This window comes from Malania oleifera, chromosome 8, assembly GCF_029873635.1.
Source record: "Malania oleifera isolate guangnan ecotype guangnan chromosome 8, ASM2987363v1, whole genome shotgun sequence".
Taxonomy (NCBI): Eukaryota; Viridiplantae; Streptophyta; class Magnoliopsida; order Santalales; family Ximeniaceae; genus Malania; species Malania oleifera.
In genome coordinates this window covers 45,490,853-45,562,941 of record NC_080424.1, presented here as the reverse complement: position 1 = coordinate 45,562,941, position 72,089 = coordinate 45,490,853, and the positions used below count along the sequence as shown (strand labels likewise).

General features: G+C 33.8%; 1 non-coding gene across 1 annotated transcript; it reads right to left on the bottom strand.

Moving 5' to 3' along the window:
* Positions 1 to 43,213: 43,213 nt before the first annotated feature.
* LOC131163265 (small nucleolar RNA R71) lies at positions 43,214 to 43,320 on the bottom strand. The gene has a single exon (XR_009139036.1). It is a non-coding gene; the product is annotated as a small nucleolar RNA R71 (small nucleolar RNA).
* Positions 43,321 to 72,089: the final 28,769 nt, after the last annotated feature.

Below are 72,089 nucleotides of genomic sequence, written 5' to 3'. Positions count from 1 at the left end.
AAGTTTCCCTAAAGAATTTCCCTATTTATTAGAATATTTAAGGTTCAAACGGCTATAATTTAAAACATTGGAATTTTAAAAATTTGCCCGTTGAACAATTTTTAAATGTCTGACAGCAGTGACCCCGTTTCAGTGTTTTGGCCATAACTTTTTCTGTATAACTCAAAATTAGGTGTTCTTGGTGTCAAACGAAAGCTAAGAGAAAATAATACACCTTTCATGTTTACCACTATTTAAAATAATGAGTTTTTGATAGAGAAAATTCACCTCAATGCTGCTGTATAAAAACTGACAGCATTTGGGAAAAAACTTTTTTTGGTGCTCTTATTCCAAAAATGATTTTAACCTTTTTAAAATAATTTTTGACCTTATAAAAATATTATTCAGGTATTTTAAAAAGTATCTAGGTCTAAGAAGTTAACCTAAGAGTTTCAAAATATTTCAAATGATATTTTAAACATTAAAGCACTTACATGAGACTTCTAAAATATTAACATTCTAAGTTCTTGAGTCTTCATGCTTTGTCCTTTGATTAAATCCATCTTTTCTTCAAACTTCCATATTCTTTAAGCTTTCTTACTTTGCCTTTATTTGGATCTTTTGACTTTAATATGCCTTGGCTTTCAACAACTTATTCATGTCCTCATGTTCTTCAACAAGTAATTCATGTCTTGGCTCATTTAAGCTTCATTTGATCCTTGTGAGCACTTTGACCTTGCTTCCATCATATTTGATCCTTGTGGGCACTTTGACCTTACTTTCACATATATGAATCCTATAATATCATTACTCACACAATTACATTAAATTTCACTTGTTTGTTAGCATCAAAACAAGATAACAAGATTTTAAGCCTTGTAAGGCCAACACATACAAACTGCGTAATTTGGAAGTTAAATAAACTTAAGGTTTAATTTTTGATTTGGGATTGCGGAAACCGAAAGGGTGTACGTTGGTTAAACCATTCTTTATAGAAACCATACAAGAGTGCGTTACTTGGTTAAACACCTAAAGACAAATTAACTAAAGAGTTTATTTAAATTCTGAGTTGTTTGGAAATTAAGTTGAGTTTTGCATTGAAAGAACAATTTCACATTCACTACAGGGATTGGTTCAAATTCATATCCACAAGGCTTATATAAACAAACAATCCATCTCAAGTTCTTATATTACCAAAGTGCTGTATATTTTAATCTTGGTTTGGTTGTTTGCTTTCAAATTGTGGTTGATTGGTTTGGTTGAATAATTGATTACTTGTTTGGTTAAGCAATAGTGTTGTGGATTAAAAGAACTAAGTTCTTGTGTGATTGGTAAATTAAACAAACAAGTCAAGAATTGGTTAAGAGAAATAAAAAAGAAGTCTCCAAAGGAATTAAAAGAAATTTTTTAAAATCCAATTCACCCCCCCCCCCCCCTCCCTCTTAGGACTATACCTTACTTTTCACTTGGTATCAGAGCGGGGTTAGAAAAAATCTTAATTAGTAGCTATAAAAAGATCAAAATGGCTTACTTAGGCATAGCTAGCTCCCTTTGGAGTGGGACAATCTTCAACTAGGCCACCAATCTTTTGTGGACACAACTATACCATTTGGAAAAAGAGAATGCAAATATATCTCCAACACATGGATTGGAAAGCTTGGGAAGTAGTTATGGATGGAGACCTAATTCCCACTAAGATAGTAGATGGAAAAAAAATTCTAAAGAGAAAAAGAATATGACCGATATAGACTATAAGATGCTGCAAGTAAATTCTAGTGCCATGAAAGCCTTATATTGTGCTTTAGATGCCAATGAATTTAATAGAGTAATGGCTTACAAATCAGTTAAGGAAATATGGGACAAGCTAGAAGTTACTTACGAAGGCACTATAGATGTTAGAGATAATAGGATTGATATGCTTACAAGTGAATATGAAGCTTTTAAGAAGAAGAAAAACAAAAAGGCCATGAAAGCAACTACTTAGGACGACATGAGTACAAGTAGTTCAGAAAATGAATCAAGTGACCAAGAGGTTGCCTATACGTGCTTTATGGCTTGAGACGATAAGGAAAGCTCCTCATCTAAATCTTTAAATAATTCTTGTAGTGACAAATCCAATGATGAGTGTATACCATCTTATGATGAATTACAAAATGATTTATTTAAAGTTTATAAGATGCTAATTAAAGTAACTAAGCAAAACACATCATTGAAAAATAAGAATGAAGGTATAATGAAAGATTTAGAATCCCTTAGAACTGTTGAAAGAGAAAAGGATTCAAAACTCATGAAAATAGAAAATAAGTTTGATGCTGCAATAAAAGAGTTAGAATATAAAAATCTTGCTGAAAAAGAAAAAGGCTTGAAAATTAAAGAATTAGAAAGCAAGAATGAAAAGATGATAGAAGACCTTCGATCCCTATCCTCTATAGAATATAAGAAAGATATATATATTTCTGAATTAGACGATAAAATCATAAAATTATCTCAAGAATTAGAGAAATCACTAAAAAAGGTTGATGACAAGAAAGATATGGAAATAAATAATCTCATAAATAAAATTAAAGATAAATAAAAGATCATTTACAATTTCACTAAAGGAAAATAAAATTTTGACAAAATGATTGGCTCACAAAGAATGTCTCTAAATAAAGAAGGCATTGGTTTTAATAGAATTGAAAATATAAGGAAAACGAGTCTTTACATGGGATATTTTTCAAAAGCATCCAAAGATTATGGTAGCACATCTTCTAGTGCCTACACTAACACCATATGCTATCAATATAAGAAAAAGGGGCATATAAAGTTTGAAAAAAAAAAAAAAAAGTTTGAATGTCCATTTAAAAGAAAGGGTGTGAAAACTAAACAAGTATGGAAAATTAAGGAAACTTCCTTTATTAAACCAACCAGACCCAAGAAAGTATGAGTAAAAAGATGAAAGACTAGTTCATAAACGAAAAACTTCATGAATTAAATCATTCCCCTTTAAAAATTGAGAAAGTTACTTAATTCATGATCAATAAACGAACTAGTTGAAATAGAAAACTTAAAGATAAGTTTAAGAGCTTATTATAACGAATTCAAAATGGCATTGTTGGTAAACATCATAGGATGATTTTTACAAGGCTTAACTTAAGAAAATATCAAATTGAGCTTATTACATAAGTATCTTAGTTTTCAATATTTTATATGCTACATGTGTATGACTTGACTTGACTTGAGTTATATTGATAATTTAAGACTCACTCTGTTGAAAATTTGAGCATGAGATTATTGAGCATAAGCATGAATTTTGATATGAGATTAATTCTTGACCATGCATGCTATTGATGAATCACATGGATAAACTTATTGCTCTTTATGTTGATATCTATGAGCTATGAAAGATATAATAGTTATATTGATATCTATGAGCTATGAAAGATATAATAGTTATATTGGTATCCATGAGCTATGCATGATAATGACTTTGGTGTCTATAAAGTACTTTGGTATCCATGAATATTTTTATTGATATCAAAATTTAAAAGCTCACTTGATATCACAATCTAAAAGTTAAATTTCTTTTTGAGCATGACAAGTATGATTATATCTATGAGCATGGTATGACATTGATGATATTAGCATGATATTGATATTTGATACATGATGTGAATCAATGTTTTGAAACATGGGATGATAAATGCATAATTGATAACAAAACTAAATGTATTGATTCTAGGGGGAGTGTTATGACTTATTGCTTATATTATGATTGTTTTCCTATTAATCAATTGATATCATGAATTAATAAAATTTTAAATTGATATCATGAATTAAATTTTAAATTGGTATTATAAAATCAACAATTGGTATCTTGAATAATGTCAAAAGGGGAAAAAATTGTTAGTAAAGATGTTGCAACTCATATACATGACTATTAAAACACACTACAAATGTTGCATTGAAAAATAATAAATTGAGTGTGTACATATCTTTGATATGCATGTTTAATGATATGCTTATTTGAACTCAATCATATTTTTTCTCTTGTTGATTGATGTCAAAAGGGGGAGAAGGTTTAAAGCAAAAATTGAGCATGGTATTACAAAAATTGAGCATGAACATAAGGAGGAGAAGTACTTGATATTGATTGATAAACTTGAACTTAAATGAAGTGATGAGCATAATTGTAAAAGAGTTTTGAAATTAATATTGATCTTTCGAATAATGTTAAGATGATGCTTATTGAAAGAGGGGGTCTTTTTAAGGCTCACTCCAATTTTTGTTTCTTATTTGTCATCATCAAAAAGGGAGAGATTGTTGGCCTTACAAGACTTAACATCCTGTTTTGATGCTAACAAACAAGTAGAAGTTACGTACATATTTGGTTAAGTTATGTCATTTCAGGATTCAATGATAAAGACAAGGTCAAGTGTTTAGAAGAATTCATGAAAGCTTATATTTCAAAGAAGGATGATCAATATGAAGCTTAAAGCATCAATTCAAAAATGGATTCAAAGATAAAGTTTGAAGATCATGAGAGCATAAAGATTAAAGAGAACTTGATGAAAGCTTAAAGAAAGATGAAACAGTATAAAGACCTCAAGGAATTCAAGAATTGAAAATTTGAAAGTCTATAGAAAATAAAATGTAAGTACTTCAAAGAATTTCAATATGGATGCATGAAACTTTTAGGTTAATTTCTTGAACCTAAATACCTTTTAACATACTTGAAAAATATTTTTATAAGGTCAAAAATTGTTTCAAAAAGGTTAGAATCATTTTTGGAATGAAAAACTTCAAAAAGAGGATTTCCCAATTACTGTCATTTTTTCTACATCCGCATTGATGTATATGTTTCTCTATCAAAGAATCTCTATTTTGAACTGTGTTCAACATAAAAGTTTTATCATTTTTTCTTAGCTTTCTTTTGACACCAAGCTCATCAAATTTTGAGTTACACATAAAACGTTATAACCAAAAGATTGAAGGATGTTCAAAAGCTAAAAGCTTGACAGGCGCCCATGCACATTCGTATAGACGCCTGTTTGTGCACTTTAAGACGCATGTCCGTGTTCAGTTAGGTGACTGCCACCTTCCTATCCCTTTAATTTAACTAGATAGTTGACTGCCAAAAAGGGACAGTCCACTATCACGTGGCAGATTTTGAATTTTCATAACAGACAAATTTTTTAAATGAGGTTGCTTGGGGCTCAAACTTTGTGAAAACTTGGGGAATACTCCAAGTCACTTGGGGATCAAGTTACATACTTTTTCAAGTCTATAAATAAGCCTCAAGATCATTGAATTAATAAAACCAAGAATTCAAATCAGCATTCAAAAATTCCCTCAATTGCTCTCAACACTCAAAGGCTCTTTCACTCTCATCTTGTCTACGAAGTTTGCTGAGGTCTTGCTAATTCTCACTCACCAACCTTGTGCTACAAATTCTAAATCTTTCAATCATTGAAAGAATTAATCAGTGATATACTCTCTTGAACTTCAAGTTAAATTCCATATTGTTATTTACTTTGAAGCACATTATAGTGCTGAATTGTTGTACTAATCAGCTCTTTGTGTGAGCAATTCTTCGTACACAAATATTTGATTTGTATCTTGTAGATTGACGATTCTAAGGATTGTTTGGATCATTGGCTAAGTAAAGGGATATTGCTTAGACAGGAAAACTCTAGCCTAATTGAAGGAGTGACCGAACGAGGATACATCGTTTGGAGAGGCGGGCTCTAGCCTTTTGAAGGAGTGTGTAAATGGTATTGTTCTGCCGGGCAAAGGAACTGAATTTAGTAATCCTTTGGTGGTTTTCCAAAGTCGAGGATGTAGGCTGGGTATAAGCCAAACCTTGTAAAAATCCCGGTCTCACTCTTTCTTTCCCTTACTCTTTATTTTCAGAAAATTTAAATTGCGTAGATGGTTCAATTGGTAATCATACAAACTACGTAATTTCGAAGTTAAATAAACTTAAGGTTTAATTTTTGATTTGGGATTGTGGAAACCGAAAGGGAGTACGTTGGTTAAACCATTCTTTGCGGAAACCATACGGGAGTACGTTACTTGGTTAAACAACCAAAGACAAATTAACTAAAGAGTTTATTTAAATTCTAAGTTGTTTGGAAATTAAGTTGAGTTTTGCATTGAAAGAATAATTTGACATTCACTACAGGGATTGGTTAAAATTCATATCCATAGGACTTATATAAAAAAACAAACCATCTCAAGTTCTTATATTACCAAAGTGCTGTATATTTTAATCTTGATTTGGTTGTTTGCTTTCAAATCGTGGTTGATTGGTTTGGTTGAATAATTGACTACTTGTTTGGTTAAGCAATATTGTTGTGGATTAAAAGAACTAAGCTCTTGTGTGATTGGTAAATTAAACACACAAGTCAAGAATTGGTTAAGAGAAATAAAAAAGAAGTCTCTAAAGGAGTTAAAAGAAATTTTTTAAAATCCAATTGAGCCCCCCCCCCCCCTTCTTGGGACTACACCTTGCTTTTCATGTATTAAAATGGTTTTGAAGTTAAAAGAAGGCAAAAACTAATTTTTACAAAGGGGTTATTTGACCGGCCAGCCGACCGAACATTATAAGTGAGCATTTTTTTCAATCCATAACTTCTTATCCTAACAAGTGTTCAACATGAAAGTTGTGAAATTTTTTCTTAGCTTTCTGTTGATACTAGGAATGCCTAATTTGGAATCATATAGAAAAATTTATGGCCAAAACACCGAAAGGTGTACGTAGTAGAAAATTTTCCTTCATGTTTCTTACGTCACATTGATGGATGTTATTCTTAATCCATAACTTCTTATCCTAAAATGTGTTCAACATAAAAGTTATGATATTTTCTCTTAGATTTCTGTTGACACCAATAACGTTCAATTTGAAGTTCTATAGTAATAGTTATGTCCAAAACACTGAAGGTCGCTAGCGCAGAATGTCGGTTCAGCGCGGATATACGCAGAATTTTCTTAATTAAATTGATCCAATGGCCAAAACTTAACCTAAGGCTTAGAACACCTTTAAATATGAACTGTAAACCCTAAAGCATGAGTTTCTTCCTACCTTCTGAGAGTTTTGAACAGATTGCTAAGCTTTTGCATACTTCGCCTATACTCTATCAAGTTCAAACATCTTTTGGGCATTCTCTCAGCTTCACAAAGGGCATTCACGCACATATCTTGCTAACACATTTGATATTGAGGTTTGGTATATAATGTTTTATATTTGGGCATTTAATCTTCATTGTAAAAGTTTTTCTTCTCTCATATTTTTATTTAATATTTTATTAAGAGAGCAAAAACCTTAAGTTTCATATTTTTGTTTGAAAAATCTTGTGGGAAAAGTTCATTCTAGGACTTTAAAATCTTTGAAGCATTCTTGATATTATTTTTATTCAAAGATTTAATATCCTTTTATTCGTGCCAAAATTTATTTGAGAAAACCCTAAATCTCCAACATATATTATTTGAAAAATAAATTTTTGGAGATATTTGCATTGGGTGTAAATCTTTGAGAAAACTCGTCATACATATTTTTATATACAAAGATCACATATTTGATTATTATTGAAATCATTACATACATTCATTGAACTTCAAGTTATATCCTATGAATGTGTCTTAGGAATTTTATTGTACTCATTAACTTGTTCAGAAGCATCTGAGTGTTCAAGAATTTTGTCAATCTTTTTTATTAACGGTTCTGGTTGTGAACCGGGGAGGAGGAAGTTGTGCCTCTTGTAAGCATCGGAGTAGGAGGAAGCTACACCTCTTGTAAGTAGTGATTTGTAACAGGAAGCTCCATCCGAGTTTAAGGAGCAGATTAGTGGAATCCTTGGGTGTTTTGCCCAAGGCAAGGACGTAGGCAGGGTTTGGCCGAACCTTGTTAAAAATTTGGTGTCTGTGCTCTCTCTCTATCCCTCTTTATATTTCCGCACTTATATTCATATTATACCTGTTGTGCATGCTTTAAATATTGGTATATATGAATATCTAAAATACGTGAGAATAATTGGGTAATACTGAATTAATTGAGATATTCACTGATTAAATCAATTAAATTGTAAAATCGGTGTATATCCAAGTTTGTGCTTGTATGTTTGGGTTTTCAATTAAAGATTGAAGTACCAAAATATTTTTAAATACCCAATTCACCCCCGCTCTTGGGATTACACCTAAATTAACAATAAGGTAAAATAAAATGAAAAGAAAGGAAAGAAAAACATCACAGTCTGTTTGGTGGAGGTTCTTAAGGAATTTCATCTAGTGGGTGTTGTTTTATAAATTGAACTAGCAGGTCTCCAAATTTGAGCTACCACAATGAATCAATCTTATTACCTGCATGAAAGTTAGCCTCAAATGAATTAATGCACTTCAAAGTACTAGACAATACATGTGCCAATTGACTTTCTTGTTTTAATAAGAAAGGATCTTTATTCAGTATGTTTTCTAGGAAATTTACTTCTTTAAGAAATAGTTTTAGAGGGAAAGTTGTAGGAACAGTTACCTTTAGTTCTTCAGAAGCATCAACATTAAGATTTTTACCTAGTTCCTTGAAAGTTGAACTCTTACCATTCTGCTCAACTTCTTCGTCTAATGCACCAATTACCTTATTATTTTAGAGATTTACTTTGGCATTGTAATCCTTGTCATCTACTACAGTAGGTAATGACGGTTCCATGGTTGTCACTTGCACTTGAATATTTGGCTGGGATGAAGGATCCATGATTGCATACTGCACTTGAATATCTAGCTGGGATGACGACTCCTTCAATTTCGGGCTCGCTTCCTCTAATTCTTTTTTAGTTTCATTTGTCTCAGTTGCAACTTCAAGTGTTTGGACAATTGTTTGTCTGTCAATGGGTATCTTAGGTCGAGAAACTTCTTCTTCACTTCTCATTGTACTAACGACCTTCTCTGTCTCAAGAGAATCCCCTCAGACATCATGCACCTATTGATGTTCTTGTCGGTGTACTTAAGGATCAAACTGAGGTTGTGCTAAAAATTCCCCTTGTTCTAGGGTACTCAATAGTGTGCTCAACTCATTAATGGCACCCCGCAATTAATTTATGGTGTGAGTATTAATCTGCATAAATTCTTGAAGTGTATTAGTCATTTGTGCCATGCTATCCTTAAAAGACGTCATCGATGGAACAAGAGCTTCATTAGATTGAAATCCTGGAAGTGCATAGCTCTAATAGATCTGTTGTGGCTGATACTGATGTGGAGTAGTGTCTGGATAATATGTTGGCTGCAGAGGTAGTGCATAAGACTAAGGAGGCTGCTAGAAAGTGTGAAGAGTATAGACCACATTGATCATTCTCCTATGAGAAATTCGGGTGATTCCTCGATTCCAGATTATAGGTGTTCAAGAATGGCATATTTGGAGTTTTGTTAACCCAATTTGCTAATTGTATCTTATCAGAACTACTCTCCTTTTCTAATTCTTCTGCCCTCTTTTCTAGTGCCACAACAAAATCCTAGAGATCAATCTCCTCCTTGACCTCATATTTACCTCCACCACCGATTGCGCTGAGAGGTTGTACTGTCATTGATGCCCAATCATATTGTGTATTCTAGTGTTTGGCATTTTCAGCTAAGTAGTCAAGGAATGATGGCGCCTGATCTAGTTCCTTTTTGAAGAATTCTCCATTGCACATATTCTGAACAAACTATTTGCATTCAAAAGTAAGACCTGTATAGAAATAATTGGCTAACCTCTAGAATTTGAACTTGTGATGTGGTTTATCAGATCCTTGAACCTCTCCCAACAAGCCTGGAAGGTCTTGTCACCATTTTGCATAAATTGATTGATCTGCTCCTGTAGGTACTGAGTTCTCTGAAAAGAAAAGAATTTATGTAAGAACTCACACTGCATTTCAGTCCAACTACTAATAAAGTTAGGCTTCAACGAGTTAAACTAGATCTTCGCCTTATCCTTAATAATAATAATAATAATAATAATAATAATAATAATAATAAGCAGAGCTTGATATACTCATTGGTTCAAATAAAAGAGGTGCATGCCAACTCAAAGTCTGTCAAATGCTAATATAGACTCTCAAAATCTACCCCGTGGAATTGGGGTATCATTGACAACACCCTAGGCTTAATCATGAAATTTGGTGCATCATATGGTAAAGTAATGCAAGGTGTGGTGGTGCATGTAAGCTGTATAAAATTCATAAGTGTGCATGGTGCAGGTGCAGCCATATATATATATATATATATATATATATAATTTTCAAAACCTTTTTTTTTCCATAAATAAAAGCAAAATAAAAGGAAAAAACACTAGTTTGAAACTAAATCTAGCATTCCCGGGCAACAGTGCCAAAAACTTAACTTGAAAAATGAGCAGTGCAAAGGCTATCCTAAGTATAGGAGTTCATCCATGTAATAATTAGTCCAAGGGCCAAATTATCTCCTCAGGGAATGCAGTTTTATTCCAAACTTTGCCTAAATCCAAAAGAAAATAAGAAAAGAATATTTTATTGAACACAGTTCAAATTCGGTTTCTGGGATTTTTGAGATTTTTGTGACAAAATTAAAATGAAACAAAATATAAGCTACGAATAACACATGCGTAAAATTAACAATAGGAAATTAACACAACCAAGATTTCTCATGCAATGATTCTCCTACACAATAAGATAGACGATGACAAAATTTAATGCGGAAAACAACCCTACGTTTAAACATTCAGACAGAAAATAAATCATACTTTTGAAATTTCGAACAAAAGCCTAAAAATGAAAATTTTATTACGTAACTGAAGCAAGAAACCCTAAAATCATCAATCAAACACCAACTTAAAAATTAAACTTAACACAATCAAGAAACCAAAATTAATTCCAACAATGATTTGAAGTAAAAAGGAAAAAAAAAAAAAACAGACTTTAATAATAAAAATAACCCAAATAGAATTTAAATTTCAACAATGAATAAGAGAATAATAAAAATTCTTACATAAACTTTAAACACAACTAAAAGTAATAATGATCCCAACTTTAAATTGAAGAAAAATAAAATCTTGACAATGAAAATAAATCTAACATTAAACTAAGAAAAGAGAGAAGAAACGAGAGAGAGAGAGAGAGAGAGAGAGAGAGAGAGAGAGAGAGAGAGAGAGGGAGGGAGGGAGGGAGAGAGAGAGAGAAGGAAGGAGAAGAGCAGGCCATTAGATGTAGGAGAAGGAGGAGATTCCTCTGCGGCCTCTGTGCGGCGCTGGTACCCCGGAAAAAAAAAAACCCCTGCTGCCTCTCTAAGAACTCTAGAAAAAAGCTAATAAATAATCTCCCCCCCCCCCCAACAAAAACCCTCCAAATCACACACACAAAGAAAACCCCCTACGGCCAGCCTTTCCAGCGCACATGGTCACATCACCATGAACCCCATTTTTCCAGCTCCTATTCAGCCCACAAATCAGCTCCCGTTCAGCCCACTTCACACATGGCCTTGGGTCTTTCTAAAACCAACTACCAGCTCATGTCCAACTTTTGGCAGTCCCTTCACGTGCATGCACAAGATCACAAACGGCCAGCTCTCTTTCATGACTTTAGCCTAGCACGCACACACACACACACACACACACACACGTATGCATGGGTTGTTCTTGTCACATGCCCAGCCCTCGGCCTCATCCTTTAGTTCCACCACAAGGCCTCTTCATGCATGCAAACACCCCACAGTTCCCAAGCCATAGCACAGTTGGCGTTAAAAGTGTGCATGCCCATATGAATTTGCATGCAAGGCTTCATTAATGCACGGTTTTGGATTCTTTGTATGTTGCATGCGGGGTTTGCTTGCATAGTGCACGACTTCTCTAACATTTTTAATTTCAAATTTAATTTCCAAAAATTTCACGGCACATCTTCATGCCCACAACCCGCATACATTCTAATCTCAGATTTAATTTTCAAAAATTTTCCTGCAATAATGAAATACAAAAATCCATAAATTATTTGAAATAAGATTAAATATTACAAATTGGGTGCAATGTTAAAATATTGAACATACATAGGCATTTTATTAAAAATATAATCTCAAATGTAAAATTTTTAAATGCCTAAATACGTAACTTTGACGTGTAATCAACAGTCTCAACCCAAAATATCTTTGGCAGCCCTTTGTCATGAAGCAAGCACCTTGTCATCTCTATAATTGTCCGGTTTTTCTTCTCCACAACACCATTCTATTGAGGAGTGTAAGATGCTGTCAGCTGATGTTCAATGCCTACATCTTCACAAAACTTGTTAAATTTTTCAGCAGTATATTCAGCTCCATTATTAGACCTGATCACCTACATTTTGCATCCTCTTTGAGTTTCAACCCAAGCTTTAAGCTTCCTAAAGATGTTAGCAACCTCAAATTTAAGCTTTATAAAATAAATCCAACACATTCTTGAGTAATCATCAATGAAAGCAATATAATACTTACTGCCATTCAATGATGGTGTTTTCATTGGTCCTTCCACATCTGTGTGTATTAATTACAGCCTCTATGTAGCCCTCCAAGCCTTGTTTTGTTGAAAAGGAAGTCTGGTTTGCTTCCTATACTGACAGGCAGCACATTAAGGAGACTCCTCCTCTAATTCAAGCAAGCCTTTCACCAGATTGTTCTTCTCCATGAAAAGTAGAGTGGCATGATAGAAATGCCCCAATCTCTTGTGCCAAAGCACTGCATTGCTATCTTCTTTGTGTACAGCAGCTTGCTCCTCTTTCATCAAATCCAAGGCAAAGGTTTTTCCTTTTATTTGAACTTCGAATGCCTCTATGCCTTTCGTATCTTTAATCACTCAGTTTTTTATCTTCAAACAACACCTTATAGACTTTCTCCAACAACTGAGTAATACTCAAAAGGTTCTGATTAATTTTAGGAACATATAAATCATCATAAATTAATTTTCTGTGTGGCCTTCAATCACTACTTTTCCTTTGCCTTTTGTTACAATGTGTGCTCCATTTCCAATTTTGACTTTAAAATAGCAGTTTTGTCAAGCTCTCTGAAAAGCCCTCAATTATAAGTCACATGGTTTGTACAACCACTATCTATAATCTAGCTTTCTGTGGATCCATTGGTGGCAAAGCATGATACCCAAACAACTGCTCCTCTTGAGGTTGATCCTCGGTAGCCTTGGCTTCTCCTTGTTGCTGTTGAGTCTTGCATATCCTTTCCATCTGCCCTAACTGACCACACTTGTGACATCTTACATCTGGCCTCTGCATACACTTATTCTGTGGATGATTGGTTTTTTTACAATAGGAGCAAGGTGGAAAGACTTAAGTGTTGCTACTTCGGCTATTTTTGTTGTTGCTTGCATAACCTCCAGGCTTGTTGTTTTTGTTATGTTTTTTTTTTCATTTTTTCCATCATTGTTGTTTTATGATTTGGCTTGAAAAGCACCCTCCACATATCCTTCTTTCCTCATAAGCCTCCTTTGTTCTTGTGCCTGCAGCGCATTCAACAATTCTACCAAGGTAATGCTTGACAGATCTTTTGAATTTTCCAAAGATGAAATTGTAGCCTCAAACTTTTCGGGAATTGTGACTAGGACAGTTTGAACAATTCTAGAATAAAAAAAACAGTACCAAGGAGTCTTATCTTGTTGACAATGCCAAGAAGTACGTCAGAATATTCCTTAACTGTTCTGATTCTTCCATCTTTTGCATCTTAAATTCTTGGATCAAATTCAGCACTTGCATCCCTTTGACCCTTTCATTTCCTTCGTATTCTTGCTTCAAAAAATCCCAAATTTCCTTGGCTATTTTCAGTGTCATTATTTTGGTAAAAATGGTGGATGAGACTGCTGCAAACAAGGTTGCTCTTGCTTTTGATTTTCTTTGCTTCATCTCCTTTTGATTTTTGATTTGTGCAAGAGTTGGATTGCTTGGTAGGGGTGGAACTTCACATACCTGTTCAGTAGCTTGCCATAGATCATTTGCATCAAGATAGGCTTCCATTCTAATAGCCCACATCTGATAATTTGTTCCATCAAACACTAGAGGTGCAATTGCGATGAATGAATTTTCTGAATTCATTCTGAATAGGTTGTGTTTGAGCTCTGTTAATCTCATAGGTCCCACAAGACTATGGCTCTAATACCAATTCGTTGGATATTTATTAAAAAAAAAAATACAAAGACTAAGGATAATGAGAGAAGCTAATTTAGAGACTGCAGAAGGCTAATTTTTATTGAGCAACAAGCTATCTATTTATATAGCATAATGAAAACTGAATTGCAGAAAAATCTGCTACTTGTTGAGCATAACAGCTAAGTGCCTAAAAATTAGCATGAAGAAATGGTTATAATCCTAAAAAATAAAACAAATTCAGCTCCTAAAGAATAGCAACAAATAAAACTGATTCAGCTCCTAAAGAATAGTAATAAATAAAACTAATTCAACTCCTAAAGAATAGCAACAAATAAAACTCATTTAGCTTCATGAGTCACACTAGTCAACAAAGATTAAAGTCAACTTATATAATACGTACTGGAAAGCCAACTTATTGAAGAAATTGAATTTGATTACCATTTATCCCAGAAGCTCGTCTATGCAAAGAAAAATTCCTAATTTCTCATTGCGCCTGACATGCACAACTTCTCTAGGAAGAGAAGTTGAAATGAGAGGAGAAAAGGATGGGGAAAATGCAGAGAGAGAGAGAGAGAGAGAGAGAGAGAGAGAGAGAGAGGAGTAGCGGGGAGAGTCAGGGATGAGAGAAGATGGGGGAGTATCAAGTGGAATCAAGAGGGAATTGGGGGATTCCTACTTTAGGTTAGAGTCAACATTCCTTCATCTTAATAATGCAATCTCTATTCTCACTTTTAATGGGAATAAGCATTCCAAGGGAATAAGTATTCTCACTTTGAAAAATACAATCAAACATGGAAATGAAAATAAAATATTCGAATGATCATTCCATTCCATTCCATCATACTTAACATAGCATTAGAGTTACAAATAGTTTTCCAATTCATTGTCCTTATATTTATTATAATTATACTTAATAATTTGTGATTTTTGATCTTGTAATTGTGACATAATGTGATATTCTTCTTGAATTATTTATGATTTATGTTGGAGAAAACAATCTTGTAAGAAATTAGTTAATTTGGAAGCCTTTACATCTATAAAAAAACATAAATTAATTGATTTTGTTAAGAAATCATATTACTTTTGATCTTCCACCAAATACAAATTTCAATTTTAGCTTCTTAACATTTCCAAGATTTCAAGTTATCATAATCATTATTATCTATGATTTTCTAATTCAAATGTCACTTATCAACATATTAGCTGCATATTTTAGAACCATGATATGATATGGTGGATGTTTGTTGGTCTGGTTAGGCACACCCAAAAGGGGGGGGGGGGGGGAGTTGGGTAATATTAAAATTCTATATTTTAAAACAAATTATATTCAAAACATAACTTGGTTTTTTCAAGAGAATAGTCAACTAAAATGCTCAGTAGAATATTCAACTTGTCCAAACACTAAGTTGGCTAATCAAGAAAACTTAATATGGTCACAATATTATTCACCCAGTTATTAAGATGGTTGGTTTAGAATAATCAATATGAAATAGACAACCATACTATAATCTTCAATAATTAAGATGGTTGAACAAGATTGCTTAGTATGATATTCACAATTGCAATCCAATCATTAAGTTGATTGATCAAGGATGTTTGATATGAGATGTACAACCACAACCGAATCATTAAGTTGATTGATTAAGGATGCTCAATATATAGTGTACAATCAAAATATAAAGTAAAGAATGATAAGAGTGACACATACATTTTACAAGGGATTTTATATTTTAACCTACATCCAGTCCCTAAACCAAGAAGTTTAAGTTTTTTCACTAATACCCATGGTACCACAATTTTAAAATAATAGTCCTACATTATTGGATACCTAAAATTGTACCATAGCACCAAGGACAACAAAGCCTTATAGGATCAACACAACCCCAAATGGCCCTAGGTCAATCTCAGTGTCGTAGCACTCCAGGAAACACATCCCAACTGGGATTACACCCAACAATTCACAGTGCCAAAGGGCTCTAGGACACAAGTCCCAACTAGGATTACATCCAATGTATAACACACTATTGAATCACTCCAAGACATAAACGTTCCAAACGAAATTACACCCAAAATAATAGCAATGATGTAGTAAACCTTCTGAAGTCTTTTCTAGCTCACATGCATAGTCTAAGTATTTAGAATATACGAGTCTGGAGAGACTTCATCAAGGAATCAACCAATTAGGTAGAATAAGATAATAAGCTCGTAGAATAAGAATTATAACAGTGTACAACTAGAATCAAAGAAAGTGTGAAACTCAAGTGTGTGCAATTCTATTCTCTTCGTGTGCTATCCTTTTCTTCACTCTTCTTTGATCAATATATACAAAGTGTTGGTAGAGTTCCTAGCTTGCTTCTTTTATATTTTTTTAATAAAAACAAGATCAAGCTTGAGGATCATCACATATGCAATGAATATTGTTGCAATATCTAAGGAAAATCCTACTCGTTTGATTGAATTATCTTGATTCTCCAATTTAAATTTTGAATGCCAAAACTTTGACCTGAAGAGTTAAAAATATATTCATGATATCAATTAATGAATTAGGAAATAATTTATAAGGTATTAACTCAGCAAGTTACCTAAGAAAGCGCATTAATCTAGACAGTAAATTATAGCACATCTGTAAATGCATTTGTGAAAGTGTGTACTTGTGAGTATGTCAAAGCATTTTCCTATGAATTTGGGAAAGGGTTTGTCCATAAGTCATTGAAAGAGTTTGTTAGCAAGTTTGTGAATGATTTTGTTCATGAGTCTATTCATGAGTTTGTTCATGAGTTTGTTCTGAGTTTTGGAGTGAGTTTGTTCATGAGTTTATGAATGCTAAAAACATTCATCATTGAATACTTTTTTTTTTGTTGGAATTGGTGTATTCCCAAGAGGGGGGGGGGTGAATTGGATATTTAAAATTTTGTCCTAGGTTGAACCCAAATCCACAAGTAGTATACCACAACTTAGGGTCTTTCTAGATATTTCCCAATCATTCACAATATTTAAATCATGCATACATTCATAATTAATTAAATCTAAGCATACATGTGATGATGTTATTGGGGTTCGGCCAATACTGCCTACGTCCCCGCCTCTAGCTTGCAAGCTCGAGGATTCCACTAATGCTCACTTAACGGGTGGAGTGGCACTGGTTACAACTAGGTCAATTAACATGGCTGACCTCAACCTACAACTACACCTTACCAGGATGGTGCACCTAACTTTCCTAATCGGGTCAAAGTCAATCTGAAACTATTCAATAGTGCATGTCTCCCTTTTTAGGCCCATGCCTGGAATACAACAAATGTATGAAAATTTACGTACACAGAAATGCTTCTTAAACAAGCAAATATGTACCACTAAGTACAATCACAAATCAATGCACACCAAACATGTAAGAATGATAAGCCTAGTTGTATATATGTGCAATCTACACTCAATACAATGATAATCTCAAGTATGCACAAGAGTGTTCAACCAAGTTAATCTTTGAAATTTTGTATAAAAATATATCTTAATAACAAGCACAAGGTTTCAAAGATTTCTACCAAAAGTATTCTAAATATCTCTAAACAATATTTTCTCAATATTCACACACAATATATATTTAAAAATAGCTTGTGAAAAGTATTTTTGCACACACAAAATTCTAAGCTTTAGGTGCCTTGCAATATGAATGCAAAGACCCACAAGCCTTAAAGTTTCCCACACACTAGATTTATTAAGTTAAACCGGTGGAAAACTTTAGCTTAACTCTCAATCCAAAAATCACACAACAAAGAATATAATGAGAGTTTCAAGCCAATGGAGATGGTCTATAATTGCTCAAGGTACTCGCATAAGGTTTGGATTAGCAAAAGGGAAGTAGTAGGAGAGTGTATAGGCTTTGTGCTTGAGAAATAGGCTTGGAAAAAATTAGAGGATTTTTTCCTAATTAATGTGCTAATCACCCACTAATTGAGCAAATGAGATCATACATATAAACATGGGGGAAATTATAGTCGTTGGGGATACAAGGGGTATTTTTGAAAAATATTAATCATGTTTAATAAAAAATAACACTATTTAACTACGGTAAAAAATTTCCCAACCCTAGAGATTCGGTCGACTGTTTTTAAGGTTTGGTTGACTGTATTGCCCAGTTCGGTCAACCAGGGCATTTTTGAACTACAAGTTCGGTCGATCAGACTTGAGGCGATTTGTGATCTCCAAGATTCGGTTGACCAAGGTCTTTTGAACTTGAAAGTTTGATCAACTAGGGCGTTGGGACTTCCCCCGAGGTGGTTCGGTCGACTAGAACATTGCAGCTCATTTTTGGTCGGTCAACCAAAGAGTCAACTTGTTGACCCCAGGGAGGTTTGGTTGACTGAAGATCTATGCATGTTTTGGTTCGGTCGACCAAGTGGTCAACAGTCAATCTTGGCGAGGTTCATTCGACCGAAGGTGTTCTGTATGTTTTGGTTCGGTCGACCGAACATACAAAAAATGTGCATTTAAGTTTTGATTTCTATATAAAGTCACCCTTTTTCACATAATTTTAATTTCTAAGTTATAGGGGACTTTTCATGTGATATTTTGGGGTCCGAAAGTCAATCTATGGTCTTTAAGAGATAATCCCAAAAATCTGGCATCAGTCAATCGAAGGGTGCCCTAAGGTCATTCAGATCCCTATGGTCATTTGAACTTATTAGTCCTATCATGCATGCAATGCATTAATTATTATAGACCACATAAGATTATAGACCCAAAATGATAAATATAATACAACTTGAAATATAAATCGATCTTTATGCGTGGCTCCTTTGCAATTCCATGGAATACACTGGGATATGCTCGTTTAGGTGTTTTTACAGCTTCCACATTACATCATCATTTGTGCTAACTAAAACATAAACCTACTTAAATACTCAAAGCACACAGATGAGATACTATGGTTTGTCATAATCAAAATGAGGATCTAACCAAAAAGTCAACATTTGTTAATCATAAAAACTTAACATTAAAAATGTTTTTCTTTTTTGGATTTAAAACTCTTCTAAGCATGTATGATTGTAATGTGGATACTTCCAAAAGATTCCATTTTTAGTTTTATTTACACAGAACTATAGGGACAAATCACATGGGTTTGGCAACTTTTTGGTCTAGATTTGAATTAGTAGTCAATTCTTCCATCAGTTTTTCCACTGCATGGTTTTTCTAGAGGCACAAATTGGTTAAACATTAACAAATGCATGCTTTTATATTCTAGATTTAGAAAATCACACATATAGTTGTGTCATTGTTTACAATTAGAAAGGTTGTGTTAAGCACATTGTGTTCCTTAATGTTAAAAGTGACAATTGTATGCATTTGAATATTTTATTAACAATGATAGAAATGTTTGCAACTTGTATTTTAGTTATAACTATGAGAACAACTGAATCTATTTTCTTACGTAAATTTTTGGAATATGGAATAGAGCTATATTTTCTAGTGGTATGCTTGGCCTTGAATAATATTTGGTATGTCTTTCTTGGTAGTATGTTCAACTATACTTTAGTTGTGTAGTATATAGGGATCAATTCATGCTACAAAGGCACAATTTGTATCAAGTTTTCAAGTTTGTAGACATATTTACTAAATCAACACAAGTGCTAGAATTTGAGAATCATCCACATTTTAAGACTTGGCAATTCCCATAATTGTAGGAGGTAAAATCCCAAAAGTCCCTCTAATGTCATGCATGTGATATAAAACCAAAACAATTTTAGAGTCTAGTTGGTATTGTAGCTATTTCCTATTTTCCATTTCTATTTCTCCATAGTGAAAAAACATATTATAAAAACGTGATGTTGGCCTAATTGGGTTTTTCAATCTTGTTTTGATGATAACAAATGAAGGATGTTTTAACATGTATTGTTGCGTGACTTTATTTCAGGTCTAAGTAAAAGGACACTCATGGTTAATCATGGAAGTAAACTAGAAATCAAAGTCAATCAAGTGAAAGTTTCTCAGTATATTGAAGCAATGAACGACAAATCAAGAGTTTAAAGGCTAAGCAGGACTTGAAGTAAAAGACTAAATCTCAAGAGACTAGAAGGCTTAGTGATTAAGGAGATCATGCTTAGAAGAATGTTTGTAAGCACTTCAAATTCATTACTATTTAGATATATGAAGCTCTTTAGGATAATAAGACCTAGAAATCATTTCTTCTAAAACCCTTGAAAATGATTTTGAAAGAGTGGTACTTGAGCTTTCAAAATAAACTAAAGTTTAAAAATCAAAAATGAAAAAAAGGATTGGTCAGCCGACTGACCATTTTTGAACTAGGATCAGTCAGCCGACTGACTCGCTGGTCTGTCCAGCCGACTGACTATTTTGAACAAAGTTGAGTTAGCCAACTGACAATTTATCAGAATTAATTTTTTGAGCGACCGAATGTTGTCAACCGCTTTGTCAGCCGCCTGTCCGGCCGACTGACTAGTACAAAAATGACCCAGTTGAGTGAGTCAGCCAACTGACCTTATGGAGATTTTGAATTTCAAATTATGCGAGAAGTTTTTCAAAATTAATTGTATGATTTAATATCTTTTGAAAATTTACCAAAGTACTCCATGTCAACTTATTAAATGAGGAAACTTTTCTTTAAGAAGTTTATAAATACCTCTCTTGCTCAATGAAAATATACACTCAAGCAATACACGATTTCTACGCTAAAACTCTCCCAAAGCTTATACTTGCTCACACTCTTGCTGGGGGAAACGTTACGAAATTGCTGGTTGATTAGAAAGCTTTGGTTCTGATTTGCAACTAAGATTTATATATCAATAAGAAAGAATCATTGGTGACTTCTAAACCTTGAGCTTCATATTTTCGATTTTGTTTTGGTTTTGAAGTACGATTAGTGATTTAACTTGTACAACTTGCTATGTTTGAGAGTGTTTTTGTACGCAGATATCTGTTCCTTTCTAGTAGATCTTTGATGGTTCAAGGTATAGTTGGATTGTTGCACCAAACATAGGCTGTTGTTGGAAAAGGTTTCTCTTCCTGAAAAATAGGTTGGTTATTGTAAAGGTTTTTTGTTCTACCTAGAAGGAACAAGGTATAGTGGAATCCCTAGGTAGTTGACCTAAGGCGAGGAGATAGGTTAGGGTAAACCGAACCTCGTGAAAACACCGTGTCACTCTCTTCTCTTATCCTCTTTTAAATTCCAGCAACAATATAAATTGCGTGGATGTGTTAATCTTACAAACAACCTTGGATATTAAATAAACCTAAGATTAAAATTGACTAAGTTGATCATCATTGATTGTGGAAACAGAAAAGGAGTATGTTGGTTAATCAACTCCTAAATTCTTTTAACTAAGGGTTTATTTAAAATCTGAGTTATTGAAAAATAGTAATTGGATGTTATTTTAATTTTTAGTTTAAAGACCAACTACAGGACTTGCACATTCATATACAGAGCTGCTAATAATTAAGCTGAATATTGCAAAGCATATATTGATTACTTGTATTGTGTTTGTTTGTTTGAACAGTTAATCAATTGGTTGTGAAAAAGAGTGATTGGATGTTATTTTAATTTTTAGTTTAAAGGCCAACTACAGGACTTGCACATTCATATACAGGGCAGCTAATAATTAAGCTGAATATTGCAAAGCATATATTGATTACTTGTATTGTGTTTGTTTAATTTGAACATTTAATCAATTGGTTGTGTATGGTGTGGTTAAGGATTGAATAGAAGAAGTAAATGTTTTTGTGGATTTCCTAATCAACAAGAATATAAGAAGTCTTTAAAAGAATTATAAAAAGTCAAGAACTCATAAAAAGACTCTAAGGAATTTTAAATAACCTAATTCACCCCCCTCTTAAGACTACACCTTAGGTTTCAATTGGTATCAGAGCCAAGTAATAGAAAATCCTAACAAGTAGCTATATAAAGATCTAGATGGCACAAATAGGAGTGGCTCCCTTTAGTGAGGGTCAATCCTCAACTAGACCACCCATTTTTGTGGACTCAATTACACCTTTTTGAAACAATGAATGAGAATTTACCTTTAAACAATGGATTGGAAGGCATGGAATGTTGTCAAAAATGGTATTCTGATGCCTACTAAACTAGTGGACGGAAAAGAAGTACCTAAAGAAGAAAAAGAACTGATCGAATCAAATTACAAAATGTTGCAAATTAACTCAAGTGCAATAAACGCCCTATATTGTGCACTTGATGCGAATGAATTCAATAGAGTAATGGTGTGTAAAATAGCAAAGGAAATTTGGGATAAATTAGAAGTAACCTACGAAGGTACAGTAGAAGTTAGAGACAGTAGAATTGATATGTTGACTAGTGAGTACGAAGCATTTAGGATGAACTCCAATAAAACTATCACAAGCATGTACACTAGGTTCACACATATCATAAACTCACTAAATGCCTTGGGGAAAACATATTCCACCTATGAGATGATTCATAAAATTCTAAGAGCATTTCCACCCATTTGGGAACCAAAAGCCACAGCAATAACAGAAGGTAAAAACCTCAAAACAACTTCATTAGATGAACTCATAGGATCACTTCTAACCTATGAAATGGCTATAAAAGAAAGAAGCATTGAAAATAAAAATAAGAAGTCTATAGCTCTAAAAGCCTCGAAAGAAAATTCAAGTGAAGAAGATGATGACTCTAGTGAATTAGAAGATGAAGAATTAGTTTTCATAACTAAAAGACTTGGAAAATTCTTTAAAAGAAACAAGAAGTTCACTAGAAAATTCAGAGGGTCAAGAAATGAAAAAGGTGAAAACATGTAAAAAGGAATACAAGATCAAAAATCAACCACCCACTTGTTATCACTGTAAAAAGGTCAAAAACATCAAGTCGGACTACCCTCAACTCAAGAAAGAAAAGAAAAAAAAGAAGCTTGCAATGAAGGCAACATAGGACGACACAAGCTCAAGTGAATTAGAGAGCAAATCTAGCAAACTAGAAGTAGAAAACATGTGCTTTATGGCACACAACGAAGAGGTAAACTCTTACTACTCTTTTTTGGTAGATTCATGTAATGAATCATGTAATGATTCATGTGAAAGTATGCCTTCTTATAAAGAACTTCAAGCTGAATTATTCTCTCTTTATAATATATTCATCAAGGTCTGAAAAAGGAACATAAGCTTGAAACAACAATATGAAATACCTAGAAATCAGCTTGAATCTTCGAAAATTGTTGAAGAAGAAACAGACCTCAAAATTGATGAGCTTGAGAAGAAAGTAAATGACATGTCTCAAAAATTAGCTAAGTCTCAAGTGAATGAAGATGGCAAGAGAGAGCTAGAAATAATTGATCTTAAAAACTCAATTCGAGATAAGGAAAATATTATTTACAACTTCAACAAAGGATGACCAACAATAGAGAAGAAATTGGTTTCAATGGAACACCAACCAAAAGAAAGAAACAATTGTTTGTGGGGTATTTTGTAAAGCAATCTAAACACTATGCAAGTACTTCATCCACAAACATTTATGAGCATACTACTTGCTACATGTGTAAAAATAAATGACATAAAATGTTTAATTATCCACTCAAGAAAAAGTACATCAAAGTGAAAAATGAATGGAAGATAAACACAAAAACTAGACAAGACTTAAGAGAGTTAAGAAAGTTTGGGTTCCAAAAGTAACCACATGAATCCTCTCTTATAGGTTTGCTTTAGGTCCACTCCATCTAAAAAAAAAGTGGTACTTGGAAAGTGGATGTTCAAGACATATGACGGGAGATAAATCAAAGTTCACTTCTCTCACTCAAAAGGATAGAGGATATGTAACTTTCAGTGACAATGCAAAAGGCAAGATCATCGAAATTGGTAAAATAGGTAAAGACTCTTCACTCACTATTGATGATGTCTTGTTAGTAGATGGTCTAAAGCATAATCTATTAAACATTAGTCAACTTAGTGACAAAAGTATTATAGAGGTATGATTGGAGGTTCCTTTGGAGGTTCCTATGGAGGTTCCTATTTGGTTTCCTATGGAAAATAGTAAACCTATAGGAACCCCCATGTGAAAATAGTAAACCCATAGGAACCTCCATTAGCCTAGATAAAGATGAGAAAGGGAAACCTGTAGACATAAAGTATTATAGAGGTATGATTGGAAGTTTACTATACTTAACAGCCAATAGACCTGACATAATGTTAGTGTGTGTATGTGTGCACATTTTCAATTAGCACTTAAAGAATCACACCAAATAGCTATTAAGAGAATCTTTAGATATTTAATAGGCACCATGGACTTAGGACTATGGTATCCTAAGGACATCGGATTTGAAATGATTAGTTATTCAAATGCGGACTATACAGGGTGTAAAATAGATAAAAAGAGTACAAGTGGCACATGCCACTTCTTAGGAAGATCATTAGTCTCTTGGTTCCCTAAGAAACAAAACTCCATAGCCTTATCAACTGCTGAGGCTGAATATGTAGCAACCGAGAGTTGTCGTGCACAAACACTATATATGAAACAGTAGTTAAGAGATTTTAACTTAGAATACACAACTATACCAATAAAATGTGATAATACGAGTGCGATAAACATATCTAAAAATCTCATTTCACACTTAAGAATCAAGCACATTGACATAAGACATCACTTCCTAAGAGATTCTATTCAAAAAGAAGACATCGTTCTAGAATTTATCAATACAAATGATCAATGGGCTGATCCTCACTAAACCTCTCTCAGAAGATAGATTCATAACCATTAGAAGAGAGCTTGGTCTACTACATAGTAGAGAAACTAAGTGAAAGGACAAAGCTTAAAGAAAAATCTACAATCAGCCAATTGACTCTGAAGTCAGCCAATTGATTGAATTAATTTTCTTAGAACAGAAGCCAGTCAGCCAACTGACTCTGAAGTCAGCCGACTGACTAAATTATTCTTCTTAGACTAGAGAGCATTTAGTCAACTGACCCTAAAGTTAGCCGATTGACTAATGGTAAAACCTTAAGCTCGTTTATAAAAACCCGAGCCATTCGAGTGGTCTGTCAACTAACCTAGGGTTTGTCTCTTCGTGTGCTCTCACTCTCTCCCTTTCCTTAGCTTCCTTTCATCCAAAAACACCAAGAATCTCATCTTTCATCTTCCAAATCTCGCAAAATCTCAGCCTTTCCATATACGGTTATCCACAAAAAACATCCAAAATGCCAAGAACCAAATTAGTTGGCTGCAAGAAACTATTCACCTCTACTCAAGCCGCTAAAGAAGAGCAAAACAATTTGTTTGGTAGCTTTGCCTGTATAATTTATCTCTTTCCCTTTATTTTTGAGTGATGTATAAAGGGGCAGAAATCTTAGAAGAGCAAAGATGTAATGAAATGTTAAGTTTGTATGTCATAATAGTCATGTTAAGTATGTATGCCATATTGAATAATCACATTCTTAGTATGAATACTCTTTATGTATATCTGTATATCCTTAAGTATGTATGTCATATTGAATAGTCACATGCTCAATATGAATACTCTTTATGTATATCCGTATATCCTTAATCTTATGTTGAGTATGTTACTTGTATATTGAATAGCCTTGATTTTGACTTAGAGCACATTGACATTTTTCACATAATATATGACTCTGATGTCACATGCTTAAAATGTTGAAAAATTAAAATTGATGTCACATGTTTAAAATATTGAAAGAATGCTTACAATAAGGGGGAGCCTTTTCATTGGAACCCTCATCTTTGCTCCTTGTTTGTCATCATCAAAAAAGGGGAGGTTGTTGGCCTAACTGTATTTTTCAATCTTGTTTTGATGATAACAATTGAAGGATGTTTTAACTTGCGTTGTTGAGTGGCTTTATTTCAAGTCTAAGTAAAAGGACACTCATGGTTAAACATGGAAATAAGTTAGAAATCAAAGTCAATCAAGTGAAAGCTTCTCAATATATTGAAGAAATGAATGACAAATGAAGAGCTTAAAGGCTAAGTAGGACTTGAAGTAAAAAACTGAATCTCAAGAGACTGGAAGACATAGTAATTAAAGAGATCATGCTTAGAAGAATGTTTGTAAGTACTTCAAATTCATTACTATTTAGATATATGAAGCTCTTTAGGATAAGAAGACTTAGAAACCATTTCTTCTAAAACCCTTGAAAATAATTTTGAAAGAGTGGTACTTGAGCTTTTCAAAATGAACTAGAGTTTAAAAATTAAAAATGAAAAAGAGGATTGGTCAGCCGACTGACCATTTTTGAATTGGGATCAGTCAGCCGACTAACTCCCTAGTCTGTCCAGCCGACTGATTATTTTGAATATAGCTGAGTCAGCTGACTGACAATTTATCAAAATTAACTTTTTGGGAGACATAATGTTGTTAGCTGCTTGTCTAGCCAACTGACTAGTACAAAAATGACCCAGTTAAGTGAGTTAGCCGACTGACTCTACAAAGATTTTAAATTTCAAACTATACGAGAAGTTTTTCAAAATTAATTCTATGATTTAATATCTTTTAAAAAGTTACCTAAATAATCCATGTCAACTTGTTAAATGAGGAAACTTTTCTTTAAAAAGTTTATAAATACCTCTCTTGCTCAATGAAAATATACACTCAAGCAATATACGATTTCCACGCTAAAACTCTCCCAAAGCTCATACTTGCTCACACTCTTGCTGGGGGAAACTCTACGAAATTGCTAGTTGATTAAAAAGCTTTGGTTTTGATTTTCAACTAAGATTTCTATATCAATAAGAAAGAACCATTGGTGACTTCTAAACCTTGAATTTCATATTTTCTATTTAGTTTTGGTTTTGAAGTACGATTAGTAATTTAACTTGTACAACTTGCAGTGTTTGAAAGTGTTTTTGTACGCAGATATCCGTTCATTTCTACTAGATCTTTGACGGTTCAAGGTATAGTTGGATTGTTACACCAATCATAGGTTGTTGCTTAGCGATATTTTTCTTCCTGAAAAAAAAAGGTTGGTTATTGTAAAGGCTTTTTGTTCCACCCGGATGGAACAAGGTATAGTTGAATCCTTAGATGGTTGACCTAAGGCAAGGACATAGGTTGGGGTAAGCTGAACCTTGTAAAAGAACCATGTCACTCTCTTCTCTTATTCTCTTTTAAATTCCAACAACAATATAAACTGTGTGGATGTGTTAACCTTACAAACAACCTTGGATATTAAATAAACCTAAGATTAAAATTGATTGGGTTGATCATCATTGATTTCGGAAACCGAAAGGGAGTACGTTCGTTAATCAACTCCTAAATTCTTTTAACTAAGGGTTTATTTAAAATCTGAGTTATTGAAAAGAATGATTGGATGTTATTTTAATTTTTAGTTCAAAAGCCAACTACAAGACTTGCACATTCATATATAGGGCTGCTAATAATTAAGCTGAATATTGCAAAGCATATATTGATTACTTGTATTGTGTTTGTTTGGTTTGAACAGTTAATCAATTTGTTGTGTATGGTGTGGTTGTGGATTGAATAAAAGAAGTAAATGTTTGTGTGGATTGCCTAATAAAAAAGAATATAAGAAGTTTTTAAAAGAATTGTAAAAAGTCAAGAACTCATAAAAAAACTCTAAAGAATTTTAAATAACCCAATTCACCTCCCCCCCCCCCCCCTCTTGGGACTACACCTTAGGCTTCACGTGCTTATTTTTGTTTTCATTTTTATTTTTTTTTTTTTTTTTTTTTTGCTAGTTTTTTGCTATTTGCCAAAAAAATAAAAATTGAATTTTATGGTTTTTAGTTTTTTTGGCAGCCTATTGCTAGAAATTATAATATCCAAAAATGGTTTTCTTTAGGATTAAATTATTCATTTTATACACTTAAAATTAAAATAAAAAGTAAGTGATCATATAAAATTAAATATAATTAAAATAAAAATGTACTTAAATTTTAAAAATAATAATAAGGCCAATTACAAAACACTTTTATTATTTTTCAATTATGCCTAATAAATTTTTTATTGTAAAGTAAACTTTGAAAGTATAAAAATTAAGAAAAATAATTATAATAAATTTTATTTTTATTATAGTAATTTTTTAATGTGTATTATTTGTAATTTTTATTATTTTAATGACATTTTATAATATTTTGATTTAAAGATGAAAATGGGTATTTTTTTAATTAATTTTTTAATTTGTATTAGTTTTATAAATATTAACAAAACAAGTTGTTGGTTTTTAGTTTTTAATTTCTTTTTCTGGTATTTGGTTTTTGTTTTCCTAACTTTTGATAGTGATACCAAACGGCCCCTTAGTAAATCAGTAAGGTATTGTTTGCAGCATGAATTTTGAAGGCTGAATTTAAATTTTTGTGGATATATTGGATGAAGTTCATTACAAATCTATATTAAGTTTTGTTTAAATAACTCAAATCAATAGAAGGAATAGCTTATATGCCCCAAACATAAAGTAAAGGAGTAATCAAAATATTCACAAGTATGTAAGGATATCCATATTTACAAATAAAATATGATGGAGTAATAAAAAGACTATTAAATTCATACTTGGGATAACTCATAACTAATTATTGTCTTGAATCTCTAATGTTCCTGATGGAATCGCTAAGCTATCCTGACGTGCTCGATGGCGAAGGTGTCCCGGGACGAGCAAGGGGATAATAGATATTAGAAACTTGATGGAGGCACCACTAACCTATTATTTTATTTCGGTGCAATTAGAACAGCTAATTACTACCCATCAATTGGTCTCTAATCCTAGGCCAATGAACCAATAGTCTTGGTATGTTTTTACAAGAGTTGAGATCAAGAGTCTAGTTACCCGAAAGAAATGTATCAGCACCCTTTACACACTCGTTCTACGAATGGTACCTAATTAATTATGAATTATCCCTCAATTGAATTTAATGATCTTTAATTAACTCTTTTTAAAATAAAACGAACAAATGAAGAAAAGAGTTTAAAAGGGGAATGGAAATAAAGTGTGATTTAGGAATGTCTAATAAGACCTCAAAATGAGGGGATCTTGTTAGATAAACCTCTATCAGAGCTAATACATGTGAGGTTTGAAATACCTCTTTACCTTTTCAAAATCATTGGGACACACCCATGCAAAAATTGAAAAAACTGTCAAATTTTGAGCGAATAAGTCTTTAAAATATCCCAAGATTTTTCCAAAATTTATAAAAATTTTTAGAGATTTTTTAGTATTTTTTTTTTCAAAAAAAAAAGAATTTTTAAAGACTTTTTCTCATTTATTTTAACTTAGAATAGCTCAAATATGGTTTTTTTTTTCAACTTCCAAAATATTTTTGCCTAATTTTTACCAAATTTTCATGATTTTTCTCTAATTTCCCCATTTTAAAATTAAAAAATTAAAATTAAAATAAAAAATAAAGATAAAATAAATAGATAAATAAAAACGGTTCTGGAAAAACCATATCGGTTTGGACCGGGCTCAGTCTGGTTGACTTGGTGGGCCACGTGTCCATCCACAGTGGGGACACGTGGCTGTCTTTTTTTTTTTTTTCCAATTTATGGTAGTAGAGGCGATGTCACCTATCACATGTCATCGCTTGATTAGTTTTGAAATTTTGACCAGGTTCGGTGACGTGGCAGCAATCTAGCTGCCCAAAAATACAGCCAAGATTGCTTCACATTGCCCAAAAATACCCAGAAAGGGTTATGACACGTGTCACCACCCGAGTGGTGACATGTGTCCCACTAACTCTATGTATAAAAACCCTTCTTTTTTTTCTCATTTCTATCCCTTTTCTTCCGTTCATTTTTCTCTCTCCTCTCCTGCAAACTCTCTTTCACACCTCTCTCTCTTCTCTCTTCTCTCTTCCCTTCTTTCTATTTCTCTCTGCATTCTCTCTCTCTCTCTCTCTCTCTCTCTCTCTCTCTCTCTCTCTCTCTCTCTCTCTCTATTTTCATGTGATTTGATCTCTTGGGTCTTCTTCCCTTACTTTTCTCTATTTTTCTAAGTGTTGACCCTTTGGTTTTGTTTTATTTTGTATGTTGATAACAGTGAAGGAAGAGGTGCTATTTGAGTCCTTAAATGATACATATAAGTGCAATTTCTTTTGGTTTTGGATGCCTTTTCCTTTGTTATGCTTTGTGTTGTGTTCATCTGGACCTTTTCGCCTTTTCTCAAGAGCCAAACATGCTCCTAGGATTAACCTTGGTTGAGTTAAACTAGGCCCGGGTTAGATTCATTGGCAGGGTTAGGTTTGGGTCATGGTTGGGCTTGAGTTAGGATGGTTGGGCTTGACATAGGGTTAGGTTTTGGCTTCTTGGATTTGGGCCATTGGGACTTCAACTTTTAAAAGGACTCTAGGCTTTGGACTTTATATAATAATTTTGGTACTAGTTTTTAAATAGTTTGGACCTGATTTTTTTCTTTTTGGAAAAAAAAATTGGGTTTGGGCTATGGGTTTTTTTTTTTTTAAAAGAACACAGGTTCTAGGTCTTAAAAGATTTTAGCTTTGCCCTTTTAAATGATTCTGGTTGGGGTTTTTTAAAACAGACTTGGGCTTTGTCTTTTAAAATAAATTGGGCCAGGGCTTTTTAAATAGACTTGGGCTAGGGCGTTTTAAACAGACTTGTGTTTGAGATTTTTAAAAAAACTTGGGCCGAGGCTTTTTAAACAAACTTGGGCTTCTTTTTTTTTTTTTTTTGAATGGGGGTCTTCGGTTTGGTTTGCTGAATCATTTTATTACCACCTGTGCATTACTAAAACTGTGAACAAGGAAACAAAATAACCTATAAGCATGAAATTAAAACTAACCTTAGGTCTTCCACTCTTTCCATCTTCTTATCTAGTGTCAGTCCTTGGGTTGCTACTCTTCAGTCACTTCTTCTATACTCCTCGGACTATTGCCTTGAAACTCTTTTCAGGCCTTCTTGAATTCTGTCAATAGGTCCTCTATTCTTCGGTTCTTCAACAATTTGAAACCCTCAGTTTGCTCTGAAAGGACTCAGTCTGCTCCTCTCTTAATTAGACTTCCCCATTGTTCCTCACTATTCTCTCTGAATATGTGTGTATGTCTTCAAGAGACACCAAAGTCTTTGTGTATGGCCTCTCAATTGTTCTCCCTTCTATTATGTGTGCCCTCTCTTGTGGACGCCTCTATTTATAGGGTTAGTGCATTGACTAGCATTAAAAACCAAATCAAAACTATTAGGAAGTAGATCAACCCTTTCCAGTCGCCTAGTTTTTTATTACCTACTTTTTCATGTGTGTGCTTGCTTTTTCATGGAAAATTCTCATCCTAGGCTTAGGCTCATTGAAATCAGATTTTTCTTACAAATTTCTTTCCATGTGGGTTACAAGCAGATTAATCGAATTAGGGAATAAATCATCTTTCTTTATTTCAAATTAATCAATTTCAAGAAACAACTCATTCAATTTTATTGTAGATCAATTGATTTTAAGAAAGAAATCTCCTCTCTTTTATTGCTAATTTTTCCCTAACTTCTTTCTCTTTGTGCGTTTGTGTAGGTGCCACTAGAGAAGCCAAATATTCCTGCATATTCTCTATGTATATTTATTTCTTTTTATATTACTATATTTCCCTGTATTTTTGTGTATTTCCGTTGTATTCTGGACCTTTGTTTTGTATTTTCTTTCCTTATATTCTCTTTTTTATTCTCTGATATATTTGTATAAAAAAAATGTACAATTTTGTTAAATTAGGCCCCAGACAAAATGGAGTGTCTACACATGACTTATTGCTATTTTATTGTGTTCAATATTTCTATTTTATCTAACGAAAAATTTGTAAAACATATTTTCATCTAATAGGCCTAACAACCCTTTTTTTAACTTAATTAGTTTTAGATCTTTTATGTTTTTACTTGGGATTCCCTTATATATATCTTACTTTTTTTAAATTTACCAAACTAAAGATAAAAAGGTAAAACTTAAAGTGATTAAATTATATTTTACATATTACTACTTTTATAGAAAATAAAATGCAACTCTATGTACAACACATAGACCTCACAACGAATATTTAATTTAATGACAAACCTTGACTAGTGAAGAAGGCTAAACCTTGAGAGTTTTCTTCGTTAATTGTATTGTGAACTTTCTTTCAATCAGGCTATCCTTTTTTTTAAAAAAAAAGAGGAAGATCATTTAAAAAGAATTTAGTTTTCAAGACTAGGAGTTTATGTAGTATTGACATGTATCTCTTGGTATGGGATTAAATATTTAAAATGACCCGACCACTTTATCATGTAGTAAGTTCAATGAATCTTAGTACATATGTAACAAATTCAAAATAGGTTAGGCCCATTATCAAATTCCTTGACTTAATTGTTATAATATTGAAAATACAAAGTAATATTATATCATTCTTACGTTAAAATATGTTATGAGACTATAGTAATACAATAGTATATCGTAATGCTAATATTTTATTTTTCTTAATTATTAGCAATAAATTAAAACAAAATGTGAGAATGGTACTGATCAAGTTGGTTAATATTTTTTTTAAAAAAATTATCAATTATTTCTTTTAAATTCTTTCTAGTTATAAATAATCAAAATTTTAATAATATTTTTTTAATCAAATATTTATTGATAAATGAAGTGAAACAGTGTCTCCTTCCTGGTACCAAAGATTAAACTAGACTCCAAATGGGCCTAAATTTGACAATGCCAGTCTGTTCTTATAATATGCCTCAGCCCAACTCCAAAGGCCCAACAGTTCATTTGCATTTTGAGGCCCAATCCAACAACTCCCTCAACGAGCTCAGGAGATCAAAATCATGCACGTGCAATGGCCGACTCAAATCCAATTGATCATTATAAGTTGGGAGAAATTATTTGAGTTTTTTACAAAAATATTTTTTTATTGAAAAAAAAAACCCACAGTTGTTTAATAATTGGTCCAATATATATATGGGATTGTGCTAAAACATGACTGACTTTCTAAAAATTCGGTGACAAAAGCATTGAAGAGTTAGTTATTTTGTGACTCAATCAACCCTTGGTTTACGTGAATCCTCAGTCACATTGAAACCGACTTTCCAAAAGTTGGTTTCTTAAGAAATTTCACCCCCCCCCCCCCCTCCACTCTTCTTCATGCACTTTATATTACGAATTGAATTTCTATAAGTTTGGGCTAACCCAACCATTTGTTATGCTTATTACAAATAATATTAATACTAATAAATTCAATTTAAAATACTTTGATATACATTCAAATTGTTTCACAATTACTTATAATAATAATAATAATAATAATAATAATAATAATAATAATAATATAATGAATAAAAGGGGAAAGAAATCAACTCCTGCTAGTAAAAGTGCGGGTCATCCTACTATGGTCATTTCAATAGTTGTGGGGTCGGCTTCAAGGGGCACGGGATTCGTCACGTGGACCGTAAAACAGATACGTGAAAACCCGGTGCGTAATCCAAAAAAAATAATGTTAGAAGAGATTTCTTGTGGTCATTTTGTGTTCAAATTTGGTCAATTTGTCTCCATACAATGGTTTTCTTGCTCCATTCTCCTCCCAATAAAGGTTTTCTATAGCCATTTTTGTGTTGAGACTTGATAAATTCATCACCATAGTATGGTTTTTCCACTCCATTCTCACACCTAAGAGAGATTTCTTATGGCCATTTCATGTTCAAATTTGATCAATTCGTCTCCATAATATGATTTTCCTACTCCATTCTCCCATCTGAGAGAGGTTTCTTATGGTCATTTCGTGTTCAAATTTCATTAATTCATCTCCAAAATATGGTGTTCTTGCTCCATTCTCCTACAAAGAGAGGTTTCTTCTAACTATTAGTGTTTAAATTTGATTATTTCGTCTCCATAGTATGGTATTCCTGCTCCATTCTCCCACCTTAGAAAGGTTTTTTCTAGCCATTTCACATTTAGATTTTATCACTTTGTCTCCACAGTAAAGTTTTCTTGCTCTATTCTTCCGGTCAAAATGAGCTTACTTTCTAAATCTCAAGATTCTTTATCTTTTGCTGCCATTTCAATTATGTTGAGAGAGGTTTCTTATGACTATTTCGTATTTAGATTTGATCAAATTTGTTTAGATTTAATCAAATTTCCAAATGAAAAGTCAAATTTATTAAAGCATGCCCATAATAACTATCTTGTGCTAGCTTAAAAGTACAATTCTGGCCTTAATAACAGTTGTTATGTTAAGTAATAGAAAGAAAAAAAATTATGGTCGGGTCTCTATGCTCTCGAAGTACTTTTTTCTCTTTCCCTCAACCCTTAATCTTGATTTGTTTGACAACTATTGATCCTCATATTCTCATAGGAAAATTTGGTTTGACGTAATTCATTGGATACAAACGTTTTATGCTTAGTTTAACTCCAGCAGTCATTAGCTTTGGAGAAGTCTCTCATGATGCTTCACTATTGGTTGTGGCTGCACATGCAGAAGGTACACCATTGCTACTAGCATGATGTCTCGAGAGCGAGGTGCCCCGGGAAGCGAGGGGAATAAAAATATGTTTATTTTTAGGAAAAACTCGGAGTTTGGAGTCGCCACTAACCTATTTGTCTTGGTGCGGTCAAAACACCCGATTCCTACTCAATTAAAAATAGTATTAGTTTGCGTATACCAGGATCGGGATGAGAAGTTCGGTTATGCGAGGGGAAGGTATTAGCATTTCTTACGCACCCATTCTACGAACGGTGCCAAATCAACTAAGAATTATCCTCAAATTGAATTTTAATAACCTTTTATTTTACACTTTTTAAATAAAAAAAATTGACAAATATATATAACTACACATTTTTTATAAATAAAATTAAACCCAAGTGTGACTTAAGAATGTCTAATAAGACCCCCAAAAGAGGGGATCTCGTTAGAAAATTTTTCCTCAAAATTAATATAGGTGAGACCTGAAATACCCATTGCCTTTTTTATAATCATAGGGACACACCCACACAAAAATACATAATAATAATATATTACAAAAATACTTAAAAATAAATACCGCAATACGTAATACAAAATATAGACATATAGTATAAAAATTACTAAAAACACATAACAAAAACAATAACGAAAACTTACCACGATAATAATACATTGCCATAATAATAGCACATAATAATAAACTACAATAATAAACTCTCATAATAATAATAAGGATACACATACCCTATAATAATAATAATAATAATAATAATAATAATAATACACATACCATAATAATACACCTACCTGTATATATATACCATAATAATACATACCATAATAATAATATCAATACGGTTGGCCTTACAAGGTTTAAAATCTTGTTATCTTATTTTGATGCTAACAAACAAGTGAAATTTAATGTATTTGTGTGAGTAATGATATTGCAGGGTTCATAGATGAGAAAGTAAGGTCAAAGTGCCCACAATGATCAAATATGATGGAAACAAGGTCAAAGTGCTCACAAGGATCAAATGAAGCTTAAATGAGCCAAGACATGAATTACTTGTATGAAGAACATGAGGACATGAATAAGTTGTTGAAAGTCAAGGCATATTAAAGTCAAAAGATCCAAAGAAATGCAAAGTAAGAAAGCTTAAAGAATATTTAAGCTTGAAGAAAAGATGGATTCAATCCAAGGACAAAACATGAAGACTTAAGAACTTAGAATGTTAATATTTTAGAAGTCTCATGTAAGTGCTTTAATGTTTAAAATATCGTTTGAAATATTTTGAAACTCTTAGGTTAACTTCTTAGACCTAGATACTTTTTAAAATACCTGAATAATATTTTTATAAGGTCAAAAATTATTTTAAAAAGGTTAGAATCATTTTTGGAATAAAGAGCACCAAAAAGAGTTTTTCCCAAATGCTGTCAGTTTTTATACAACTGCATTGAGATGAATTTTTTTCTATTAAAAACTCATTATTTTAAAGAGTGGTAAACATGAAAGTTGTAAGATTTTCTGTTAGATTTCTTTTGACACCAATAAAACCTAATTTGGAGTTATATAGAAAAAGTTATGCCAAAAACACTGAAATGAGGTCACTTTTGTCAGACATTTAAACACTGTTCAACGGGCAAATTTTCAAAATTCTAATGTTTTAAATTATAGCCGTTTGAGCCTTAAATATTCTAATAAATAGGGAAATTCTTTAAGGAAATTTTTACAAGTTTGAAAAGCCTATAAATACATGGTTTTGCAAAACAAAATAAACCTAAGAATTGAAAAATCTATTTTGAGGAGCTGAAAGTACTCTTGTTCTTCCTAAGTTCTCTTGCTCACTCATTGAAAAATTCTTTTGCTAAGAATTCTGAAATGTTGATCCTTCTTCGTTTGAATTCCAACTGCTAATCATCTTCTAAGAAGGATATTGGTGAATTCTACACTTGAGCTTCATTCTATTTCCTATTGATATTTTACATTTAAGTATATAGTGCTGAAATTGTACTAACTTGCTCTTTTCCAAGGTATTTAGATCGTTGGCTAAGTAAGGAGATATTGCTTAGAGAGGCGGACTCTAGCCTATCTAAGGAGTGACCAAACGAGGGAATATCGTTTGGAGAAGGCAGACTCTAGCCTTAACCAAGGAATGTTGTAATCGGTTTTGTTTCACCCGTCAATGGAATAGGTTTAGTGAATCCTTTGGTGGTTTGTCAAAGGCGAGGACGTAGGCTGGGTATAAGTCGAACCTCGTAAAAATCTTCGTCTCACTCTCTCTTTCCCTATTTTTTATTTTCAGTACATATTTAAAATTGCGTGGATGATTTAAATTGAAAATCAAATATACTACCCATATTTGGAAATCAAGTAAACTTAAAGATTAATTTTGATTTGGGTTGCGGAAACCGAAAGGGAGTACGTTGGGGAAACCATATCTTGCGGAAACCATACGGGAGTATGTTTCTTGGTTAAACACTCAAAGATAAATTAACTGAAAGTTTATTTGAGTTTTGAATATTTGGAAAGAGTGATTGAATGTTGTATTTAACATCATATTAAGCAAATCCATATATAAAGGGCTTGATTAAAATTTATATCTAGGGCTTACTACAAAAGCTTTATTGTGTTTGTGAAAGAATTGTTGAATATTAAATTACATTCTTCACAAGATTTTCAAATTCATAATCACGGGGCTTATATAAACAAACAAACAATCTCAAGATTTTATATTACCAAAGTGCTAAAAACTTTATATCTTGGTTTGGTTGTTTGATGTTTAACTTGTATTTGACAATTAAATTGATTATTTGGTTTGAAGATTGTGTTTAATTGATTGGTTGTTTAATTGTGTTATTAATCGGACAAAAGAACTAAGTTCTTGTATGATTGGTGAAATTAAACAAACAAGTTTAAGAATTGGTTAAATGTTTAAAGAAGTTAAAGGATTCTTAAAAGAAGTTAAAAAAAATTTTTAAAAGCCAATTCACCCCTCCCCTCTTGGGAAGCTATTCCTAATTTCAAATACACATACCCTACTACTAACACATGTCATAATAACAAGTAATACTCAAAACCCTAATATCATGCAATAATCAAAACTTAAAAATACCATTCAAGAATCAAAACCGTAAAAGTAATATACAATAATCAAAACCCTAAAATATATCTACAATAATAACATAAGATAATCAACACTCTAAAAATATGAAATAATCAAAATCCTAAACATATTTAAACAATAATATCATAAAATAATCAACACTCTAAAAAATTAACTAAATGATAATAACATAAATAATCAAAACCATAAAACACATAAACCACAATAAGATAAAATAACATAATAAATAATAAAAATAAACCTAATAATAAAAACCAAAAAAATATAAACTTGATACATACATAACAAAAACAACATAATATATATATATATATATATATATATATATATATATTTAAAAGTACCCTAAAAATGCTACCTTTAAGGATGAAGAGGAAGGTCACATGTGTGGCGGTTGAGGCGCTATGAGATAAAGGAGGTCAGAATGGCTGTGCAGGAGGGGTTGTGCGTGTAGCGATCCGAAAATTGTACTATAAATAGAAAGATGCTCTGGTTCTGTAATATCTATACCGATCCGAACCCAAAGTGGGGTATCAGGGATACACCTGTCCATAAAATACATACTAACAATACAGCAGAAGCATAATATACTTGATCCTCATATACAATACCAGAGTTCTAATGTTTCCATAAATACATACATATATATATAAATCCCCAAAATCCATAAACATCCCATGATATACAAAACATATTCCTGTTTCACAATGCTACTATGGTATCTAAACCTTTTCTCTCTCAAAGCTTGCTAAACCCAACTACCTGGATTTCATGAAATGTTAAGATTATTGGGGTGAGACACCTCTGAGTAAGAAGGAATAAATTATTATCAGTGTGTGACAACATTAGTTTTGTGTAGCAAAAATATATACTTTAAGTTATAAATTTTAACATGTATATCATGGAAATTTGTACTCACATCTATACATATTTTTGAACTTACATACTTAATCATAATAATTTTTCTGTGTACATAAAGCATTTGATATATATATGCATAACTAAATTTTTCCTTGGATGGACGATCATATAATATCATGTAATATCCCTACATGATCGGGTTGTGCAGCTCGTAGGTGGGACTTAGCAATGACTGGCCTACCACGCTAAGCCAAACATAACACGTCTGTAAGTACGATTGGCCACCCTTACCCTAATCTAGACCCAGGAGGGTATCCTACTCTTCAATGGCCCAATCGACTATCTAATCACCTACACTCTATCTGAGAAGTGTGGTGGCACTAACTATATCATAACAACAATGGTACCATGCTCTGAACATAATTGATCCATTAGGGTTCCAATACCATATAATATTGTCTATATTTTTATAATAAAACTGATAGATGATTTCATTTCATAAAATCTGTTATAGCATATCTCGACATAAGCCATCTAAACTGAATCCGACATAAAACCATCTGAACTGATCCCGACATAAAGTTGTCTAAACTGATCCCGGCATAAAGCTGTATGAACTAACCCAGTGTAAAGCCTTTTGAATACTATCATTCATGAATATCTCTGTATACTATCACATCGTAAATAAGTCCAAATACTATCATAACATAAATCTTTATAATACTGTCATCTCATGATTTCACAATATTTAAAACCTTTCCTGAAACCAGTATAAAATCTTACTCATGCCACACCATTTGAGTAGTAATTCGTAATATAATACCTGTCTAAGAAAATGTAATATAGCTGAGGAAATAAACATATTATCATTTTCTATGGTCTACCCAACTCAAAATATCTGGTTTCCCCAAAAACATACATATAATAATCCATAATATCTTAACTGCCTGAATATTCAGAAAATCAGATTTACATATCCTTTTAATAATCATATACTGCATTTAATCTGACAAGTTTTCTGAAAATGCCGACATAATCTATTCCCTTACCTAATCCTTGGAGTGGTGTTTAGGATCCCCAAACTACGAATCTGCTCTGGTCAAACTGTTAAAAATCAACGCCAAGACCTCGAAATGGTGTTTATCTGCTAATTTGGGCTAAGATTTGAGAGAAGTTTGAGAGAGAGAGAGAGAGAGAGAGAGAGAGAGAGAGAGAGAGAGAGAGAGAGAGAGAGAGAGAGCCGTAGCCCTAGAGGGAGAAAGGGAGAGAGAAGAATTTTTTTCTAAAAAAATAACATTAGGATATATTTATAGGCTGTTGCCCCGGTTGAAACTATCGACGGTTTTAGGACCAAATCTTACCTTGTTTTTACTTAATCTGCTCTCAGTAACTCAAAATTGACGACAGTTTTCTCTGAGTTCTCCAAACTGTTGACGGTCGACGGTTTGGCTTTGCACCAAACCAATTTCCCTTTTTCTTATATTTTTATTACTTCTATTTTTCAGGTCTCTACATCCTCCCCTCCATATAAAAATTTTGTCACCGAAATTAGCTAACCCGTACTTATATCATAATCTGAAAATCACTAAATTGTTTCATCCGACTTTAAGAAGAGTTGGCGGCCACCCACATGGTGGCCCTATCCCAAATTTATTAATTACCCTCACTTATAGTAGAGGAATACCGTGGTTACATAAGGGGTTTCTAGGAGATTACAATTAATCACATAAAAACTCTCCCAAAACCACACAAAACATAAAACTATTACATGTAAATTTACACTTAAATACACTTAACTGGTCAACCTACTCAAAACATACTCTTACATACAATTAAATTCTTACCTAAACCATTACATTATCTATCTAACTTAGGGCCTCACTAAACAAGTGTGGGTACCTCTGGCGTATTTCCTCCTCTAGTTCCCATGAAACTTCCTCGACTGCGTGATTACGCCAGAGTACTTTCACCAACGGAATCTTTTTGGTGTGTAATTCCTACTCTTTCTGGTCTAGAATATGAATCAGCACTTCATCATAAGATAGAGTATCTTTGAGCTCCAAAGATTCGTAGCTTATCACGTGTGAAGAATCTAGGGTGTACTTTTTAAACATAGATATATGGAACACATCATGGATCCTACATAGTGCCGGGGGTAACGCTAACCTGTACCCAACTGGACCAATTCTTTCAGTATCTCAAATGGCCCAATATACCTAGGGCTTAGCTTACCCTTCTTTCCAAATCTCATCACTCTTTTCATTGGTGCAATTCTAAAAAATATGCTATCTCCTACACCAAACTGCAGTGCTCGTCGATGGGTATTGATTATGTGTCACAGTTGTGTAATTATGCATTTAATTTCATGCATTCAAGATCATAATTTTAATTAAAATGCCCAATTTTGTATAATAGTTTAATCATTGAGCTCACCTGATAATTTTAAGATAATTACCCTATCTGTTGCCAAACATTTATGGACACTTGTGTTTGATTATTGCAGGATAGTTTTTTTTGAACATTAAATTTGAAATTAGAATGTACGCGGGTCATGGGCATGAAGAGGTGCTGCGTATATGAGGCAGAGTCCAAATCAAGATCGTGAGCATCAGGGATTTTCATGAACATTTAAAGGATAATTTTTGGAAGCTGAGTCATGCACGCAAAGAGAGGCCGTTTTTGGCACTACTTCGTCATATGGGCATAACTTTCTCGTACGAGCTCCGATTCAGATGATTCAAAATGCTAGGGAAAGTTGAGAAAATTCTCTACAATTTTTGTGTTTTGAGCTTTGAGAGTCACGGTCTATAGGAGGTTCAAAAGTGGGCTTGAAAGTGGTGGGTAGACCATGTGCTTTTGAAAAAAGAAAAGAAAAGTAAAAAAAAAAAAAAAAATTAAAGATGATGTGACCCGGCCATGCAGCTGGGTCATCTTAGCAATACGCTGGGTGAGGAACAAAAGAAAGGAAAGAAAGAAAAGGAAAGAAAGGAAAGATGGAGATTTTGAAAAGTCAAATATGGTAGGCTACTTGGGAGCTTCTTCTGGGGTGCTTTTAATTGGAGATTAGAGGCCGTGTGCTGGGTTTTTTCTAGAGGAGGCTGTGCAAGGAAAAGGAGTGAATGAGGCGTTGGGTTTGTAGGGTAAAGAGGTATATATATTAATATTCTTTTGAGCAGCTGGAGGAGAACTCTATTGGGGAGGCCGTGCATAGGAAGGCTTTCTTGGAGCCGTTCTTGGATCTTAGAGAGGCGACACTGTAGGAAAAAAACAATACGAACAACAGCAAAGGAGAGTTAGTGGCACGTAGAAAATTTAAAACTTTCGGAATCAGAAGGCGACGAACAACGACGGTATTCAGGGTGTTCGCGACGCGCGACGATGGTACTGCGAGTGTTGATTTTTCCTCTAAGCTCCAAATAGAAGAAAACATGGTGAAATCTGTTATTTTGGATTTAATTTTTGGAATGAACTAAATTTTTGTATTCTAGGAAAACGATGTAGCCAGTTTCAAACTATGCTTGCTCGTTGATGCTAATCTGAAGTAGTTTTCTCTATTGTTTGTTTGAGTTATTCTGCGCTTAATGCTTTTAATTAACTGGTCATTAATTAAATGATATTAGTCTTGTGATTTGCTACTAAAAAGGGAGATTATAGGATAGATCTTGGATAATTCAGCATAGGTAAATATAGATATCGAAAGACTTGTATGAACCTACGTAGCATTAAAAATTGAGGGTCTTATTGCATTTTTACGTTATTAAATTGCATAATCTTATGTTAAATAATAAAAAAGAATAGGTTCTGATTGGCTATCGAAAGAGGCTTTTGAAAAAATTGGAGATTTGCTAATAAACAGAGAATACGAATTCGAATTGGCTTGACGAGTAAAGCGTAGTGAGAAAATAGGTGAAATCGGTTTCCTAGAAGTTTTCACCATCATTAGTTTGTTACATATCAATCGGCTTTATTTTATCTTGAATAGTTTATTTAAAATAGTCATATTTCAATTTCGCAGTCTAAAATTCTTAATCTTTCTAAATAAAATCAAGGTTAGTTTAATTTCGATGCTTGGTAAAATTAAGACTCCAATCCCTGAGGACGATACTCTACACATCATTATATTATAAAACTACGATACTGTGCACTTGTAGTTTTGCATCGATCTAGTTTCTGGCGCCATTGTCGGGGATTGAGTTTTTCTTATTTTTGCCAATATCGATACAAAGTAATCTTGGTTTTAATTTATAATTTTATTTTTATATATTTATATTTTTTTTATATTATTATTTTTTTCTGTATTTTTGGTGTGTTTTTTATGTTGGATGCGTAGTGCTAGAACACGTGCCATTATTCCTTTTGATCCAGAATTTGAAAGAATGCTTAGAGTACTAAGGAAAAAGAGGGTACTACCCATGGAGAAAGGACAAGATAATGTGCAGCCACGCACCTTGAGGGATTATGTATAGCCAGTTGTGAATGAGAACTATTCGAGTATCAGACGCCAGCCCATTAATGCCAATAATTTTGAGCTCAACCCCACATTGATCAGCATGGTGCAGCAGGCCCAATTCAGTGGATCACCACTTGATGACCCCAATATCCATGTGGCGATGTTTCTAGAGATTTGTGACACTGTAAAGATCAATGGTGTTACTGAAGACAGCATTAGACTGAGATTGTTCCCTTTTTCTTTGAGGGACAAAGCAAGAGGTTTGCTACAATCCTTACAACCGGGAAGTATCACTAGTTGGCAGGACATGGAAAAATTTTTTTTGACTAAATTCTTTCCACTTGCAAAAACTGCTTAACTTAGGAGTGAGATTGGTCAATTCAAACAACATGATTTTGAATCACTGTATGAAGCATGGGAAAGGTATAAGGATTTGATTCGACACTGCCCATAACATGGATTGCCAGATTAGTTACAGATTTAGATGTTCTATAATGGGTTAAATAGGCAAACTCGAACTTTAGTTGATGCTGCATCTGGGGGAACTTTGATGTCAAAGACACTTGAAGGCGCTACTGCTCTTTTAGAAGAAATGACCTCAAATAACTATCAATGACCAACTGAAAGAACTATAGCTAAGAAAGTTGTTGGAATTCATGAATTGGAGCCGTTTGCTGCACTTTCAGCTCAAGTTGCTTCTCTGTCTCATTAGATTTCAACTTTGACAACCCAGAGGATACCACAAAGGGTCGAATATGTGGCAGTTACAAGTAGGACATTTATGAGCAATAGAGAGAGTCAAGAATAGGTTCAATACATCAACAATCAAAACTACAACTATCAGGGTGATCCTTTCCCACAATATTACCATCCAGGGCTTCGAAATCATGAGAATTTGTCTTATGAAAATACAAGGAATGTGCTACAACCTCCTCCAGGACTTGATAGTCATCAAGGTGAGAAGAATATGTCACTTGAGGATGCCATGATATCATTTGAGGAGACAAAAGCAAGGTTTAAAAAGACAAATGTGCAGCTAGATAACATTGAGACTCATTGTAATAATATGGGAGCCGCCATGAAGAATCTTGAAATGCAAATTGGGCAACTGGCCATGACCATCAATACCCAACAGAGAGGAACTTTCCCTAGCAACACCGAAGTGAATCCTAAGGAACAAAGCAAGGCCATTACACTTAGGAGTGGAAGAGAAATTGAGAAATCACCATTAAAAGAAACCACGTCCACCCCTACAGCTAAAAATAATGGCCAAGGCAAGATTAAAATAGAAGAAGACGAGATTGTGGATGACATGCCAAGAGACACGGACATGCCTCCAGCAATTTCATTTCCAGACAATCCTCTTATTCTCTCTACTCCACTTCCTTATCCTTAACGTTTTCAAAAGCAAAAATTAGATAAGCAATTTTCTAAAATTTTGGATATTTTTAAGAAAATTCACATAAATGTTCCTCTTGCAGATGCCTTGGAACAAATGACAAATTATGTCAAATTCTTGAAGGACATCATTTCAAAGAAAAGAAGATTAGATGAGTTCGAAATAGCGAAACTTATCGAGGAGTGCAGTGCTATTCTTCAAAAGAAATTGCCTAAAAAATTAAAAGATCCAGGGAGTTTTACTTTGCCTTGCACTATTGGAAATTCATTTTTTGATAAAGTTTTATGTGATCTTGGTGATAGCATTAATCTTATGCCACTTTCTGTTTGCAGGAAATTGGGACTTGGAGAGATAAAACAAACAACCATTTCTTTGCAACTAGCAGACTGATCCATCAAGTATCCACGTGGAATCATTAAAGATGTATTGGTAAAAGTGGACAAATTCATTTTTCCTGCTGATTTTGTGGTGTTAGATATGGAGGAAGACCAAGAAATTCCACTAATTCTTGGCCGACCATTCTTAGCCACTAGAGGGTCTTTAATTGATGTTCAAAAGGGTGAGTTAACATTGAGAGTGGATAAGGAAGAGGTTATGTTCAACATCTACCAAGACATGAGATTCCTAGAAGATCCAAGCACTTGCTTTTGGGTAGATGTCATTCAGAAAGGTGTAGAAAAAGCCTTTCAAAAAGATGTACCAGCTGATCATCTAGAACAATCCTTGTAGCAGATTACAACACAACAGTATGTGGGGAGGCTAGAACCTATGGTAGCAAAGATGGATTCTATAATCTCTAAAGAAAAGATGTAGCAACCTATATCTCTAGAGTTGAAGCAATTCCCCGAGCATCTTTGCTATGCGTTCTTAGGTGATGCATATGAAAATGCAAAAATCTACAATGAGCAAACGAAGAAGTGGCAGGACAAACAAATTCTTAGGCGCGAGTTTGCTCCAAGACAATAGGTTCTACTCTTCAACTCACGATTAAAACTCTTCCTGGGTAAGTTAAGGTCATGATGGACAGGTCCTTATACAATTGACAAAGTTTTCCCTTTTGGAGTAATAGACTTGAAGGACAAGACAGGGAACATATTTAGAGTGAATGGTTAGAGATTGAAGCACTATTATGGAGAACAAATGGAGAGGAACTGTGCATTTATTCCTCTTGGAGATCCTGGTTGATGAAGATTTAAACGTTTGGCTGGAAACGTTAAAACAAGCGCTTATAGGAGGCAACCCAAAGAGTTTTTTTTTTTTGTTTATTTATTTTATCTTTATTACTTTATTTATTTATTTATCTATGCACTTTCGAATAATTTAGATTTTTTATGCTGGTTTATTTAGTATGAGTACAGAGCTAAAAATTTAATTCCTCGACGAATTCACCAATAAGTTAGGGAAGTTTCTTTCTTTTCTTCAATCTTTCTCATTTTTGAATAACATTGAAAAAAAAAAGTGTGAATATGGATGATTAGACCATGCATGATACTACTTATGCCCTTCATATACTTGCATATAACCTAGGAGTACACACTTGGTTCATTTATGTGTAGTTTCTATTTATATGGCTAAACTAGGAATCGTAACTCATTGAAAGTTGATTGGTAGTTCAATTGTGTTAATCTGGTTATATAAACTCTTGTATCTACAAGGTATCTCATGAGGCTTAAAAAAATACATGCTTACGTGACTTGTAGCACTTATGGTTCCTTGTGAACACTGAGAGAGTGCCCGTGGCGACTGTGACACCTTGTGAGGTACTGTTGAGCCATTTATCATTCTTTTGAGTTTTTGACGTCAACTCAAAGTTCATAAAACTCAACTTTCCCTATTTTTTTTTTCTAGGTATTCTTTGTACACTAGTCTTGGTTTTTGAATTGCTAACCTAGAGGTGACATTTAGTGGGGAGAGAGAAACCTAGGTCTTGTAGCCTACTCAAGATGTGAAGGCAGAGCTACCCTTAGAAAAAGACTTATTTCATGGACTCTTGTTCGAGCTCAATGCACATGGGTGGTATGAAAACAATAAAAGAAGTGTTATGATTTTCCTAACTAACCATGAAAAAAAAAATATTGAAAAATGAGCAAAAGAAAGAAAAAGAGAAAATGAAATACCTTAAAAGAGGTGAAAGATTAATACCTGCTCCACACAATTACAACAAAAGTCAAGGACACGACACATGTTCTCCATAAATGAAGACTCTTCACCTGCCTAATGCCTCAGATGTATTTACGTCTGGTTTGTGAATAAGTTGATCTAGGGTGGTCTTGGTTGGATATGGCGAGTAGGTGAGAAGATGCTAGGGTGAAGGACCCGACACCTCGTAAATAGGCTGGATCCTTTTCAGACTGGTCCACTCCGTACATTTAGCATTGTTCCTTGTAGTATGTGGGATGTTTGATCATGACACTCCTCCTCATATATGATGAGTGAACCCATCCTTTTTGAGTGTTTTTTAGGGTATACTAGTTAGGCCGAGTCAAAGCGACAGTTCTTTAGGTGTCCGCGGATATCCTGTGTGTAACGAGTCACACACATTACACATACTTCAAGATTTTTCCTATTTATAATTGAATTTATATGGCTACATTAACTCTGAATTGTGCTCGCTGGTTAATTTTACGCGAGTTTACAGTTCTTAATGGTTATATAATGATGAGACTTGCACGAGTGACTTACTTCGGAGTTGCGTGCATTGTGTATGAATGAGCTTGTGTGTAATTTGGTGATATTTCTGCATGTGAAATGGTATGGTTGTGTTGCATGTGTGTTCATTCATTGAAATTTGTGGGTATCACCCTAAATTGCATTCACGTTATTTGCTAGGGACTAGCTAAACGTTAGTTGGGGGTGTGATTATGCGCCATAGTTGCACAAGTATACATTTTATTTCATGCATTCAAGATCATAATTTTAATTAAAATGCCCAATTTTTTCTAATAGTTTAATCATTGAGCTCACCCGATAATTTTAAGATAATTACCCTATATGTTGCCGAACATTTATGGACACTCGTGTTTGATTATTGCAGGATAGTTTTTTTTGAACATTAAATTTAAAATTAGAATGTATGCGGGTCATGGGCATGAAGAGGTGTCATGTATATGAGGCGGGGTATAAATAAAGACTATGAGCATCCGGGATTTTCATGAATATTTAAAGGATAATTTTTGAAAGCCGAGTCATGCACGCAAAAAGAGGCAATTTTCGGCACTATTTCGTAATTTGGGTATAACTTTCTTGTACAAGCTCTGATTTAGACAATTCAAAATGCTGTGGAAAGCTAAGAAAATTATTTACAATTTTCATGTTTTGACCCTTGAGAGTTACGGGCTGCAGAAGGGTTAAAATGTGGCTTAAAAGCGGAGGGTAGACCGTGTGCTTTTGAAAAAAGAAAAGAAAAAAAAATATTAAAGATGATGTGACCCAGCCATGCAGCTGGGTCATCTTAGCAACATGATGAGTGAGGAACAAAAGAAAGGAAAGAAGAAAAAAAAAGAAAGAAAGAAAACGAAAGAAAGGAAATATGGGGATTTTGAAAAGTCAAAGATGGTAGGCTATTTAAAATGAAAGTCTATTTAACATATAAGCTTTTAGAAAGAGTATTGGATTTTATATTGCACCTCATTTTAAGAAAGCAAATTCATTAACTACAGGGTTGCAAATAAACACAAGTTGAATCTTCTATCTTAGTTTGAATATTGTGGATGATTCAAAAGTTGATTTGTTGATTGATTGGTTAAGTACTTTGTAGTTTGTGGATTGAATTTTGTTTTTAAGTATTTATTATTTGAATAAATCAACAAGAATTAAAGAATTCATTAAAAGAAGAAAAAGAAGTTAAGGATTCTTGAAAAGAATTAAAAGAAAATTTTTAAATCCAATTCACCCCCGTCTTGAGACTACACCTTAGTATTCAATTGGTATCAGAGAGGATTATAAAAAATCCTAACAAGTAGTTATATAAAGATTTTAATGGCACACTTAGGCATTGCTCCCATTGGAAAAGGACAATCCTCAACTCGACCACCCATCTTTTGTGGTTTAAACTACACATTTTGGAGACAAAGGATGAGAATATATCTTCAAACTATGACTTGGAAAGCTTGGGAGGGTGTCATGGATGGTGATTTAATTCCTACCAAGCTAGTAGATGGAAAACAAGTCCCTAAGGAGAAAAAAAACATGTCTGAAATTGTTCACAAAATGCTGCAAGTTAATTCTAGTGCTATGAACGCTTTGTATTGTGCTTTAGATATTAATGAATTCAATAGAGTCATGGCTTGCAAATTAGCCAAGTAAATATGGGACAAACTTGAGGTAACCTACGAAGGCCCTATAGATGTTAGGGATAATAGGATTGATATACTTACAAGCGAATATGAAACTTTTAAGATGAAAACAAATGAATCTATAACTAGCATGTACACTGGGTTCACTCACATAATAAAATCCCTAAATGCCTTAGGAAAAACCTACACTACCTATGAGATGATAAGAAAAATTCATAGAGGGTTGCCACCTATATGGGAACCAAAGGCCACAACAATAACAGAAGGTAAGAACCTTAAAACCACTTCTTTAGATGAACTAATAGGTTCTCTACTCACATATGAAATGTCAATGAATGAAAGAAATGGTAAAACCAAAGCTCAAGAATCTATAGCATTCAAAGTTTCAAAAGAAAACTCTAGTAGTGAAGAAGAGATGGATGAAGATGAACTAGCCTTCATATCTAAAAAAATTGCAAAAATCCTTTGAAGGAAAAACAAATTCAAAAGAAGAAACCAAAACTTCGAATCAGATGAAGAAGAAACTAATACAAAGAAATCAAAGAATAAAATCCCCACATGTTATAATTACAAAAAGGATGGACACATAAAACTAGAATGTCCACTACTTACGAAAAATTCTAAAAAGAAAAAGAAAAAGGCAATGAAAGCCACTACTTGGGATAGTACAAGTAGTTCAGAATGTGAATCAAGTGACCAAGAGGTTGCTTACATTTGCTTTATGGCATAAGATGATGAAGGAAGCTCATCATCCAAATCAGTTAATGGTTATAGTAGTGATGAATCAAATGATGAGAGTATGTCATCTTATGAAGAACTTCAAAATGATTTATTCAAAGTATATAAGATGCTAATCAAAGTAACTAAACAAAACACATCATTGAAAAACAAGAATGATGGAATGATGAAAGAGTTAGAATCAATCAAGATTGCTGAAAATGATAAAGATTCAAAACTCAAGAAAATAGAAAATAAGCATGAAGCTGCAATAAAAGAATTAGAAGCTAAAAATCTTACTGAAAAAGAAAAAGACTTGAAAATCAAGAAATTAGAAAGCGAGAATGAAAAGATGATAGAAGATCTTCAATCCTTATCCTCTATGGAATATGAGAAAGACATATACATTTTTTAATTAGAGGATAAAATCAGAAAATTATCTCAAAAATTAGAGAAATCACAAAAGAAGGTTTATGACAAGAAATATATTGAGATAAATGATCTCAAAAATCAAATTGAAGATAAAGAAAAGATCATTTACAACTTCACAAAAGGAAAGGAAAATTTTGACAAAATGATAGGCTCACAAAGGATGACTTAAAACAAAGAAGGCATTGGATTTAATGGGGTTGAAAATAAAAGGAAAAAGAATCTTTACATGGGTTATTTTTCAAAAGCATCAAAGATTATGCTAGAATATTTTCTAATGCCTACACTAATACCATATGCTATCAATGTAAGAAAAAGGGTCATATAAAGTTTTAATGTCCATTTAAAAGAAAGGGTGTGAAGACTAAACAAGTGTGAAGAATTAAAGAAACATCCCTTGTTAAACCATTCGGACCTAAGAAAATAAGGGTACCAAAAATGAAATACTAAATTTTTCAACTTCAATTGATATTAAATTTATGGAACATCATACAAATATATTGAATAAATTGAAATAGAGAAAAAGGATAAAATTATTCAAGCTTATCTTATTGAAACTCATGAAAATTGTTGTCCTCAAATCAATGAATGAATCATACAAGGCATAAAATAGAAAGCATTAGGATACATGAAGTTTGGATGTTTAAATGAAATCAAAAGAAAAGAAAATCTGAAGCAAATAGAGCTTATTAATAAAGAAAAAAGCTTGGCAGAAGAATTGTCAGCCGACTGACCATACGCTCAGCCGACTGACTGAACAAAACCTTTAAAGAGAAAGTATAGGTCAGCCGTTTGGACAAAAGCTCGGCCGACTGACTAAAGGAAAAACTATTAAACAAGTTTGAAATAAAATACTTGAGCAACATAAGAACAATCCAAGCAAAAGTATAGTATAAAGCATATGATATGATTTACTCCATGCTTATATGTATGCAATATGATACATGTGTACATCTTAGATTTGGTATCTTGAAATTTTTAAAGACAATGAAAATATTGATAATTTATGGCTCACTATATTTTAAAAATTTGAGCATAAAGTTATGAAGCATGATTCAAAAACATAATTTTTTATATGACTTGGCCATGTATGCTTATGATGGATCACATGGATAAATGGATAAAATTGAATCTAAATAATAGAGTATTCATGAACTGTGCATAATGTGACATTAACATTGGTATTTTTAAAGTGTATTAGTATCCATGAATATATAAATTGGTATTTGAGCATGACAAGTATAATTAGATCCATGAGTAAATTATGAAATTGATATGATATTGGTATTTGATATCCATGAGCATATACATCAAATGTTTGAAACATGGACGATAAATTTAGAAAGCATAATTGGTATTAAATTTGAATGTATTAAATTCAGGGGGAGTATTATGACTCATAACTTGTATTTTGTTTCTCCCTAATTTTTTTGATATCATGAATTATTTTTTTTATTCGTATCATAAATTTTCAATTTAAGTTTGGTATTAAAAATTCAAAAGTTCAATTGGAATTAGAATTAATGAAAATCTCTAAATTGGAGATTGAGCTGTTTGTAAAGAGGTGGATGCCCAAAGGAGATAGGTGTATCAGTTATGACTAGGGGTAAAAACTCCTCTAGAGTAAATCCTTGGGTCATTATCCATTATTTCTCAGCAATTTGAACCTCAAAATCTCCTAGCTTGACTTGAAGAATTTTTCCCAAAGATATGGGAGTAAGATGAATACTTTGTCCTAGAAGATTGGTTTTGATCCCATTTTCTAATTTTTCCATGTTAGCATAGAAAATCCAAACCACGTTTGGATAGTGCCCTTTTGCTTGATATGTAATAAACCGTTCCGACCCAATTTCCCTAAAAGGTTCCATGATTTCAGGAAAAATAGAATTGAATAATGTAACATCAAGTATTTTACCTAGGATTGATTCGGCTGAAGCAATTTGATTCCTATAGAGATTCTTAGCGTGAGGAGTTGTTGATCCTTGTGGAGGAGGAGGAACCCTTGTTACCAACCGATTTGATCCGTGGCATATTTGTTTTAAAGAGGGGGGTTGACAAACCTTAGATTTTTATGCGATTTGATGTTGAGGTTAGGTTTGATTCCCGGTTTCAGGCTGATTTGGAAGAGGAATTTGGCTTGAAAAGAGTAGGAATGAGGATTTTCGAAGAGAGAAGAGAAGTGGAAGGTGCCTGAGGGAAGTTAAAAAGACATATAACAGGGTTTTAAACCCTACGCTCCGTGAGGCAGTCGCCTACTAGGATAAGGCAGGCGTCTGTAAAAAAAATATAAAGTTAGTAGCCTGGCAGTCGCCTACCAAGCAGAGAACTTGTTTAGTTTGCTACTCATATATGCTTCATTCGTAATTCTCTTCTAATGAATATTAACCGCTCTTCAGAGAGTGGTTTTGTGAATATGTCTGCTAAATGGTCATTTGTATTTACAAATTCTAGCATTATGTCTTCGTTTTGCACATGATCTCTCAAGAAGTGATGTCTTATGTCAATATGTTTTGTTCTTGAGCGAGATACTGGATTTTTTGAAATATTTATGGCACCTGTGTTGTCACATTTTATTGGAATAGTTTGGTATTGAATTTTAAAATCTTTTAGTTGTTATTTCATATACAGTATTTGGGCACAGAAACTCCCTGCTACTATGTATTCTGCTTCTGCTGTGGATAATGCCACAGAGTTTTGTTTCTTTGAAGACCAAGACACTAAAGAGTGTCCTAGAAAATGACAAGTTCCACTAGTGCTTTTTCTATCTATCTTGCATCCAGTAAAGTCTGCATCTGAATAGCTTATCATCTCAAATTCAGTTCCCTTTAGATACCATAAGCCTAGTTCAAGTGTGCCTAGTAGATATCTAAGTATTCTTTTAACTGCTGTTTGGTGTGATTCCTTAGGAGCCGATTGGAACGTAGCACACATACATACTCTAAACATAATATTTGGTCTACTTGTTGTTAAGTAAAGTAAGTTTCCTATCATGGTTCGGTAATGTTTGGTATCTACTTGTTTCCCTTTTTCATCCTTGCCAAGACTAGTTGAGGTGCTCATGGGAGTTCTTATAGGTTTACTTTCTTCCATATCAAACTTCTTTAACATGTCTTTAATATACTTATTTTGATTTATGAAAGTTCCATTTTTTGCTTGTCTGATTTGTAACCCTAGGAAGTAATTTAACTCTCCCATCATGCTCATCTCAAACCCTTTTTGCATAGACTTAGCAAATTCATTACACAAATCATCAACATAAAATTGTACTATAAGCATGTCTTTATTTTTGGTTTTTATAAATAAAGTGCTATCTATCTTTCCTCTTAGAAAAATTGTTTTGAATTAGAAACTTGCTTAGTCTTTCATACCAAGCTCTAGGAGCTTGTTTCAATCCATATAAAGCTTTTGTTAACTTAAATACATGATTTGGATTTTTTGAATTTTCAAAACCTGGAGGTTGTTTGACATATACTTCTTCATTTATATATCCATTTAAGAGTATCCTAATTGCTTCCATTCTTGCTACAAGAGCAAAGGTTTCATCCTAATCAATACCTTATTCTTGATTATAACCTTGTGATACTAGCCTAGCTTTATTTCTTATAACTATCCCATTTTCATCCTTTTTATTTCTAAATACCCATTTGCTTCCTATAATTTATTTGTCTTTGGGTTTAGGTATAAGTTTCCACACTTGACTTCTTTCAAATTGATTTAGTTCCTCTTGCATAGTTGTTATCCAAGAATCATCTTTTAAGGCTTCTTTAATATTCTTGGGTTCATCTTGAGATAAAAAGGCATAATGGTTGCAAATATTTTTCAATGAGGCTTGAGTGGTAATTCCTTTTGATGTTTCACCAAGAATTTGTTCTTTTGGGTGACTTTTAGCATATCTCCATTTTTTAGGTAGTTTTGGATTTTCTACAATGTTTTCATTTGATGTTTCATTATTATTTTCTTCTTTTATTTCAAGATCTTCTTCTTTTTGTGGAATATCTTCTTTTTCATCAATCTTAATTTTATTGTTATAATTGTTTGATTCATCAAATGTTATGTGTATTGATTCAATGATAGTAAGAGTTCTTCTATTATAAACCCTATAGGCTTTGCTATTTGTAGAGTAGCCTAAAAAGATACCTTCATCAGATTTTGCATCAAACTTTCCTAAATCATCTTTAGTATTAAGGATAAAACATTTGCATCCAAATACATGAAAGTAGGAGATATTAGGTTTTCTATCTTTCCATAGTTTATTTGGTGTTTTGTCCATACTTGATCTTATAGACACCCTATTTACAATATAACACATTGTATTTACAGCTTCAGCCCAAAAGTATTTAGGTAGGTTATTTTCGTTTATCATTATTCTTACCATTTCTTGTAGGGTTCTATTTTTGCTTTCTACCACTCCATTTTGTTGTGGAGTTTTAGGTGCTGAGAAATTATGATTAATTCCATATTCATTACAAAATTTATCAACCTCTTTTTTTCTAAACTCCCTACCTTGATCACTTCTAAAACATGTTACATTATAGCCTTTTTCATTTTGTAATTTCTTACACAAGGTGATTAGCATGTCACAGGCTTCATCTTTGTTTGCTATGAATAATACCCAAGTGAATCTTGAATAATCATCCACTATTACAAAAGCATATTGTTTTCCTCCTAGGCTTAAGGTTCTAGTTGGACCAAATAAGTTTAGGTGTAATAGTTCTAGGGGTCTTTTAGTAGATATATATTTTTTTCTTTTTAAAGCTTGCTTTAACTTGCTTTCCCTTTTGGCATGCATCACACATCTTGTCTTTTATGAATTTCGTATTTGGTAATCCTTTTACAAGATTTTTCTTTGATAATTTGGATAATAGGTCCATGCTGGCATGTCCTAATTTTCTATGCCATAGCCAACTTATTTCATTCTTTGCTACCAAACAAGTTACGTTTTGATTCACTAGATTCTCAAGATTTATACAATAAACATTATTTATCCTATGAGCTATAAACAAGGTATTATTTTCCTTAGGATTTTGGATAACGCATTTTTTATTCTTGAAGGTTATTTCAAACCCTTTGTTACTCAATTGGCTAATGCTCAAAAGGTTGTGTTTTAATCCTTCTACTAATAATATATTATCGATGGTAATAGAGTGTTATTTACCTATTCTCCCGATGCCAATAATCTTACCTTTGGCATTATCGCCGAAAGTAACATATCCTCCATCCTTTTGTCTTAGAGAGGTAAACTTGGTCTTATCGCCAGTGTAGTGTCTTGAACAGCCGCTGTCCATGTACCACTTGTCCGTTGACGAAGTTGTCCTAAAGCATACCTACAATGGAGGATTCATTGTGTTAGTCTTTGGAACCCAAATTCTTTTAACTTTCTTTGTTTTGTTGTTAGTTCCATTATTAACTTTCCATTCTCCTTGTACTTTAACATACTTTTTTTTTAGTGGGCAATCAAACATTACGTGACCTGTAGTCTTGCACATATAGCAAGTAGTGTGTTCATGTTTGTTGTTTGAGGAAATGCTAGCATAGTGCTTGGCTTCCTTGACAAAATCTCCCATGTATAATTTCTTATTCTTTTTATTTGTTTTACCATTATAACCTATTCCTTCTTTATTTCCATGAAGCCTTTGCTATCCAATCATCTTTTCAAAATTATCTTTACCTTTTGTAAAGTTATATATAATTTTCTCCTTATCTTCTACTGATTTCTTAAGTTCATTTACTTCTAAATCCTTTTTATTCAAGTTTTCTTTATGAGTTTTGCCTAATTCTTGAGTTACTTTATTTACTTCCTCCTCTAACTTCTCAATACAAGATTTTTTTTCTTTTTTAAGGGTTTTGAATGATTCAAGTTGCTTCAATAGTTCTTTATTTTGATCCTTCAAGGTTATATTTCTTTTGGAAATTTTTATAAATCTTTTATGTAGAGAAAACAATTCAGCTTGTAATTCCTTGTATGAGAGCATACTATCACATGACTCATCACAAGATTCATTACAAGATTCTATTGAAGAGTAGTACGAATTTACCTCTTCGTCATTCGCCATGAAGCATATGTTTGCCATCTCTTGTCCACTTGATTCATTTTTCGTTTCACTGGAGCTTGAGTCATCCTAAGTAGCCTTCATAGCTTCCTTCTTTTTCTTCTTGTCTATCTTGAGCAATGGGCAGTTCGGTTTGATATGCCCTAGTTTCTTACATTGATAGCATATTGGGGGTTCTTTTTTACTTTTCTTTTCTTTTCTTCTTGATTCTCCTTTTTCAATTTTCCTTTTTTTGAACTTTCTAGGAAGTATTTTATTCCTTCTATAAAACTTACCTAGTTTCTTAGTGATGAATGCTAATTCATCTTGATCTAAATCACTTGTCTCACTTTCCTCTTCACTTGAGCTGTGGCTAGATGCTTTAAATGCAATAGATTTCTTATGCTTTGGTTCAGGATTTCTTTCTTTTAGAGCCATTTCATAGGTAAGGAGTGAACATATGAGTTCATCTAAGGAGGTGGTCTTAAGGTTTCTTCCTTCAGTAATTGTTGTAGCCTTTGGTTCCCATATGGAGGGAAGGCCTCTCAAAATTTTCCTAATCATTTTGTAGGTGGTATAAGTTTTTCCTAAGGCACTTAAGGAATTGATTATGTGGGTGAATCTCGTGTGCATACTTGATATGGTTTCATCTGAATTCATTTTGAATGCTTCATAATTGCTTGTTAACATGTCTATCCTATTGTCACTAACATCAATAGTTCGTTCATATGTAACTTCTAATTTGTCCCACATTTCTTTAGTCGTCTTACAAGCCATGACCCTATTAAATTCGTTGGCGTTTAAAGCACAATACAAAGCATTTATAACACTCGAATTTATTTGAAGCATTTTATAATCTGAATCGATCATATCCATTTTCTCTTTTGGAATCTGTTTTCAATCTACTATTTTAATGGGAATAAGGTCTCCGTCCATAACTACTTCCCATGCTTTCCAATCCATGTGTTGGAGGTAGATTTGCATTCTCTTTTTCCAAAAGGTATAGTTGTGCCCACAAAAGATTGGTGGACAAGTTGAGGATTGGCCCTCTCCAAAAGGAGCTACTCCTATATTTGCCATTTAGATCTTTTTATAGCTTCTTATTAGGAATTTGCTATAACTAGGCTCTGATACCAATTGAAATTAGGATAGCTTCCTAGGAGGGGGGTGAATTGGGATTTTAAAATTCTTTCCTTTTTAATACTTTTTTTTATCACAACAAGTAATCACAAATTCAAGTCAACCACAACCAATCACCAAAATAATCAAAATATTGATCTTTATATCAATAGCCCCGTATCAAAATATTAAGCATGCCAATCAACAAAATAATCAAAATATTGATCTTTATATCAATAGCCCTGTATCAAAATATTAAGCATGCAGAATTTATATAAGCCCTTTTTTATTCCACAATCACACTTCTTCCTTGTGTTTGGTAATTAAACAAACTTTCAGAATAATAATTTTAGGATGATCAACCAATATAGTCCCTTTCGGTTTCCGCAATCAATGTTGATCAAGCCAAAATGAATTATCTTCCAGTCTATTTAACAACCATACACTCATAATTTAACAATTCAAAGCATACGCGCAGGTTGTAAGTTTTGCTGAAAAATAAAAAGTAAGGAAGAAGGGAGACACAAGGTTTTACGAGGTTCGGCTTATACCCAGCCTATGTCCTCGCTTTTGACAAACCACCAAAGGATTCACTAATTCAGTTCCGTTGACGGGTGGAACAGTACCGATTACAATCACTCCTTCCTTTAGGCTAGAGCTCGCCTCTCCAAACGATATTCCCTCGTTCGGTCCAATAATTCTACAACCTTGGATTGTCTATAAACAAGAAACAAGATAGAGAAAAGTTTGTGTACAAAAGACACTCTCATAGCAGAGTAGATTAGTACAAAATTCAGCACAAGTATACTTCAAAGTAAATCAAATATAAAAAGATTGAAGCTCAAAATGAATTTAGATCACCAAATATCTTCCAAGTATTGAAAGATTCAAACTTTGAAGGCTCTACTTCTGAATTTGTATCACCAGTAACTCAGTAGTTGAAGTAGGATGAACAAAAAAGAGTTTGAGAGCTTTTAGGGAATTTTGATTGCTGTAAAATTTCTTGGTGTAAAAATCTTTGAAGTTTAGGGCTATTTATAAATGATTAAAAGTAATTCCTTGCCCCCCAAGTTCACTTGGAGTAATCCCCATGTTTTTCAGTGCCTAAGAAATCCATTTAAAAAATCTTCCCGTTGGAGTATTTTAAACAAACGTTCAAGTGGCAGTCGCATGCCATAACCTGGCAGTCGCCTACCATAGAGGAATTTTAAAAAAATAGAACACTAGCAGTCGCTTGCCAGAACCCAGGCAGTCACCTAGCTTGACCACCTAAGCACCTAGCTGTGCTCTGGCAGTCGCCTGGCACTCTACTGCCTCTTTGTAAAATCCTCATTTAATTTGGGCAATCACCTGCCACATGGAGGCAGTTGCCTGACCCTTCTATTTCACAAAAAAAAAAAAAAAAAAAATAAAATAAAATAAAATTTTAAACCCTTCTTTTCTTTGATTTGAAAGACATACTTTAGGGTTTTTCTAAAAATACATTTCTAAGTATCTTTTGATTTGTGAGAGCTTCAATTCAATTTATATTTGTAGTTTACTTGAAGTACTTACATACAAACATCCTTAAAACTCTATTCTTTTGATCTTTAAGTAAGTCCTTGTCCTTCTATCATCTTTGAGCTTCTGAACATCTTTCTTCTTTGATCTTTTTGAATAGTATTTTCACCCTAAACTTTATCATCCTTTTGAGCTTTGAACTTTCTCTAAGCTTTGCCACTATCTTTAAGCTTTGCCTTCTTCCTGAAAAACTTTCACTTGAAACAAACTATATTAAACACATCATGATTTGTTGTCATCAAAATAAGAATTTTAAGCCTTGTTAGGCCAACAGGGAGGTGAATCTAGCAGAGGTCAAATATAGATGGTAGAGTAGGGTGGATTTCAAGGTGGTCAGCCTCCCACCATTTATAGCAGATGTGGACGGAGATACCCGGGTGAATGTCGGCTGGGGGAGAATGTTTGCTACCGCTGTGGGAGACCCAGTCATATGGCTCGATTCTGTCATATGACACCAAGTTATGTACCGGCTCCTAGGCCATTTCAAAGAGGATACCAGGCGCCCCATGGAGATCAGTAGAGAAATACTGTGCCGACAAGGGTTTATGTGTTGACACCAGGAGACACTGAGATAGTTGGAGACGTGGTTACAGGTATCCTTACTGCTTTACGATATACAATTATTGTTTTGTTTGATACAGGTGCCACCCATTCCTTTATATCAGCGGGATATGTGAAAATAGCTGGAATAGAGACACAACCATTAGATATAGAACTATCTGTGGGTACGCCGATGGGATCTGTGGTGAGATGCAGGAGGATACTTCAGAATTTTCCAGTATGTATTTAGGAGAGGGTATTATCAGCTGATCTAGTGGTTCTAGATATGCAAGGGTTTGATGTAATATTGGGTATAGACTGGCTAGCTACTCATCATGCTAGTATAAATTGCCATCAAAAAGAAGTTATTTTCAGACTCCTGGGCAAGCAGAAATACAAATTCGTGGGTTCACGCGTACGTGCCTCAGCACCCCTAGTGTTGGTATTTAGGTGAGGAGACTACTATAGGGTGGTTTCCAGGAGTATGTCACATACATAAAAGAATTGCCAAAAGAGGAATTGAAATAACCTGACATACTAGTAGTGAGGGAGTTCCCAGATATCTTTCCAGAAGAATTGCCTGGTTTGCTGCCTGACTGTGAGATTGAGTTTACCGTAGATCTGTTGCCGAGATATGCACTAATATTTAAAGCACCATACCGTATGGCCCCAGTAGAGTTAAAAGAATTGAAAGAATAGTTATAGAAATTTCTTGATAATGGTTTCTTCAGGCCCAGTGTGTCGCTTTGGGGTGCGCCAGTTTTGTTCGTGAAAAAGAAAGATGGAACCATGAGATTGTGCATCAATTATAAGGAGATAAACAAATTGAAAGTCAAGAATAAATATCCTCTCCCTAGGATCAATGATTTATTTGATCAGCTTCAGGGGACCTAGATTTACTCTAAAATTGACCTGCGGTTGGGTTACCATTAGGTGATAGTTAGAGTAGAGGACATTTCAAAGACCGCATTTCGAACCAGATATGGGTATTATGAATTCTTAGTGATGCCATTTGGGCTGACTAATGCACCAGTAGTATTTATGGACTTAATGAATCGGATGTTCCATCAATATTTAGATCAGTTTGTGGTTGTGTTTATTGATGATATACTAGTCAATTCAAGGAGTTTTGAGGAGCATGAGCATTATTTGAGGCTGGCGTTACAAATACAGAGAGAAAGGAAATTGTATGCAAAATTAAAGAAATGTGAGTTCTGGTTAAAGCAAGTTATTTTTCTCGGCCATATGATCTCTGAAGCAGGTGTATTAGTTAATCTCACTAAAATAAAGGCAGTGGTGAGTTGGGGAAAGCCAGGCAATGTTCAGGAGGTCAGGAGTTTTCTAAGATTAGCAGGCTATTACCGGCACTTTGTAGATGGCTTCTCTAGACTATCAGGTCCATTAACACAGCTTACGAGGAAAATTGCAAAGTTTAATTGGACTGACGACTGTGAACAGAGTTTTCAGGAGTTAAAGTGGTGGTTAGTTTCAGCTGTGGTATTAACTATTTCATCAGGGGAGGACAGGTTTTAATATACAGTGATGCCTCTTTGAAAGGTGTTGGATGTGTGTTGATGCAGCACGACAGGGTTATTGCATATGTGTCTAGGCAACTTAAAGAATATGAGAAGAATTATCCTATCTATGATTTAGAGCGGTGTATGCTCTCAAGATCTGGAGGCATTACCTATATGGTGGAAAGTGCGAGATTTTCATGGATCACAAGAGCTTGAAATATTTCTTCACCTAGAAAGAGTTAAATATGAGACAAACAAAGTGGCTAGAACTCATTAAAGATTACGACTGCACCATTACCTAGGAAAAGCGAATGTAGTGGCAGATGCTCTGAGCAGGAAATCAGGGGGACCCGTACTGCCAGCTATGGAGATTCAGCACTCAATTTTGACGGATTTGGAGAGGCTCAACATAAAATTGATAGAGGAGAGTCCTCAGGCAATTATTTCCAGTCTAGTGGCTCAACCTATGTTATACGAGAGGATTAAATAAGCTTAGGGTGATGATGCGGAGTTAGCAGAGGTGATGGCTAGAGTGTGGGATGGTCAGGGAGAGGAGTTCAGCATATCAGATGACAGAGCCCTGCGATTCCGTACTAGGCTATATGTTCCTATAGATACTAAGATCAGGAGAACTATATTGGAGGAGGCTCATAGATCCCTATACACGGTTCATCCTGGAAGTACTAAAATGTACAGGGATCTACGAGAGTATTTATGGTGGAGTGGAACGAAGAGGGAGATAGCCGAGTTTGTTCAGCAATGCTTGAAGTGTCAGTAGGTTAAAGCTGAGCACCAAAGACTGGCAGGACAGTTGCAGCCATTGTTCATTCCAGAGTGGAAATGGGATCACGTTTCGATGGATTTTGTTACGGGGTTACCACCTGTACATCAAGGGTTGAATGTAATTTGGGTGGTTGTTGATCGTCTGAAGAAGACCACTCATTTCATTCCAATTAAATTTAGTTACTCCATGGATAGATTGGTAGAGATATATGCTCGACAGATAGTTCATGTCCAAGGTGTACCGGTATCCATTTTTTCAAACCGAGATCCTCGATTCACTTCACGATTTTGGACGAGTTTTCAAGAGGCTATGGGTACACAGTTAGCATTCAGCACTGCTTTCCATCCCTAGACAAATGGACAGACCGAGAGGACAATCCAGACACTAGAAGATATGCTTTGTGCTTGTGTGCTTGACTTTGGAAGTGGCTGGACTGAGTTTATGCCGTTAGTCGAGTTTGCCTACAATAACAGCTACCAGGCTAGTATTGGCATGGCTCCATACAAGGCATTGTATGGTAGGAGATGTCGTTCTCCTCTCTTCTAGGATGAGGTAGGTGAAAGGCGAGTTTTGGGTCCAAAGATAGTACAGTAGACTTGTGACAAGGTCCGACTAATTAAAGAAATAATCAGTACAACACAGAGTTGGCAGAAAAGCTACGCAGAAACTTTCCGCCGAGAGTAAGAGTTTGATGTGGGAGATCGAGTATTGTTTAAGATAGCTCCTCTAAAAAGAGTTATGAGGTTTGGGAAGAATGGCAAGTTGAGCCTTAAGTATATTGACCCTTTTGAGATACTAAAGAGAATAAGGTCGGTTGCCTATAGGCTAGCTTTGCCGCCAGCTTTGGCTCAAATACATGACGTGTTTCATGTTGCTATATTAAGGAAATATGTCCCAAACCCATCCCACATAATCAGTTATGCAGAGATAGAACTCAAGGATTCACTAGATTATGAAGAAACGCCAGTATAGATTTTAGATAGAAAGACACAAGAACTGCGTACTAAAGAAATTCAGCTAGTGAAGATTTTGTGGAGGAACCATGCTATGGAAGAAGCCTCATGGGAACTCGAGGATGAAATTAAAAATAAATACTCACATTTGTTCCAAGAGTAATCAGATAATGTAAATAGTTAGGTAATGTTTCTTTTGCAGGTACATTTACTATTTAGTTAGTAAGTAGTTTTTAATTTTATTTATGTAATCTCCTAGAACAGAGAATGTAACTACGGTATTCCTCCGCCATAAGTGAGGGTAGGTAATAAAATAAGTAGACCATTTTTCCTTCAAAGAATGATGAGTTATATGAATAGTAAATTTTGAGGACGAAATTTTACAAGGAGAGGAGAATGTAACGACCCGAAAAATAATGGTATTTAAATAATAAACAGGAAGGGAAATGAAAACAAAAATAGAAGGAGGTAGCATGCTTCGCCGACGACGTTGCACTTTGAATGTAATAACCCGAAAAATTTTCACACAGGGCCTCATCGACGAACATATGTTCGTCGATGAGCGCATAAGTAGGTCTCGTCGACGAAGCCACGCCTCATCGACAAGAAGATACTGAGAAGGGTTTTTGGATAGTCTAAATTTATTTGATGAGGAGTTAGGTTTCATCGATGAAATTACTTAAGGACTTGTCGAAGAGATGACGTGTCTCGTTGATGAATCCGGCTCTATAAATAGTGAAAACCCGAATTTTTGATGAAAACTCAAATTTTTGATGAAAAATCAGTGCAAGAAATCTCCTTTCTCTCTCTAAACGCCTCTCCCTCCTTCTCTCTTCGATGCCGACCCCGTTTCACGCCGGATCAACCATATGAAGCTACCACGACGCTCCTGAAGATTCTGCAAGTCTGCTGGAGCGGATCGTCGGTGAAAGAGGTTTGAAATTCATCCCAAATTCAGGGTAAGGTGTTTTATTCAGAATATGTCTTCCTTGCAGTTATAGAAAATGTTGTATGTAGGAAAATACTGATGTTTTGTTCTGGGGGATGTGATTTTCAGGGTGTTGAGTGGAGAACCCTGCAGGTATAGGGCCAAAGTTCAGTAAGGGTTTTTCAGAAACTATGCTATGCTAGGAGATTTGATTATATTAACAAAAATTTTACAATTGCATATATACCAATTATTATATAGTTTTTACATAATATGAGATTATAAAGTATGTGTGGCCTGAGTAGATATTATTTGATGTAGAATTTTATATAGATTTCCTAGTATATGATGTTATACAAATAGATGCATGTACATATACACTTTTATTCAAATAGTTTCATAGATGGATATATATACACATACACAGATGTCTATTCAGATCAGAACATATAGTATTTACAGAATGTTATGTCTTCCTAAATGCCATAACACTCAGAGTATACAAACAGATTATACAGATAGAAAATATAGATAGATTATACAGTTATAGTGTCAATATGTTACATATATTACAGTGTTTACAGTATAGATTATTAGTGTTATGGTTATTTTGGAAACATGATGAAAACAGTAAAAAGAGTATATATGTATATATATATATATATATATATATATATAGTATCATATCCCTGTGGAAAAATTACAGATAGATACAGTTTATTGAGTATGGTACTATTGCTAATTCAAATAGAGTGCAACCACATATCTCAGATAGTGTGTGGGTACTGTCAAACTGTGCTCAGAGAGGATGCAGCTCCCCAGTTCACTAGGTTGAGGGGGCCAGTTTGACGAGGTAGCAACCAGTCCCAAGCTTAGGAGTGGATGCAGTTTGGCCGAGCAAAGGTAGTGTAAAGTATGATGACTTACCTAGAGGGCCGACCAGGTTAAGTCCCACACACGGGCCGCACAACCCTGTCATGAGGGGTCAAATCATGATATACAGAGTTCTAGGGAAAGGGCACAGTTATGTATATGTATGTAGTTTTACAACTTTTGTCATATATAGTATGATATAGCAATATAAATGATAGAAAGTTCAGATGATACAAATGTTTTAAGCTACTATACATGTGTTTTATAGATTTTCCAGATCATGCAGTTTTATATATTAATGTTACAGTTTTACGACTCGGTCGTCACACACTAGTAATAGCATATTTCCACTTACTGAGCATCGTCTCACCCCATTACGTTACCATTTTTCAGGTGAGCCAGCTAGGCTCGCAGAGCAGGCTCGTAGATAGAGTGACTACTTTGTTGCCTTAGTTTTAGGGTAAGTTTTGCATAGAGATGTATTTTTGAGGTAGATGATACCGGAGGGAAATGTTTTATGACTATAGTCTGTATGTACAGAATTCTGGTATTGTATAGTATATGTGGTTGTATGACTTATATTTCCGCTGCTTAGGTATGGTTATATAGATAATTTTAAAAAAAAAATGAATAAATTTTGGGGATGTTACAGCGAGTCTCCCTTTTCAGGCTATGCTTGGAATACAATAAATATGAAAATATTTTATGTACAAATAAATTGCTTCTAAACTGAGCAAATATGTACAAAATATAGCTCAATGCACTCACATATGCTATGAAAACAAAGTTCAAGTGAGTTTGAGTGTTTTTCTCAAAATAGATATTCCAATCTTTGAAGTAAGATATGTATGATGAAAACTCAAAGATTTGAACCCTAATAAAAATTTTCTCCTCAAAACATTTTTCAAAGGAAAATTGGAGAACCTAGGGTATTTACTTTCAAATAATTGTTGCCCAAACAAAAATAAGAGACCTTTTCAAGCAAAGATATGTGAATGAAAATATGCTCAAGGTGCTCTTAATCTACCCAAATATTTTCTCAAAAATATATTTCAAAATAAATATAGGAGAAGCCTAGAGTATTTGCTCAAAAGAAATTTTGCAATAAGGATTAGTGAGCCTTTGAAATCTTGCAATAAATGTGCAAGATTCACAAGCTATATAAAGTTTACTCCCAAAGATATTTATCAAATAAAATATGTGGGAGAAACTATAATCTTACTCTCAAGAATGATTTTGAAAAATGTTAGCTAAGTGAGAGTAAAATGTTTTGAATGATATAATAAATGCCCAAGAAAATGATTCTTAACCAACCTTTAAATGCAATGAATTTGCAGGTGAAGGAAGCAGGAATTAATAATCAAAGCTCTCTTGAAAGATTTTTTTTTAAAAGAAATAATGAAGAGAGTATGAATTAAAAGCTTTGGAGATGAAAACTATAGCAAAATATTTTGAGACGAAATTTGGCTAATCAATCTACTAATTATGCTAATGAAGGAGGTATTTATAGACATCTCCTAAAATATGGCCGTTAGGGACACAAGGAATTTTTAACATTGAAATTAAGCATGATTAGCATTGAAAATTAATTTTTCCCAAGAGGTTTTGTAATGACCTACCTATTTTTACCATATATATTTTTTTCATATAAAATATTTATAATAATTCTAACAACCTACTAAAACTGAACTAATCATGATCAACCCAGACCCGTGGGTACCAAGGATATACTTGTCATACATCTCTAATACCTAAGCAGCGAAAAACATGAATTACATACATACCATCCAACCAGTCACAATACTAGTGTTTTACTCAATCTACTGTATATGTACAAACATCCCAAAAGGACCAAAAAGCCAACCTAGGATCATAACCCAAAAACATTTTGACCCTAGCTCATCTACTTACCCTTCAGACAGGGTAGCTCAGTCAATCTCTACTGCTATGGAGCTTGGTCTGCCTGCCTATCCAGATTTCCTGAAATGTTTGTAATGTTGGGGTGAGACACCTCTTAGTAAGGGAGATAAACTAATATTAGTGTGTGGTAACATGAGTATTTTCGTGTTATACATATATACATAATTCATATATGGTAAAAACAGTATGTATCATATCTAAATAAAACATGATTTGTCATAACTTAATTTACCATATTAAATTTTTGTATAGGAAAATCATCTTATATAACCATACCATATTGAAATATTACCTAGGATAGATAGTTAGTTGTTGTCATGTCTTAACCCCCCACATGACAGGGTAAAGTGGCCTATAGGCGGGACCTAGGAATTACTGGCCGACCATGCTAAGTCAGCATAGGTGTGTAAGTATGATAGGCATGTTCCACCTGTGCCGAACTACCAGGGGAACTATGACACTCCCATAAAGCCACATCGACTGCCATCTTCCACACTTTACATAAGATTTTTTGTAGCACTAACATAAACATAATTGTGAGCATATAGCGACGGTACCATGCTTCGTAAAACTAAACTATGTCATCTGGGTTCTGATAACATATAATACATTTCATAATATTAAACATAACTATTTCATATTTCAGAGTAATATTTGACATAATCATATTTTCATAAATTCTGACATAACATATATAATCGTGGCATCTACACCAGGATAAATCAAAACGTAAAAATCATGGCATTTATGCCAGCATAATTCATAATGTAAAAATCATGGCATTTACACCGGCATAAAACATAACATAACTTACTGAACATAGCCTTTTTGTACTGTTGACATAATGTTTTAAAATTGTAATTCCTATATTGTTTTTAGGGTTTTCTTGAAATTGTCATAACATGCTTATTCTGGAAAACATAATAATATTTAATATAACATAATTTTCATGAAAATATTATACTCATGGCACACAAATGTAAGAAGCCTACTAAACTCATAATTTGTTCTAAAATCATACTTTCTTATAAAATGTGTTAAAACCACTTTCCTATTCAACAACAGTATTTTTAAACATAAATTCTATAACATTTGTATTTTTCTGAAAATAAATGTTTGTATGACAATAAATAATTTCATGAAAAATACTGACTTAATTTATTCCCTTACCTGACTTTCAAACCCACAAAATATTCCAAACCTACACTCGTGTGTTCCCTAGTTCAGCACCCTGAAATTTATATATTTCCCAAAAAAACTTCAGTATTATTCCATCTACTACATTCTTCTCAGTCTATAAATACCAAATACCCTATAAAACTCAAAATAACAACCTTACGCAGATTTTGGGATGATGCCCAAGTTGGTCTAACCAATAAACTACTCCAGCAGACTTGTAGAGAATCTTCCCAAGAGTAGTGTGGCGGCTTCTGATCGTCGAACCGGCAAAGAACGAAGCCAAAAATATATAAAGAAGGAAGGGGATACGAAACTTAGAGAGAGAGAGAGAGAGAGAGAGAGAGAGAGGATTTTTGCATGCAGGTTCTCGCTGAAAACTCGAATTTGGCATACTTATAAAGTGCTGATTCGTCGACGAGACACGTCACCTCATTGATGAGTCCATGAAGGGGGTTCATCGACAAACACTTACCTCTCATCGACAAACTTCTGGCCCTGAAATCAGCCCTCTCAGTAATTTCTTGTTGACGAGACAAGCATCCACGTCGATGAACCTAAGAAGCCTATTTATCGACAAATGCGCTGTGCTCATCGACGAGACCCTGTTGAAAATTCTTATTGAAATTGCCTTTTTCTCCTTTAATTATTTAATTACTATAATTCTTCGGGTCTCTAAAGGTTTGGTTGACCCAAGGCTTGGTTGGTCGACTGTCCTTTGTATAAATTTGAATTTTCAACTAGGGTCAGTTGACCTAAGGAGACACCGGTCGACTGGCTGAAGGCGAATCGAAACCTTCGTAGGTTCGGTTGACCTAGGCTCATGGCCAGTCGGTTGTTCTTGGTGGCCAGTCGGCTGAGGGCAATTTGTTCTAAGAGATTGGTCGACTGAGGAGTCAAAAAGTGGGCAATTTTGAAAGGTCAATCGATTAAGGCTTTCTTCCATAAAGATGGCAGGTCGGCCGAGGTCGGTCAATCAAGGTAATTTGACCTTACAATGGTCGGTCGACTAGGGAAAGTAAAAGTATTAATTTTAACCCTATTTTTGCCCCAAAATTTTTAAACCTATTTGTGCAAGAGTATGACATTTTATGAAAGGTTTTTCTTGAAAATTTTTTATCCCTATGGTCATTACAGTCGTGTTTTGATTCCCTATAGTCGGTCTATGGTCATCCTGAACTCTCAATCATATCATGCATGAAATGCATTATTACAGATCAAATCAAAAACTAAATGCAATAAAATATAAAACAAATGTCTTCTTCTTCTTCTTTTACTCCTATGATTTCGTCTTGAAATATGCCAAGTTGTGTGAGCTTTGAGTTTCGTTTTGGCTTACATTTCTCCTATATCTCATGTCCATGCTGACATGTAAACTTGTTCATACACTAAATACACACATAAGATACTTGTACTTTGTCAACATCAAAACAAGGATCGGACTAAAAAAGTTAACAATTTCCTCTGTTTTTGTTCAAAGGACAATCAGCTATCTTGTGCCCAACCTTTTTTTAATTATAGCATTTCAAGCTATCACTTTTGCTTACTTCTCCTCTTCCAATTTATTTACCAAACTTTTGTCCTTTCATAAAAAATGTTTTGAATCTTCTTGCAAGTAAAGCTACATCATCTTCACTATCTTCATCATCATCCTCAATTATTTCTTTTTGAGTTGATGATTTCAAGGCAATTCCCATTTCCTTCTTAGGTTTTTCAAGTTCTAATGTGGTATTTTTATTCTTAATTTCATAGGAAACATTGGTGTGATCTTTAACTTCTTTAAAATTTTTTGATTTTGCATGCCCTGACTTTAGTAGTGATCGAAGAACTGTTTGCACGTTATCTTCAATCAAATAAACCCTACCAAGTGCTTTTAAACCATTTATAATGTGAGTAAATCGAGTAAACATGGATGTGATTGTTTCACCTTCATCCATTTTAAACATCTCATACCGTTTCACTAGCACGTAGATTTTAGATTTCTTGACTTGGGACATACCTTCATACGTGACTTCAAGCTTATCCCAAATTTCTTTTGCAATTTCACATCTGCAAATATGATTGTACTCTTCATCACTAAAAGCACAATAAAGAAATTTTTTTGTTTTGAAGTTAAGTTGTACTAACCTCTTTTCAATTGTTGTCAATTCTGTTCTTGACATTGGTATATCTTCATCTTTGTCATTTTTCATGGTGAAGGCGAAATCTCCCCTAGTGATAATCTCTCACATATTTAGGTCGCATAATTGAATGAAGATAGTCATTATATTCTTCCATGATGGATAGCTGGTTCTATTGAACTTCGGTGGTCGATCCATAGATTGCCCATAAGAGAATGAAGTGTCTACCATATCCGCCATTTGATATTTACGCTCTAGAATTTACTCTGATAAATTTAGCCTCTTGCTCTAATACCAATTGTTGTTCATAGAGTTGGGTCTAAAGGGGGGCGAATAGACACTTTTTCATATTTTTACTATTCTCTACAAAATGAAAATTCATGGCAAGATACAAATGATTATCCCACAATATATGTAAAATAAACCATGCACAAAATGTAAATAAAGGAGTGTTGGCCCGGGTGTGCATCTAGAGGGGGGTGAATAGACGTCTTTTGCGGATATAAAACTTTTTTCTACAATCACAAAAAACTTTGGCAAGATGCAAGAGTATTATATCACAATTTATATTTAAGGGAAATAATAACAAGCAAACTATATGAAAGAGGAAGGAGAAGAAAAGCTTAACACGTCAATATTAACGTAGTTCGGCACCAAGCCTACGTCCACGCCTTGAGACCAATTTAAGGATTCCCCAAATCCACTAAGCAATCCTCCTTCACAAGTGGAGAAGCCTTTACAATCCAGCTGCTCACCAAGAGCTACAACAATGTGCTCACCAAGAGTCACCTTAGTGAAAGCTTACCAATAGCCTTCAAGGATCACACTCAACAAAGCATGTAGAGATTACAAGAGGTTGCTCCTTCCAAAGCTGATGACACGAATAAACCTCACACTACTCTCTTTTAGCTACGGATATATAACTAAGAATAAACAACAAGAGAGCTTGAGCAATCAAGAGCAAGAATGAATGTTTCACTAATTTTCTCAACAACTAAATGCTTCAATCAATATATAAAATAAATGTTGAAGGGTTGTATTTATAGCCAAGGGGACGAACTAGCCGTTTGGTAGCCTTTGGGCATTTATTGAGCCAAGAAAAAATAATGACTAGTCATTTTAAACTCATTTAATGCATTCTATCTCTGCCAGAAACCATTGACGAGTTTCCTAAGAATTTCAGAAACCGTCGATGGTTTTTTGTAAGGACAGCAGTCTCACCCAAACCGTCGACAGTTTTCTAGGCACTCTCCAAACTGTCGACTATTTCTGTAGGCCATGCCCTTTTTTCAGAAAACCATCTAAGCACTTGTTTTAAATCATTTATTTGGGTGCTTTGACCAATGTTTACCAAAAGTGGGGACCAAGTTTGTAAAATATTGAAATACTTAACTTGTTAAAAACTTGTCCCTATAAAAGTTTGTTTAATTGTAGGATATCTTGCAAAAATATGTTTGAATACTAATTAAGTTTGTTAATCCTATGAACTAGCATGCAGATGCAATTGCTTAATCTCTTGCCGAGTGTTCATACCAATATCATGTCATAAGAGGTACAAGGGTTTCCTACCTCACACACAACCTAGTACATATAATCCTAAAATGTGGACTTCAATTGGTTGTGCCTTGACTACTCCTCGTGTATGTCATTGCTTATTACTTCATCAATGTTCATTTGATTCTTATGTTTGCTTTAGAGTCCACCTGGTTATCTGCACTAAACATGAGGAAAGATATTAGCAAAACTAAAGAACCACTAATGGGTTGTTATCATCAAAACAATCGGAGTGAGGAACCTTAGCCACTAGGGCTAACATTCTCCCCTTTTTTTATGATGGGAAACCATTTGTGTTCTTTTGATAATATTTTTTTTAAAAAAAAGCTCCCCCTCAAAATGTGCCTATATGTTTGAAGAAAAATGCAATAGTTCCCCCCCCCCCCACCTTAATATATGCACTGAGTGATCATCATATCATGTTTTATTTTGGGAAAGATCAAACGGAATTTCGGCAGCATGTCATCTGAAAATAGAGCATTTTCCAAAAAAAAAAAAACTAATAAATTTAAGTAGTTAAGTATGTCCACAAGCAGTTTAGTATGTCCACAAACAGTTCAGTATGTCCACAAATAGTTTAGCAGTATTTTCAACATAGGCCAGTATTTTCAACAGTCATGCAAGATGAGAATAACTAATAGCAAAAGAGCAAGTCATCTAATGAACATTTCATTTTAGTGCAAAAACATACACGTGTTAACCAATGTTAAAATATACCACCATTCTTTCAAAAAATTACCATTCACAAAAAGTTACTACCATTATTAAAAAGTGGTGAGAGGAGCCTAGGGGTTGCGGCGAATATGCTCCAGAATTTCAGCAAAGCTAGAGTCGATGTGAGCCCTCTAAGCCACCTGAGCCTGCTATAGGGAGTCAAAACAAGAATGGTGTTCCTACTGTATGGCCACTAGAGTGGACTCAATGGAGTCAAATTGAGTGCGGTGTTCTAGGTGCATCCTTTCTAGGCGCTACATAACTAACTCATAAGGTGGCTCAAGATCCTCAGGTATGTCCATGAAGGCATTAAGATCCTCTGTAGCTATTGCTTCTCCGGTCATTGCGTCCTAGTCCTCAATAAGAGGCATGAGTTGTTGCCCTGGTTTTATCCACAGTGAGGTTTGTACATCTTTTAAAAAATGCATATGTCGCAAGGTAGCTTCCGAATATTCATCCTATGGTTTAGGAAATACTTGTCTAGAACCTGTGGCTCAGACGTCATGATGGGTGAATATGGCTGTAAGGAGACAACCATAGGGAAGGCATCCATTATTTTTTTAGAGGTTCGTTTCCATGACATGCACCAGGAGAGATGGCAGAT